This window comes from Chenopodium quinoa, unplaced genomic scaffold, assembly GCF_001683475.1.
Source record: "Chenopodium quinoa cultivar QQ74 unplaced genomic scaffold, ASM168347v1, whole genome shotgun sequence".
NCBI lineage: Eukaryota > Viridiplantae > Streptophyta > Magnoliopsida > Caryophyllales > Amaranthaceae > Chenopodium > Chenopodium quinoa.
In genome coordinates this window covers 322,759-378,712 of record NW_018742931.1, presented here as the reverse complement: position 1 = coordinate 378,712, position 55,954 = coordinate 322,759, and the positions used below count along the sequence as shown (strand labels likewise).

The 55,954-nt window shown below is 35.5% G+C and overlaps 1 protein-coding gene and 2 pseudogenes across 1 annotated transcript; 1 reads left to right on the top strand and 2 right to left on the bottom strand.

Moving 5' to 3' along the window:
• Positions 1 to 5,499: 5,499 nt before the first annotated feature.
• On the bottom strand, positions 5,500 to 14,327 carry LOC110728379 (annotated as a pseudogene).
• Positions 14,328 to 14,684: 357 nt separating this feature from the next.
• LOC110728355 lies at positions 14,685 to 21,641 on the bottom strand (annotated as a pseudogene).
• Positions 21,642 to 51,775: 30,134 nt separating this feature from the next.
• LOC110728378 (beta-fructofuranosidase, cell wall isozyme-like) lies at positions 51,776 to 54,676 on the top strand. The gene is made up of 7 exons (XM_021908026.1): positions 51,776 to 51,976; positions 52,146 to 52,154; positions 52,244 to 53,103; positions 53,417 to 53,575; positions 53,669 to 53,907; positions 54,003 to 54,093; positions 54,175 to 54,676. The coding sequence occupies exons 1-7, from the start codon at positions 51,820 to 51,822 to the stop codon at positions 54,388 to 54,390; spliced, it is 1,731 nt and encodes a 576-aa protein (XP_021763718.1). The 5' UTR covers positions 51,776 to 51,819; the 3' UTR covers positions 54,391 to 54,676.
• Positions 54,677 to 55,954: the final 1,278 nt, after the last annotated feature.

The window sequence follows — 55,954 nt, the reverse complement described above, 5'->3', positions numbered from 1 at the left end:
TTCTGAAATTGATTGCTAGTATGATCAATGTCAATAATCATGAGTTTTTTCCTCCCCCCCCCCCCCAAAAAAAAAAAAAAAAAAAAAAAAAAAAAAAAACTCGAGTTGATCATATACTATTATGATTTGGTTTTAGAAGGTGGGTAATGGTTGTATTGAAAAGAAAATATTTGATAACCCTTAATTAAAAGTCAAGTTTTAAGCTTGTTTTTTAAATTTTCACAACATTTAAAACTTTAACCACTAATATATTAAATTTATATATAAAAAAAATATATGCATGTATATATTTAGACAAATCTATTAATATTTCACATAATTATATTTTTCATTTACATATAAATATAAAAAAGAAAATTTTGAATAGTACAAAGTGTAACAACAATTTCTTATAAAGAGAAAAACCCCCAAAAAGAATACATCTATCATGCAATCTATGTTACTTTGAATAAAAGCACTTTTATAACTAACTTTTTTGTTTGTTACTCCTAACTAGTCTTCTTGGCCCTAATGCACTGGTTGTTTATAGAAAATTGCATTGTGATGAGATAAGTGAGGAAATACTAATAAATCATTATGAGTGTAATGTGTAACCGAAAACATGATTAAAAAAATTTAAATTTTTGGGACTTTATTTTAAAATGAGGCTTAAAAGAAAGAAGATGGAGGAACAAAAAATTAAAGAGAGAAAAGTAAAAAATGATTACGTACAAGATGAACTTAATTACGTAAATTTTTTTGGATCTTAACCTAAGCACTTGATACCATGTTAAATTTAGGTATCTCTGTATTTTTTGGCCACATTACAAAACCTTATATTCCTAAATATCCCTACTTCCTAAATAATATATCACAATATCACAAATTCCTATATAGGGGTTACTTTGTATGTATTATAGAGTTACTCGGTCAGTGTTATGACGGTTACTTCGTCAATGTTATAGGGGTTACTTCGTCAATATTATAGGGGTCATTACTCGATCAGTGTTACAGGAGTTACTTCGTCAGTGTTATAACTTATAAGGGTTATCTCAGTCAGTGTTATAGGGGTTATTTGGTCAGCATTATAGGGGTTACTTTGTTCCTATACAATCGGCCACATGGTGTGGCCAGCCGCACACTAGACACACTGTCACAACAATGCTATCATATTTCCCAAAATATTTCCCAACAAAAGGGAAAAGGTTGAATTGAAGAGAGGAGATGAAGATGAAGTGTTTAATGAAAGAGTTAAGAAAGATAGTGTAATAAATAATTAAAAATGTAAGAAGACATGTGGCTCATTGTGTTGGAAAAGAAGATAAGGAAGTGTAATATGATGTGGACATGTGTCTTTCCCGATTTGAGTTTTAAATACTAAAGTATATACATATAATAGATATCCTCTATTCAAATTAGAGTATTAGAAGGAGAATTTATACTTGTATCATTTATATGATTAATCACGTCATGTTTTATTTACTCACAAGTATTATTCAAACTCAAGATTCACATGTGTTTCCTCTCCTTCTATATTACGGAATTATGCAAGTTACGAAACGTTTACAGTATTTAACTGTTTAATGTTATATAAATAATCTATTTTTAGTTAGTGGGAATGTGAAAGAACTAAGATTGATTATATGTAATGAATTAGCTTTATTGATGATTTTAATATATATGATTTTAAAAAAAATTTGGAAAACAAAAAAATAAAATAAAATTGAATGGTAAATGTGATATGTGGCGCTATTGATTTGTGTGATGGTTTGTGTTATTATATACTAAGTATAGATATAGATGTACGGAGTAGATAGATAAATTGTCATATTTTCTAAATTTTTGGAATATACCAACTTTTTTCTTTTTTGAGGGAAGAATATACCTTTGTTTCCCTAGTTAATGAAGTTCACTAAACATAACAACATAAATCTAAAACAAAACAACATCGTTATTTTTTTTGAGGGTGAGACTTTACCATGATTTAGAATTAAACTAATAGATCGTGCAATTTGTTAATCAGAGGCGGCTAGCTAATGACCAATAATTTACCTACTGCAGGAATATTGAGAGCACTCAATGTAACAATAAACAATTTTTTTTTTTGGTGCAACAACAACAATAAACAATATAATCATATATAATTTCGTACTATGATTAAAATAGACCTAAACAAACCTTCGTTTACTTATTCGTACAATAAACAATAAAGGGAAGATTCCTTTGTTCTATAATTGGCTCCATTGTTTTTGTATCCAAGTAATAAACAAACCTTCGTTTACTTATTCGCTTTCCCTACTTATAGTTTATGATGGAAGTCGAAATTTGATTTGTAAACTTACAACACAACTAAACTAAAGCAGTTCCCTATTTAAGAAAAGAAAGATGTGATAGAAGGGGAGTATAGTGGCAAGTTACCCCACCTTCCATATACTTTTGAAAAAAAAAAAGAGATACAAAATGGTGGTTAAGTGATGACAATATGATCATCAAAAGACAAATTAAAGGACACTTGAGATCAAAAACAGAGGAAACCCACCATATTAGTAGAATCTTTTAGCAACCTAAAAGAATCTAAATTTGAATCTTTTGTACATAGATTTCCCCACATTACCAATTATTTTAAAAGTAGGGCAAAAAATTTATAATTGAGATTTAAACCTAACTTATCTACCCCACCAAGAGTTTTATCTTTTCTTTGCATCACTCAAAGTCCAAAAGTTTTGGTAAAGCTTCTTTAATTTTACTTTGTTAATTATTTTTATTTTTTTTTTGGATGTCATCCGATGCTTTAGCTTCTTAATTGGCGGTTTCTTCTTTGCATTTGCACTTTGCTTATAATAATTCTCTTCATCTCCTCCTCTCCTTTAATAACTCTCTTTAGTATAGTATCAAATGATGTATGTATGAGGTAAAAATGAGTTAATTTTGAATGATATGAGGTGACTTTTGAGAAAAATCATACGAAGTATAAAAAATGGATCGTTTTAAAAAAAAAAAAAGACAACTTTTAACAGTATTGGCATCTTGTCTTCTTATTTATAATAGTAGTCTTATATAAGAAGAAACCTCATTGGAGTTTATTGATGTCATATCAAATTTGATTATTGAGTAATCCTTTGTTTAGTTATTGCACTCCAGAAATGTATGAGCATAATAGTTCACAGTAGCTATAAAGACTACAATGTTCGTTATTATTAACATTGGAAATTTCAAACCAAGTTGGACATTAGAGTGAAGGTATTATCTTATGCACACCATGAAAAGGCATTTTCTATTGAAAATTTAACAAACAATGGCCCCTTGATATATAAAAGTGCGAACACTAAGCTCAACGACAAATTATTTGAATGATTGAATGAAAATACCATAAATATTGTCTTTGCTCCTAAAGAAAAAACCTCTAATTTTGTCAATCTCATTTTAAGCATGATGTATTCACTTTTATAGCTTTAATATTGAGACAATCCTAACTCCTTGCTTTCTTTAATTGACTTAATTTTTGATGAAATGAAATTATTTTTATCTATCAGAATAAAAGTGTTATAAAGGCTTAAGAAATCTCCAATTAATTTTTTATTCTTCTTATCAAAATCAAAACATCATCAACATTCCACAAATCTGTATGATATAAGTAATCTGAGGCAACGCATGCATAGACTTAACAACCAGTTTTAATAATAAAAACCAAATTTGAGCCATCCTAGACCTCACAATCATGGTACAATGAAATCAAATTTTCTTTTTGTGGTGGTTCATTTTTTTCCCCCCTCAAAATATCAGTAGCTTTTAGTTTATGGCTTAAGAAAGGAATGAAGTTGCTATCAAACTCATTATGATATCATCAGTATAAATTATTTAAGTTCCTTTTCTTGTCCCTTCACAAATCACAATCCTTAGTTCCTTAGTACCTGAGTAATTTTTTTGTTGCCGGCCGAACATAGAAATTCATTAACAATGGGCATTTGCCAATGGTTTTTCATATTAATGCCTTGGAAAACATAGTCATGTGCCCTTTTTTAATTTATTTTTTTGTTTTATTATCTTAAAATTAGTCTAAATAATTTAAAATATACTCCAAATGATGATGCAATTAGCCAATAAAAGGAATCATATTGCATCACATTGAATCCTGCATCCCACTCAAAAGTACAATTATAACCCAAGTATAAAAGAAATACCATTAAAACAGGAAATAAAAGCAAATAGTAGTATATAATCTCCAACACCCTTGCTAATATGGTCCACTTTTCCACTCTTTCCCATCAACTTGGCACGGATTTGCTTACTATACTCTACTTATTTGGAGGATGATGGAGCCAGTTCATTTGCCACACTTGTGTCACGATTATCGAATTCGATAATTAGTGGTCGTTTGGTTGAACACAAGAAATGAAATTAAAGTTCTGTTTATACTATTAGCTTCTCTTGGCGAAGAGTATGACAAATATACTATGGAGTATATGATTAGGTGAAACATTTATGTTTAAGGGGGACTGCATAAATCATCTTGAAGACTTACCGTGTTTTTTTCAATCAAATTAAGCCACTTTTCGTGTAGAGTGTCCCGTCAATCAAATTTACGATCTCAGTTTGGATACACTACTATTCTCCCTCTATTATCAACATACTCCGTAATTTCTATGAAACTTTTTAGTCTTCCACTTTGACCTTTTGTTTCAATGTTTAAAACAATAAGGAATGGAAGAAGAATTAATAAATAATTGTTTTTAGTTTTATTTTTAAATTCCATGTCCCGTCTCTTTATATACCTGAGTAGTTCTTTGAAGTGGCCACAAAAATAAATAACAAATTGATGCCTTAAAAAAAACAAGGTTATGCACCCTTTTTAGCTAATTTAGTAGTATACCACTGTCGTCAATACAGATTTAAGTACGTAGATGATAACGTAGTTTACTGGTAAAAGGAATCATATGACATCACACTCAAATCATAATCATAGTTTAATGAAATTAAGGAAAGTTTATAAATCATTAAAAACAAAACTATGTACTTAATACAAATTAACATTCTCTAATAGCATTCTTTAATCCACTTTTGCTCCCTTTTCCCATCAACTTGGCACAAAGTTGCTGACTTCACACTAATTTTAAATAGTTAGGAGAAGCAAGAGGGAGCCAGTTCATGTATACTGGCATAAACATAATCATTACTTGTTGACACTAATTAGATTTGGGGTTTTTTTAAGGTTAGTGATGAATAAGTTGGCTAATCATACTTAATTAAGTCTAATCCGTCTTAATAATATCTAGTTAAAGCATCACCAATAAGATTCACCTCAACTAAGTGTACCTGATAAACTAACCATTACAAATATCGATATTGTAATATAAAATAGACCCGATAAAAGTAACCATTATTCGATTATACTAGTTAAATACCTAGACACTGATGAACCTCAATAAAAGCTATAATGTATCATCAATAAAAGCTATATTATGTAATTGGTGCATATAATATGATGAACCTCTTTGGAAATTGAAGTGGTCAGCTAAAAAATTGAAGATGAAATGAAACCATCTATACATGTATCAATTTGTTTCCTCTGAAAATGGAGTTTACAGGCTTTACTCTCCAGAATCAGTAGCAAAACAACCAAGTTACAGGTGCGTATACAGAAAGATGGTAAAGTAGATAAAAAAAAACCGGAGTCAATTCTCGATCTTATTGGTCAGCTTAAAAATTCAGTGTAAGGCTGCCATAGCCAAGGAGACAATACCAGCAGACCTATGTTTTGATGTGTATTCATCAGAATCTGTTATCAGGACACTAATGTTAAAGTTGTATTGAATGTTGTATACCTGAAACTGTAAAAAAAATCAATTCCTGCTAGAAGTAGAACCGCCCCAGTGCATGAACTTCTTAACTTCGTCATATAAAACAAGAATGGCAGCAGCACCAGTACTCCTAAACATGTTTGAAACAGCACCTCGGTAAAATGAGGAGAGCCCTTCTGTCCTATATATTGTCTTCCAGCAATCAAAAGTTTTTCTGTACATTGGTTCCTTGAGGCCAGATTGCATCATCATACGCCTTCGAACAGTATCAAAAGGATAGGAAATGAATCCAGCAGAAGTGGTCACCACTTGAGCCGCCAACCACCGTTTCCATAATGCCAGCTCTACAGCATCCTTGGCAAGTACATCTTTCACAGTGTCAAATCCTCCAAAGTATAGACCACGATGAATAACCATTCCGTGAAAAGAAGCAGGGAGTCCCCTGTAAAGCCCACGGATCCCTTCTACCCTGTATATTGTAGACAGGAAGTGGTATATGCCTCGAAATTGACGAGCATCAGCCTTCCCAATGTCTGCAGCTAGTCGTGTGTGAGCAATATCAAGCGGATAAACAATCATCAATGTCGTGCAACCAGCTGCTGCCCCAGCAAAAAAGTTGGCAGCTGCACCAGTCATAATGGGTGGGCCCTCATTGTCATTTTTCAGTACATCTCGATAAAGATCCTGCAGCACGAAATTAAACAGATAAGAAACATATCCACGTAATTTCTTGTATGATGTATGAATGACATGATAGAGCTTCTCTAGTTTTCTTCTAGTCTCCATTGATCATGGGCAAGATAGCATACAGTGAACTTGTCCAAACCTTGCCTTCAGGGGGATTCCAAACTGATTGTTTTACAAGACACAGATAATAGAATACACAAGACACAGACAACTTGGTCACTCCTTACAACAGGTTCCTACTGCAGTAGTTTCCCTTATATCAATCCAAAAGTTTTAAAAAACTATCTTCCAACCAATGCACATACTAGAATCCAATATTTTATGGAAGCCTTCAATTACTAAACAGCAATGATTGTTCTAGCCTTAAAATTCCAGGTGAAGTACTTCAACAATTACTTTGTAACATTCTCATATAGAAAATTAGGCTCACCATAAGAGAATTAGTTGCAAGGGGCTGCTATCCAAGTGCATTCCAAAATGCAAATTAACTTGTGATTTGCTAGAGAAGCAGATCAGAAGCATAATTCACAGCTCACAAGTTTAGTTCACAGAGTAACTCCAATCAACAAATTTAGCATCAGCCGCTAAAAAATAATTGATCTGAAGTCTAAGTTGAACCATATGGTCCAGACTCCAGAGGAAAACTATTACAATGATCTCCCTCTATATATGCCGTCTTGCACCTTCCTGCACTACTTCGCCACTGTTCAATGCCTAGAAATTTGGGACAATAACCAAAAAAGAAAATAAAAAAAAAAAAAAAATAATCTGGGTAAAATAACAATTACGCAAATAACAACTAAATGATGTGATGCCAAATTTGGCAAATACAAGTTTACTTTTGTTGGTCTAGACATCTCCTTACAGAGTCCTAATTCGTACAGCTGCGTAATCATGCGTAAAGCTGAGAAGATAAATGAATTATGACAGCTCTTGACCATGCCTTAATTTTGCTAGGACTGAAAATTTCCACCTAGTCACTTAACCTCATATCCATCTCACCCAAAATTCTAACTCATTGATGGTAAAGCTATCACAACAGCAAGAGCAAAGTTCTCTTCCTACCCATCTCCCCTGCTGCAACTCATTCCACATCCATGTTGCTTGTCCTTGACCAGCATTAACTATGGCATGCAAGAAAAACGATACAGTGCATGTTGCTTGTCCAAAGATTGCATTAGCACACTTCAGTGCAACATTATCAATTATTTATATATATAAACCCTTCCTAACCAGAATAGTGGGTAAGAAACCTGCTGAAAGAAGGGATCAGGGAGCATAAAGTTCTAACAACCTAAACCCTAGCAAACCAAACTGAATTGGGACTTTAAAGTTCAAGTTCAGACCACAGGAAGCGCAACATCTGTTGTCTGAAGTCTGACAGCCTAATAATTACTCAAGACTATACATTTCATAAATATTAGATTTCCAAACTAACCTCCATAAAATCCCAGCAGGACTTACATTTTTTATACATATAATTTTTTTTTGTAAAAAAATATTAATCAACCCAGTGACTACAAGGAGCATCATGTTCATTAGTTAAAATTAGTTTGGACAGTCCTAATCACATATGCACTTTCCATCTCAAGGTGATATATTAAGTGGACTTTGTAGGGGTCAAGTACATAAAAATTTTGACCAAAGTTTGATTTATACAAAGATAATAAAGTAGCAAACCAAGACTCATAGTAGAATGGAAAGACTATCAATAAGGCTTAAATGCAATAAACGGGCTATAAAGCTGTTCACCTTTGACCAACATAATTTAGGCAAAATAAGTTTATGCTACTCAATTGAAAAGTCTTGTTTTAGAATTTGATATACATATCCAAGCCCATATGGACTTTTGGCTAAAGTTTTGGAAAAAAGGTCGGTCAAAACAGTTTGATTTACAGCTCCGAGCTAATAATATATATCTTCAGATACAACACAGCACTTTTTTTCCATTCATTAATCTGCAAAGGGGCCAGTCTGCTTGTCAGATGATCGTGTCAATTTCTTTGAACTCATGCTCCTTTTAACTAGCCATCAGACTCATAAGCTCATCCTATCAGCATCATTCTCTTGACAAACAGGTAGCCTAGGCTACTAAGCATGCGTGAGGAGAGCTAGTGCCAATAAGGAGAGCATAGACTAGGCTACTGAGCATGTGTGGGGAAAGCTAGTGTCAATAAGGAGAGCATAGACCTTCACAGACAAAATTGAGGAGCTGGCTCTAACAGTGAAACTATATGTCACACCCTTGTTATTGATGAAATCATTTATTTATGGGTACATAAGAGTCCAAAACAACAGAAGAACAGTTTAAGCATTTAAAAAAAAAAAAAAAAAACCAAAAAAAAGAACCAGACTTCTAACGTATCACAAATTAGTACAAGTGTAGCCTCTTTACATATATGTCATTAGCTGGAAAATGAGGATCAGGTGCCCCCCCAAAAAAAAAAAAAAAAAAAAAAAAGGTGAGATGGGCATTTATGAATGAGGACAGTGAGCAGGGTGGAGGTAGACAGCAAGAGGATTTTGTTGACTTTGATGGCATTGAGTAAAAGGAGAGAGGACGTAATAGATTATTATTTATAGTCAAGCATCTAAACACCCTTAAATCAAATAGGAAAAGATAAAAAAAAAAGACACAAAGAAAAACAACCAGATGACAGGATGCTCTCAAAAATGAAAAACAAAAACAGCACATAAAGTCAGATCCTACTAATCAAATTCAAACTCCATTAAACTAGTGGTAACATTCTATTTCTAAGCGTGGTTTAATCAAAAAATGTGGAGATTGCATACACTTACTGCAACTATCAGCATATACACAATACTCCACTTAAAGACTTAAAGTGTTAAAACCATACCAGTGCTTGCTAAATTGGTATAGTATTATAACATCATATACCTCCAACTCAATTATCTTCAATCCAATGAATCAACTCATAATCTTACCCTAACTGATCCAGAAATTCGCAACTCATTCAGGTTCAGATAATTTTGGGTTTTCGTTGGACAAATATATTCAAAAGCCATTTGTCTGTTTCTTATTGTTTTTGGGTCCATTTTAAATCAAGTCAATTGCCTGTCCAACTAAAACTACTCGAAAAAAGTGGCTCTTGTGTAGAAACAAACAAAAATAAAAAACCAATACAATAGTAAGATTTTCATGGAGTAAAAAAGATAAGTACTGAACAGAAAGGGAATATCTTGGTTTCACTCCAATTATCTAACCTGTACTATTGCTTTACTAAAATCCACTACAGGCTGGGGGGTATATCATGATAATTTCACCAGATGCAGAGGCTTTTAAAATATGTTTAATTTACAAAACATTTCTTTGTACCGTATCTCTTGTTCACCCACATAACCACACAGAAACACTTAGATTATAGAGCTTCAAGCCTTGGCTGATAAAAAGATAAAAACCCGTGACAGCGATATCCAGTAAAAATCAATGTTAAATCTGGAAGATAACGCCCCAGTAAGTCATAGGGTTTGCAAACTTCATAACACAACATTACAATCAAGCATTGTCGTGTGGTTCAATGGAACGACGTCAGGAAACTGAGAAGGTATAAAACTGAAACCATATGGAACAAAGAAGCATAGATATCCATTATGTACTTTGGTATCTTCTCCTTCTTTTCAGGGACAGGTATGATCAGCCAGGAAGCAGGTACTTAAGTCAAAATAAAACACCAATTAATCTCCATTTCTCAAATCACCGGTAAATCCAATTTCATTAGTCAACTACTGCCAAATGCCAATCCCAAGGCATTTTCAGTAAGTAAATACTTCGTCCGTTTATTTTGGTAGACACGTTTTGACTTTTAACATTATTCACAAACTTCACTTTGACTAGCTTTTAAGATTTATAGCAATGATAAAACATAGTCATGTGGGATCTTATTTGAATCGCCTCAATGTAAATTATATTAATACCAACTCTAAATAATTTTTACATGTTGATAATTACAGATAGTAATCGCCAAATGACACAATTTTTTAAAAAAATCAATCACATCATAATACATTTAAAGTCACTTATTGCCTTACTATGCACAATTAAATTTTTTTTTTTTTTGAAAAAAAACCCTAGAAGCAAGCTCGTCACTTTTTAAAAGCTAGGGAGTAGGAACTGATTTTAAACACACAAAGTCAAAGTATGTAAAACTTGCTCATTCTATTCATCAATCTCCCTTTTACGAGTGGACAACGCTAGGAAAGTTCACGTCTAAGTCAAATGTTGATAGAGAATTCAATATGAATTGATTTTTCTCTAATGGTTAGCTAAAATTCACTCAAATACACTCAAGACTGCTATTTCTGATACTCCATCAGCAAGCCAAAGTGTCAAACCCAAAGCAATCAGGTACAAACTTAATACTCTGTCCATACGACAAACCTTTTTTTTTTTTACTAAAATCAAATGTCTCAAAACGCCAAAATCTTATTGTTTCCCTATGAAGTAAAAGTCAGTAGTTTTGAAAACAATATTCCTATCTCGCTCTACTACAATGCTTTCCCATACCCTTTTTATCTCTATCCATTGACTTCCTACTATATCATCTACATTGTCCAATACTATTCTTAAAAACCAATCAATATCAGCCATAAAGCTTATTTTGTAATGGATGAATCAGTATTCTAGGGAAATAACAAGTTTGTACCTAAGTCTTGTGTTCCTTCTCATGACAGCACAGGACTACAGGAGGGAAATTATAAGCAAAATTAATTTAGAGTGGCTGGAAATTCTTCTCTAGAAAAAAAAAAAAAAAAAAAACCAATGCTGATTCACATACTAGATAAGAAAAACTTTTCTTACACAAGGATGGAAAAGATATATACATCAAAAGATGACAAGGAGTTCTCTAACTAACAGGAGATGAAATATAAATAAAATCACCCAAAGTCTCAAGGCATAAGAACAAAAATGATGCAAAGATAACAAATCCATCGCACAAGACAGTCAATGAGATGAATCCAAGCAATAGCACTTAATCAAACACATGAAGTGTATAATCTTATCATTATATCTCATACAACCTAGAAATCCTAGTGAAAACCTGGACTACACCCACAGCCCTCTTAAGTATAAGCCACAACAATTCAGCAAACTCTCAGAGTCTCAGCACACAAATTTGTGACTACCAATCTCTCTCAATCACAAAAGACAGCACTAATTTGAGTAAAGGGTTTTACTAAAGCCCTCAATCTGTGATTGTTATTAGTATTGAAAGTTTCTTCTCCAAATATGGCCTTCATCCTTTTCGGAATTTCTGCTAACTAGTTCGAAAGAGAGAACGGTTGTGTTTATCCAAGTGTCGGTTAAAATAGTTACATACAAGAAAAGCCACCACTGGTGTTCGAACCATTAAACTGTTAAATTAACGTAGTCTTTGAACTTGCAATTGTTGCAAATCTGTCACAAGACTCACAAAAGCTAACTTTCAGAATCTAATAACCATATTTTCTTCTGGAACAGTCCGAACAGATATCATTCAATTTTCTTTGTCAATTTGTCATAAAGCAGACTAAAACACTATATTTCCCCCAAAATAGTAGAAACTTCCCAGACAAGTAAACTGGATACAAATTTCATGACATATCACTATTTTTAACTACATAGTCTAATTAGCTGGTTCTAGCAATATACTCTCACACCTTCAGATAACTGATGTGAGTCCCATTAACTCCTATACTTTGTCCAACAATAACAACTTTCTTTGTCAAACAATATTCAATTAAAAGAAGGCATGACGTAAACATGGCTATGACCAAGCTGTTCAATCTCTTATGTCAAATATTTGATCACATATCCAAGGAGATCATTATGCTAGTTGCAACATATCCAAGGAAAACCCATATACCTAAGCACCGAGAGAAAACTAAAACGTACTTCTATCCTTAACAGGGGTAAATATGGCATCTTAACAATGGAATAGATGCTTCAAGAGAGGTTTAGTCAATTAAACAATGGAAATAATTGAGGAAATTTTCTAAAACAGAGCATCTCGTGTTTAATGAACCTCATAAGCAATAAACAATAACACAGTCCATAACTATGTAGCTTAAGCCTCCCTTTACTAAATTCCAGACAAGTTAAGACATTTCAATCAGCAAAACAGCAACTATATGTCCATATCATTCAATACACCAACATTATCAACTCCCAAAGAAAGAACATAACTATGATTTGACGACCAATCTCAAACTTAATCAAACCAAAAACAAGTCTTCAATATCTCCACTTGTATGCAGGTCAACAGAGGTCAAACAAAATCTCGACAAAATCTGGTGCTATAAACCGATATAAATCATGACCATCATTAAAATAAGAAGCTCAATCAGACTTCAGAAATAACAATAATTCAGTATCATCTACCTATATTGGCTATATATCCCAATAGTGTCCATTATACACCCGGGTGTACATCCATTCACCCAAGGCTAATTTATGCTCATTTGGGAAGGTTAAACCTCAAAAACAATGTTTCTCACCAAAATATGCAATTTAAATGAATCCATATCAAACCCACTATTCATTTTAGAACCAAAAACCAGTAAACACTCATCATCCATCAATCTTTACCTCATCCACAAAAATCCCAAAATTCTAAAAACCAAATAAAATACTTCAAAAGCCTAAACCTCAAACATAATGTTTATATACACTTATAATGAATTTAAATCAAATCCATTATTCAATTTGGAACTAAGATTCAGTAAACCCTCATCATTCATCAATCTCTATCTTTAACAAAAATCACCAAGAACCACAATCCAAACAATATCTCCCCTCCCCACCACCCCTCTTCCACAAAAATCATCAAGAACAACAGTCATGTTACTAGTTCAAATTACACTATCAACGCTGCTATCATATAATTCGAAACCAAGGCAATACTACTACTATATTATATAACATAAACAAAACTTTAATTCAAAAGTTAAAAAAGAAAAGAAAATTATATATACCTTAAGAGAGAAATTAAGAGCAACAGAAGGGTAATACCGAAGAACACTACTACCATTACCCCTCCAAAGAGAGACAAAACCTTCTTCCTTGACCATACTAACAATGCAATCAAACATACCCTTAAATTTCCTGTGTTTTCCAACACCAATTGCTATGTTACTCTCTTGTGTTTGCAACAAAAGCTTAGCTCGTTCAATGGGTGCAACAATGGTGTGAACCACACCCCCATAACTGCCCCCGCCATTAAATCTTTCTGAAAGCTCGTCGCATACTTCCAAGATTTGTAAGACGAAGACCCAGTTGATGGTTTTGACTTTGATGGGGTTTCTTCTCCTTCATCTTCTACCATCATTTCAGCATGATTTTTTTTCTCTACTAATTCTTGGTGAAATTTGCTGGGTTTTCTTCTGGTTTATGAAATGGGTGATTGTGATTGTTAATATGGTACATTGCCTTACTGATTAAGGTGCTGTGATTTGGGGTAATTGAAGAACTTTTGTTTGAATTTTTCTGGGTTTTGAGTTGATTAAATTGAGGGATTCTTTGAATGTTTGAGTTCGGATTTTTGCGGGAAGAGTCTATGATTTTCTATGAAAATGAGTTATTTTTGGGGTTTGTATTAAAAGGGGTTTGGTGAAATGATAGAATCGTCTACAAACAAAGAACAAGGGTAGGAACAATTTTTATTTGCAACACCAAAAATTCTTTCCTTTTCTTTGGGGTCAATCTCTTCTAACACACGTGGCAATGATGATTTTATCCAAATTCCAAAATCACTTAGAGGGTTTTGCAATTTCGTTTTCTTGTTTCGATGAGTAAATTGATTTGGTTTCTAATTAGGGGTGGAAATATTTGGCGTATGAGTATATGACTGATCGACTTATAAGTTTATGTTTAGTTCACCTTATTATATTTACTTATTTTAGATCAAATCAGAAAAAAAAAAAAAAAAGTTCAGATAAGATTATTCGGAAAAAATAAGTTCTAAACATACTTTAAACTTTAAAGAATAAGTAATAGATTAGTCAGCAACATTAATTACATAAAACTTTATGCAATACCCAATATGACGATGAAATTTAATTTGAAAGAGAATAAGAATCTTGTTTGATAGAGTTTTCATTTCTTTGGACGCTATTTAGAATTGAAAATATTCTTCCTTCTTTGATGAAGGATGCTAGATGTCTACATCATAATACAATTTAATCAAACACAATTGAGAATAGTTTTAATGGGAAAAACAAACACTAATAAAAACATCTTTTCTCGAAATTGGCTGAAGTTTTCTTCACGAATGTGGGCAATCAAAATGCTGCAGTATGCATCTGGAAAACAATTTAAAATGAGATTAGAAATAATATAACAATAATATAATAATAAAACAATAAATTAAATTTCATGTTAATTTTATTCACCTTATGTTCACTTATTACAGGAATATAAGATATATGCGCTTCAAAAAGAGTTATTAATGGTTTCAAAAAAAAAAAAAAAAGAGTTACTAATTTCGTATAAGATAAGATCAACACTGTAATAAATAAGTTTAAATAATTTCTTATTAGGGTAACTTAATTATATTTTATGGATAAAATAAACCTAATTAAGTATGTTTCAAATAAGTCAAAATCAAATAAATATAATGCACTCTAATTGAGTTCGTTGGTAATTATATTATCATAGTGTAATAGTTGTTCGATCATATAATTAGCCGCCTGCTGGTTAGTACAGTATAGATTTTTACAAAAGTTGCCCTTGGATATGTGTCGTACAAGCTTTTTCTAGTAAGTAGAGAGCATAATAAAACTGGGTTTTCATAATAGGAATATAGGATGCATATGAAATATATCCAAAATTAATATATTGAGTGACTAAATCATTTCAATACACCAATGTAGAAATTGTAAAATTAGAAAAAAAAAAAAAAAAAAAACATTTAAAAATTACTTTGTAAATAATTTACTACCTCGGTTAATTATTATGTGCAACAAACAGGTATTATTGTGAGACATAAAATATTCATTTTGTTACACTTAATAATTAACTGAAGTAATATTAAGAAAAATAATTAGCGATTTGGAATTTATTACCTCTGAGTTATAAAATTTCAACGGCTGGTTTGATATCCCAGAGTTTGAGTTTTCGTCTAACGGGTTGACCGGGTGCAAAAAGTCAACAGTTGGCCCTTCAGTGCAGCAAAGTATGTATCCTATGACGCCACTGAAATTGAGAAAATTTTAAAATGGGGATAACTTTTGTAATTAAGGATAGTAAAATTTCAAGGCTAATAATGTTATTTTCCTCTTGAAATATAAAGGTGCAATTATTTTCTTTATATTAATAATTTAACCATATTATACAGCTATAGGTGAGCTAATTATGCAAGTATCATCTAATTTCAATCCATTGTTGTCTTGTTGAGTATCCTACCTAATACACAATAATTATCGGCTCATTCTCATATATATGAAAAAGTTTTTTGTTAGTTGTCACAAAATTACCACAAGGTCCACGACCCTCCTATATATTAGACTTTTATTAAATATTACTTCTTTCAATTCATAACATTAATGAGGGACTTTCATTTAATACTTGTTTTAAATTAATGTAATTAAATTAAATGTGAATATAAGCAAATGGAATAAGTTGTAACTAATTTGGAAGTACGTACCTTTGGTAGAAAGGTACACTACTCCAAGCATAGTTAACAGATCCTTTGAAAATTTTGCGGCACATAGAGATGTTGCTTTCAAGGTCAAATTCTTGGTTCCAGAAGCTTTCTGCACCAGCACATAGCACACCTCCTGGGCGTAGTGTCTTTGCCACTGTTTCTAAGAGCCCTTCATCGACTAGCTCATTGGCATTATATCCTACGTACACCACGTGTTACATGCGGAGTACATAATATATGATCAAAATAATAAATTGAACGAATAGGTAGACGAGTAATAGTTCATGCATGCAATGGATCGGAGCCACCTTAGATGTTTTCATGTACGTACCCTTACACCTGAATTATGTAATGCCGACATTAATGATAAAACTATTACAACTTATTACAATACATTTATGTTAAATTAATCATGTACAGTTATAATCTATTTAATAATTTTGGTATCGGTTTTCTTACTTTTAATCACCACAACCTTTCAAACCTTTGGTTTTCAAAATCTAATCATTTTTTTTTAATTATAATTTTTCAGCACATTAATACGGATATATTCTAGTTTCTTTAAAATATACATAAGAGGATAGAACATTATAATAACTAATTTTGGGCAGAAGAAAAACGTAGTGATTTAAACTTTTTAGTTTATACACGTATGAAGAAAGGGAGAGGGAGGGGTGCAATTGACTTACCCAAGGAACCTATGACATGAAATGCATCCAATATCACAACATCATAACTTCCTTGTGGAACAGACTTCAGAAAGGCCACTCCTATAAGGAATAATTAATACCGAGTAAATAATTAAGTTAATAATTAAGATTTTAATTAACCAATTTTAGAGCAACTTTTGTTCGTCTTACCATCTCCCACATGTAACTTCACTCGGGGGTCCTTGTAGCCAATTGCTACGTCTGGGAAATAAGTTGCATAAACCTGAATTAGAGTTTAGAGTCTCTTAGTTTCAACTTATTATATTTTATATTGTCAATCTTATTTCAACCCAAGAGAGAGAGAGGAAAAAAAAAAAAAAAAAACTAATACAAATAAGTTTTAGATTAGTTCAAGCAAAATATATACTAGTATATTATTATAATATTATGACACGGGCTAGCTTACGAAGTATAAGGCCATGTTCGATCTCTTAACAACAGAGCTAGAGGAAGTATATAATTAAATCCTATTGCATGCACTCTCACTTCCTAATGTTCCAAATCAATCTAATGGTCTATTTGGTAGGGAGTGAAAATGGTGGTAATGTAACAAATTTGTAGAATCGTGCTTGTTCATAAGGTTATGTATGTCACCATCAATTACCATTGACCTAGATGCGATAATTTTTTTTTGGAGTGTTCGACGAAATCTCATAAAAGAATTAAAAACACATTTGAGGATGGAGCGAGCTTTCAATATAATGTCTTAGACATGAATTACAAACAACATTCCCTAAGTAAAAAATCACTTTTTATACGATTATTATCTTCATGGACTTCATCTTTAGCACTTTATGTATTATGGAGTACTTCCTACCAAACCAGCCGTCTATACTTAATTAACAAAGCTTTTATATTATACATACAGAAATTAGAAAGCAACTCACATCTACTGTCATCTGGTCAAGCTCGCATATGTCAATTTGCTCCAAGGAAGGATGGCGAGATGCTTCACGTAAAATTCCACCATCTCCTCCTCCAATCACCAATAACTACAATTAACAAATCAAATTAAAAGAAGATTATACGGTGATTAATTAAATTTTTAATTAATATTACTCTCTCCAAATAATTTTGTTCTTCAATTTGGGAAAAACAAAAGGATCAAAGAAAATAATACAAATATTTAATTTGTCGAGTATGTAATAATTAATTAAATTATTTAAAGGACAAGGAGCGAGGCAAACCTTATTAGGGTTAGGGATGGAGCAAAGAGGAAGGTGTGTCAACATTTCTTGGTACGCCCACTCGTCCCTCTTAGTTATCTGAAGTTCTTTATTTAGGACCAAAATCTTCCCGTATGATGCATTCTTTTAAAATAAAATAGAAATTTCAAATTAATAATGTACAGAATATATTGCTCACTAGTTTATATACCTTGTTCTATTTCCTTATTTTTCATGAAAATTGAAATTTAATTCACAATACTTGTGATTATTACTATGAGTATGTATATATATAAATTAAAAGGTGAACTTGTTTTTATTCATGACATCTTTCTTAATACTATTCCGTATTTTATAAGGTAGAAATGATTAAATATGGTGCATGGAAAATGTTTGTTTTAATAAGATTTTATTTTTATTTATTTATGAGTACAATCACATACCATTATACCAAGCAAGACTTGACACCATCAAAATTCAAAAGTAATAACAATTAAAATGAGTTGTTTTCAAGGTTTTATTTTCTTAAGTGAGATGTGGAGTGCTAATTAATTAATTAAGACTTGAGATCATCAGAAATAATAAGCATATCGCATATGATCTCTCTCTCTCTCTCTCTTGGGAAATACTATTTGAAAATTGTCAATTTGTCATACCTCAGATACAAGATTTAGATTTTCCTTCAAATAAAACCTTTTCAGTTTTGAAGAGTTCTGCTTCCCCAGTATATAGAAAAAATATTAATTAAATCGTGCGTTTTCTGTGTGGCTGACCACATCATATGGTCGGCTGATATACACCAAAATATTTTATGTGACCGGCTGACACACATTAAAACACTAAATGGGTAACCCCTGATCGACCGAGTAACCTCTGACCGACCGAATAACCCTGACTGACTAAGTAACTCCTGACGGACTGAGTAATCACTGATCAATCGAGTAACCTTTGACCAAGTAACCCCTGATCGAGTTACACCCCTGACCAAGTAATTCCGACCACACGGTGTGGCCAGCAACATGTAAAACTTTGTGTTAATAACAATTTTTTAAAATTAAAATTTAAGATATATCTATTGTAATATTTTCTTACCTTTTTTATTTTTTAAAAATCTTTTTTTCATGGAAGGAATCTTTAATTCCCTAAGGTATAATATTGTCTTATTATTATTAATAACTAGATTAGGTACCGTGCTATGCACGGTAATTAATTTCACCATTGTTGATAATTCAACACAAAATTTTTAAAAAACAAAAACAAAATATTTTGTATAACGCACGTGGACAATATATATATATATATATATATATATATATATATATATATATATATATATTATATATATATATATATATATATATATATATTATATATATATATATATATATATATATTGACGGCAGAGTAATTAGACAAATAAATTTAAAATTTAAATGATAAATTGATATCGTTTTTCTTTTTATTAACTAAATAATTAAGTATTTTAAAACTGTATATTAAACACTATGGGATTGTAACATAAATAATTACTATAGTGTATTTGATATGATTTAAGATAGTGGAAAACATATCTAATTTGTCGTGCTTTTGATATACATAAATAACTAAAAGTTAAAAATAAATCAAATAAGATTGATATTGTAAAAAAAAATAAAATTATGCTATTAGGAAGCTCTTTCCTAATAAAAAATTAAAACATTTTGAAATTTCTAAATAGATAATATATGAATAACAAAAGAAGGCTTATGGAATAATAGTAATAATCAAGTATGAATCAATTATTTCTAAAACGCATAATTTTTTTTTTTTGTTACAAAATTATAGAGCTGGCAAAAATTGGCACGACATGACAACACGACACGAACCGAACAAGAAAAAAAGGGGTTAGTGTCAAGGGTTTTTAACATGTTTAATTAAACGGGTCAACACGACACGACACGTTTAATTAAACAAGTTGAGTTAGTGTTGAGATTTCAACACGAAATTAACACGACCCAACCCGCCTAACATAAAAATCCAATAATTTATGGAATTATTGATAAATATATTGAATAAGACCAATATTTTTAAATTCAATACGACAACACGACACGAACCGAACACGAAAAAGCGGGTTAGTTTTCGACACGATTAGTTAATTGGGTCAACACTACACGACTCGTTTATTAAATGGGTTGGGTTAGTGTTGACCTTCCCTAACCCGTTTAATTTCCGGCACGAAAACGAACACGACACGACACGACACGACACGACACGATTGCCAAGTCTACAAGATTACTGCATATATAATACATTGAAGATTTGAAGGAATGAAATTTTGCATAAGGATTAGGAAATAATATATACTCCATATATATACAGAGTAATAGACGTTTGAATATTATTTTATGGAATATATGTGAATCACAAATATATATTTTGTTTAAGTAAGTGAATGATATGGCGAATATTTTTAGTACATTTTACAATAAGCAGTTGATGTCACCGTGGAAAAAAATTTAGAGGGAAAAACAGTACCAAATTATGACACGTGTTATTTCTAGAGTCGATTTCTTCCTAGTGTTTGTTTTAATATCACGTTATAGATTGAATAATAATAATAATAATAATAATAATAATAATAATAATAATGATAATGATAATAATAATAATAATGATAATAATAATGATAATAATAATAATAATAATAATAATAAAAAGATATGGAAAATATGAGAATCACAAATATATATATTTTTAATAGGAAAGTGAATCACAATCAAATGATTTAATAAATATAAATAAAGTATATTTACAATAAAAAATTAAAAAAAGAAAAGGAGAAAACAGTTTTGGAGGGAAAATACAGCATCAGGAAGTGACACGTGTCATTCCTGGTGTCTGTTTTAGTATTATGTTATTGATTGATTTAATATAATTATTTTTCATTCCTTTACCCACCAAATTCATCATCTTTGCTCAACACATTATTAGACACATAAGATTGTGACAATTTTTTATGTCATACATATTGTGACTTTTAGCCGGAATTCGGTTCAACTTATTTAAGTTGATATTTGCTTTCCTGTCAAGAAAATAAAAAAAGTTGATATTTGCTTATTTAAAAAACAATCAAATCAAATCAGACCAGGTCAGACCAGATTGAAAATTTTATATTTCGAAAGTTCATAGCTATACTAATCTAATGACATCTCATTTGATAATTTTTTTTATCTTATAAATTAATGTACAAGTAAGATCAAAATTTGGTCAAATTTGAAAAACAAATCAGAAATATCAAATAAAAAAATTTAGATCATACGAGTATCAAATATCAAATCAGCAAAATTTTAATCATATCAGATTAGAAAATTTTTAATTAGATCAAGTGAACTGAATAAAACAAAACCTTAACATTTTCGAATTTTTTTCCACAAACGCTTATAGAAAAACTAAAAATTGTTAGTAAAGCATATCATTTTCGATGAAAGAAAATAAAATAGGAAATTCGTCGCACTTATTAACATACCATCCATGAATCGAAGTATTAATCTTTTCGAGTGCATTCTCACACCCATCATTCTCGACTATGCTACTATTTTCCACTTGTTGATGACCCTTCCCAACGACATCGTCTTTGTTCTTGCTATCATCAATTGTAATCGCGTTTTCAACAGCCATTTTTGTGATTCTTTAACCTTAGTCTAATGTTTTTATAAAATGATGTTACTTACAATTGTGAAATTTGGCCACTATATATATACTTGAAGGTTAACAAAGAAGATTGTAATATAAAGATGCCAATAGGCTACAATGCACGAGACCAACGTTAGTTGCTGAATTATTTGCATGTCATAGGATAAGCATGCATCACTCTTACCATAATTTCGTGCATGTTTACCAATTGCCTATTTCATTTAATTAACTTTGAGCCCACTTTTTGTTACTCTAATTCATTTTAGAATGTATAATAATTGACGTAATTTGACCTTGCTTTTAGAGCATCTCCAATGGTAAGCTAATTCTCAAATAAGTTTGTCATGCCACAAAGGATTTTAAGCTAATTTTTTGTCTAGCTATTTTGTGCCCCAGTGGTTAGCATATGGCTTACTATTTAAATGAGGTTAACTTTCTCAATTATCTTTAAAAGTTTAATTATATTAGTATATTAATCTCTAAAGTTTTAGAAACTTTTTTCTCAAGCAAATTAGCTTGACCAAGCTAATTGTATTTTTTAGTTCCAATGGTCAAGCTAATAGCTAGAGACTTTTGGAAATTACAAGCAAGTCCCTAGCTACAACTATTGGAGTTGCTCTTATACTATTTATCTATGTGTTTTGACCATATATTAATACAAATAATGTTATAAATTATAATGTAAAATGTTGTTAAATTAATATAAATACGTACAAACTACTATATATTTTCATAATACCAACTTTTTATAATTTTTATTGATTTAGTTTTTCATATATGATATATCACATTAACAATCAAACTTATACACCGGTAATTTGGCATGTGTTGGTGTGTGCCTTGTCAAACGGTGCCAATTACATACTCTAAAATGGAGTGAGTACTGTTTTGGGGTTTTTTGTGTCCTACGGGAGAGTTATGTCACCAACACTGGATTTCCTGCCGGCTGTACCTGCAAAATAACAAGAGCTCCTGTTGGTAGGAGTTCCGCCTCTGATGATCAAGTTAGAACCAGTCGAAGTAAGGTAAAAAGTGCGAAAAGTAAAAGTAGATTTTCTCGCATCCCGAAATCAGGTGTTTTATCTGATGTGAGAGAATTAATTGTGTTGTAATAAATAAACGTCTCCCAAAATGGGGTAAATCTCCCTATTTATAGGGTCATTGGTTAATGCGCCCTTACCTAGGTCATTCTGACCTAGATTTGGTAGGCTACGCTGCTTTGCGGCTTTCTTGGGAATTGGGCCCTAAAAGTCGTCATTCCCTGATGAGTATATGTATACCACGTGTCTAATCTAGGTGAGTCCTTTTGGACTCCTTTTAGGGTGACATGTGTCACACTCTCATTGGACCACGTGGCGGGGTAAAAATCCCCAAATTCTTTACAACAAATTTTGAGTAAGATGCATTCTTTTAAATTGGCTGCGTTATATTCATGTAAGTTTTACTTATCAAAATTTACCTAAATTTATCTGAACGTATTAGAAATATTTATTGTCACAAGTTGAACCTAGTTAACTCGATCTTTATTCACCCGTATTGAAACTTACACTACTAGAAATAGGCTTATTTCCGACGGACCAGAATTTCCGTCGGAAATTTTGAATTTTCCGAGGGAATATAATTCGTCGGAAAATTTCGTCGGAATACCAACTTTCCGACGGAATTTCCCTCGTAAATCTTCCGACGGAATTAATTTTTGTCGGAAATTAATACTTCCGACGGAATATTCTCTCGGAAAATATCTTCCGATGGAATATTCTGTCGCAAGTACTAAGTTCCGACAGAAATTATTTCCGTCGGAACTAATAAAAAACAAAACAATGCATCTTTTTTGACTTCTGGCTTTTTTCGAAATAGAAACAGAAAAGGCAAATAGAAAGAGAAAGAGATAGAGGAAGAGGAAGAGAAAGTGAAAGAGAGGACCACCAGGTCCGCCGCCGCAACCACCGTCCTTACACCGCCGTTATTCCCTCGCTGCCGTTGGGTAAGTGTAGTACATTTTGTTTTTTTTTTTTTAATTTAATTATTTTCGGTCAGATCCCTAACCGAAACCACCATGTCTACAGCCACCCCGTTCCTCCTTCATCGGTGCGACCAGAACCACCTGCTGCTGCCCCTGACGCCGCCGTGAGGTTAGTGTTGTTGTTGTTGTTTTTATTTTCTTTTAATTTTTTAAAAGAACCGCTAAACCCTAACTGTACCTCTTCTCAGCCACCACCGACGCCACCTCCACCAAGCTACCTCCTCCCCTCCGTCGCCGCGAAACCACCACCCTTTCCCCCAACTGAAAGTTCCGGTAAGTCCTCCTACTCCCCCCCCCCTTTTAATTTTTAATGAATTAAAAGTCTTCATCCACCCCCTTATTTTGCAGCCACCATCGACGCCGCCTCCACCAAGCTTTTTGTGCAGCCACCGCCGAGTTTGTATCTACCCATTGTGAGTTCCTTTTCCCCTTTTTTCCAATTCAATTTTATTTTGGTATAATATTAAACCCTTATTTATTTTGAATTTTTAATTTTTTTTAGGATTTGTACAATTAGTTGGTTTAATTGTCAAAAAGAAGTGCAGATCTAAAGGTTAGTCACATTACAATCCCTAATACAATGCACGTTAGTGTAATTTAGTTTATTTTAATATAATGTAGTTTAATTTAGTTTAGTTTTATAGATGTATGCTAGTGTAGTTTAATATTATGATATGATAGTTTGGTTTATTTTAATATAATGTAGTTTAATTTAGTTTAGTTTTATATAATGTACGTTAGTTTAGTTTAATATTATGATTTGATAGTTTGGTTTGGCTTAGTTTGATATGATGTATGTTAGGTTACTTTATTTTAATATAATGTAGTTTAGTTTTGTTTAGTTTAATATAATGTAGCTTAGTTTAGTTTAGTTTTATATAATGTATGTTATTTTGGTTTAATATTATTTTTTTTGATTTATTTTAATACTATGATATTATGATATGTTAGTTTTGTTTAGATTAATTATGATATATTTGTTTAATATAATGTATGTTAGTTTAGTTTATATATTATTAAATGAATCATTTGCATAATCATATGCCTAGATACCCGTTCAAGGCATACACATTAGGAGTATGTCTTGAATAGTCCCCGGTTGGGACTGTCCTTGTATGCTTATTCTCACTTAGGTGGTGAATGCATGCCTTGTTATTGATTCTAGGGAATATCGTGCCTTCTCATTTCTCTACAATGTTCTCTGGGTACATATGTAGGTGTGTCTAATCGCCTACATCGTGTACTTGGAGAACTGTAGGGAAATGCTGGCGGATTTTCCATAGAATTGAAAACCTGGCTTACATTCACTAGTGGGATTAAATGTACAAGGATGGGTTAGGTTGGAGTGATAAGGACCCTTTGGAAGCATTTCAAATCTCATTTGCATTTCCATAACACTTTGATGGATAATGAATATTAAATACGCTTTGTGGCTAATGTGATTATACATATGCGTGAGTTGTGTAGAAGTTGTAATCATGAAACGAACAGAACGTAGCTGGATGTATGAAAGGAAGGTTGGGCAAAGTATTAATCCAGAGTTCGTGAAAGGGGTTGATGAATTCATTCAATACGTCAAAGATAATCCCGAGAGTAGTAACCCGATTGAAGTTAGGTGTCCATGTGCTAAATGTAAGAACAAACGACTTTGGGATCCAGAAACGGTTAAAATTCATCTGTTTCGCACAGGTTTTATACCTAATTACTATGAGTGGATGTATCACGGGGAAGGGTTTCCGATAGTTCCTGAACGGCGGTCCAATGAATATCGTGAAATGGTTTTCGATGCTTTTGGTCATAGTCAGGATCAAGGGCATTCAGAGCAAGCTAGTGTTTCATCAGAGGAGGAGCCTAATGCACAAGCTAAGCATTTTCTGGAGTTGTTGAAGGCTTCTGAAAGGCCATTATACGAAGGGAGTTCGTTGTCTATGTTAGAGATGGCCGCTAAAATCACTAGTCTAAAGTGCGAGTATAATCTGCCGACACATTCTATGAGGTGAAGAAGATTGTGAATGGCTTGGAACTGCCTCATGAAAGGATTCACGCTTTCCCGAAAGGATGTATGCTGTTTTGGAAGGATGATGCTCAACTGTCTACATGTATGGCGTGTGGCAGTGACCGATACAAGCAAACTTCTAAGGGTAGCCTAGTGCCTTTGAACGTTTTGTTTTATTTCCCGATCACACCCAGGTTGCAAAGGCTCTTTATAACCAAGAACATTTCGGAGGAAATGACATGACATTCGAAAAATCATCGAGTTCAAGGCACAATGGCACACCCTAGTGATAGTGAAGCTTGGAAACACCTCGATAGTTGCTTTCCAGAGTTTGCCTCCGAGCCTCGTAATGATCGGCTTGGCTTGTGTACAGATGGTTTTGCTCCTCATGGCAAGTTTAGGGGACAATATTCTTGTTGGCTTGTCATTTTGACCCCTTACAACCTGCCTCCCTCAATGTGTATGAAAAGACAATTTATGTTCCTTTCGTTGCTCTTTCCTGGTCCTAAAAACCCTAAGGGCAACTTGGATGTGTACATGCAACCGTTGATAGAGGAGTTGAAATAGTTATGGGAAGTTGGCACGCATACGTATGATATTTCCATGAAATAGAATTTCAATCTTCGAGCAGCCATCCTATGGATCGTGAGTGACTTCCCGGCTTATGGTATGTTGTCCGGTTGGGCCACATCTGGTAAGAAAGCTTGTCCATATTTCATGGAGAAAAGCAAAGCATTTTGGCTCGAACATGGTTGTAAGGTTTCTTGGTTTGATTGCCACCACCAATTCCTTTCGACAGATCACCCTTTCCGGAATAGTAGAACTGCATTGTGCAAAAACAAAGTCGAAAAGGGTGCACCTCCACTCATTATGTCAGGAGAGGAGCTGTGGGAATGTGAGAAAGACCTTCCGAAGGCTACAAATGGGCCCGAGTCACTTCAACGCCTCAAAAAAGAAAAGAAGGGGTAGTTCAAGCAAAGCATGCTGTGGGAGCTTCCATATTGGAAGCATCTGCTTATTCGTCACACTATAATGGATGTGAAAAAGCATATGTGTGACACGCCATCTGCTCGAAATGACATTGCCAAATATTGTAAACGTCCGCAGCTTCATCTTTAGGAGGATGATAGAGGAAAAGAGTTCATGTCGAGGGCTCCATTTGCTCTTGACAAGGCTCAGAGAAAAGTTTTGTGTGAGTGGGTTAAACAGCTGCAATTTCCCGATGGTTACGCCTCCAATTTGAGCAGATGCGTAGATATGCAAGCATGTAAGCTACACGGAATGAAAAGCCATGATTGTCACGTGTTCATGAAAAGGTTGTTGCCTACTACTCTGAGGGAATTGCTCCCTTGCCATATTTGGAATGCAATAACAGAGATCAACCAATTCTTTCGCAGTTTGTGTTGCTATACAACATCAGTTAGTGACATGGGCGATTGGAGAAAAACATAGCTGAGATCCTGTGTAAGCTTGAAAAGGTCTTCCCCCCCTGCATTCTTCAACTCCATGGAGCATTTACCTATTCATTTGCCATATAAGGGGAAGTTATGTGGTCCTGTTCAATATAGATGGATGTATCCGTTCGAAAGGTAAATCAAAGACCCATGCACATCCTATTTCTTCCATCAGATTCAATTTCATGTCGTGTTTGTACATTTACATAGCTATGATTGCAGGTTCCTCAATCATTTGAAATGAAAAATTGGAAACAAGGCTCGAGTTGAAGGATCCATTTGCAATGCTTATCTCACCGAAGAGATAGCAAATTTCTGCAGTAACTATTTTCAGGCGACGATTGACACTAAAACACAAGATCTCGGTCGAAATGTGAATGCCGACGTGGACTCCATAGTGGGCGACGCTGAAATTACAGAGTTGTTCACGGAGGATAGCGGTCATGTGTCAAATGAGGGCAAAACTCGATTTTTAGATGAAAAATAACTCGAGTGCGCTCATTTGTTCGTGTTATGAAACACCGACATTCTTGGTGAATACGAAAGGTATAATATGTTTAGGAATGAAGTGTGTTCAAAGCTATGAACAACTAAAATGATTACAATGTTGATTTACATTATTTTTGGCCTCGTAGGAAGTTCGAGGACTACATTCTTAGTACTCGACCTTATCTGCGTAGAGAAGAAGTAATGGAGAAATGCGAAGCTGAATTCTCTGATTGGTTTCATCGCAAGGGGATAGAAACTGTCTAAACGTGCCATAATTATGATTTAATATTCCTTGCTATTCAATTTACTCAATTAGGGAAGTGTGATGGTTATATTCAAAACGTTGATAGGTTGTTGAGGAGGAACCAAATTCGAATGTGTTGCGAGCGTTGTGCATGCGCCCTTTCAAGCGTGTTCGAACTTGGAAGCAGATTTTTGTTGGTGGCTTTAATTTCCATACACATGCCCATGGCAAGCACAAATCTACGATGAATTATGGCGTGTGTGTATCAAGTGAGGATGGTGGAGGGTACTTCGGCATTTTAGACGACATTATTGAACTGGTCTACACTGGTCCTGAAGAAGAGTACAAGACTATTTTGTTTAAGTGTAGTTGGATGGATTGTGGTAGGGGAATGAACATACATGAACAATACAAGCTTGTCGAAGTAAATCATACTAAGAAATACCCCAAGTATGATCCATTTGTCTTATCTTACCAAGTGACTCAAGTGTACTACACATCATACCCTAGCCTGAAACGGGATCGAGTTCAATGGTGGGCTATGTTTAAAACACAAGCAAGGTCTGTGGTTGATGCTCCGGTGGACTTAGAGTTTTTGCAGGCACCATCCCCACAAGTACATGCAACGCTTTGCCCACCGAATGACATTCCGGACTATGCCATAGATGATGATGAGGAAGATGATGGCGACGGCTTTGTTATCTCAAGCGATGAAGATGATGAATCTAGTATCGACTCTAGTACACGTGATAGTGATGAGGATGATGACATAGATGTATTATTAGATGATAGTAGTGATGATTCCAGTAGTGATAGTAGTGATGACATTACTGAATAGGAGAATATGTTACTCTCCTTCGTTGAATTTGCTTGTTATTGTAAAAAAGACAATTGACTTGGTCTTATAATAAATCATTACATTTACGCTGAAATTTTATTACATTGTACTACACTTGTAACTTATAATATGCTGTCATGTTATTAACAACTATTTCAGGTGATCATGGCGGGCGGTAAAGATAAAGTTGAACGGACAATGGAGATCGACTCCTCCGATGAGGACATGGCGGATGCGGATGCACATGATTTGGGGTCTACTTAGGAGCCCACTTCCAGCTCATCACGAGATAAGACATAGGAGCATTCACAGATGCCGGTGTTAGACCTTACTGTGCTCTGGTACGTACATACATTCAACGAATTGGTTTTATATTCTTAATTTTGAGAAATTAACCTATTTATTACTTCTAACAAGTTTTATAATAATTTTTGTTGATGATCATCTAACTTTGTGGTTTCGTCTTTAAATGTAGGTTTGACGACAACAAGTTGAGGAATGTGGTCTCCAGGACGCTAACCGGGTACTATCGAGAGCCTTGGAGGAATTACGGAGAGGTGGATGAAGCAACGAAGCAACACTGGTGGAATTTATTCAGCGTAAGCTATTTTAAACTTAATTAATACTTGTTTTATGAAAAGTATGAGATGAAGTTGAGTATATGACTTATGAAGTTTTTCATTTGCAGAAAGAATTCACATGGCACCTCAATTGACCGAGGATGTGAAGCACACTTTTGAAAAGAAGTTTGCTACTCGGCTATGTGACATGTTCTACACAGTCACGTACAAGATGAGAGGCGCCAAGCCAGGCTGGCTCAATGAGGACGTCCACAAGAAAATGATGGACATTGTTGCCAATGATCCAACTTACAAGAAGAGGTCGGCCCAAAACAAGAAGAACAGGAGGGGCGGTTCAATGGAAAATGCGGTTGAAGCTACCCACTATCAGGGTTCAATGTCAGCTGTACAACATGCTAAACGGATGGTAAGTTTGTGTAATAGGCAGGTAAAATAGAAGAGAATTGTGTATTACTATGTAAAGGTGCTCTAATATTTAAAGTTTATCATTTTCTGCATGTATAATCGAAGGTGGCGAAGAATAAAGGCCAACTCCCAACAGCTCATGAGCTTTTTCTGAAGACGCACTTCAAGGAAGTGCCTGGGAAAGGCACAGTACCAGCCAACACCAGAGCACAATATATTGCGGTTATAACTTCAATAACACTTAGGATTTGAACTTATTTGATTGATTTCATGAATTACTTTCCAATCGTTCCCAAAACTTGGGGAGTTGGTTGTTTTTGAGATTTCAAGGCATGTCCACCTAAAACTACCTATAATATGCTTTTTATGAGAAAGAAATGCTTCATTTGGTTAGAAATGTAGAAAATAGGCCAAGAATAGGTCATATAGGGGTCTATTGGTTGAATTTTGGTCCAAATCGTTTCCAAAACTTGGGGAGTTGGTTGTTTTTGTGATTTCAAGACATGTCTACCTAAAACTACCTATAATATGAATGTTATGAGAAAGAAATGGTTCATTTGGTAAGAAATGTAGAAAACAGGTAAAGAATAGATCATATAGGGGTCTATTGGTTGAATTTTGGTCCAAATCATTCCCATAACTTGAGGAGTTGGTTGTTTTTGTGATTTCAAGGCATTTCCACATAAAAATACCTATAATATGCATTTTATGATAAAGAAATGCTTCATTTGGTTAGAAATGTAGAAAATAGGCAAAGAATAGGTCATATAGGGGTCTATTGGTTGAATTTTGGTCCAAATCGTTCCCAAAACTTGGAGAGTTGGTTGTTTTTAAGATTTCAAGGAATTTCCACCTAAAACTACCTATAATATGCATGTTATGAGAAAGAAATGGTTCATTTGGTAAGAAATGTAGAAAATAGGCAAAGAATAGATCATATAGGGGTCTATTGGTTGAATTTTGGTCCAAATCGTTCCCATAACTTGGGGAGTTGGTTGTTTTTGTGATTTCAAGGCATGTCCACCTAAAACTACCTATAATATGCATTTTATGATAAAGAAATTCTTCATTCGGTTAGAAATGTAGAAAATAGGCAAAGAATAGGTCATATAGGGGTCTATTGGTTGAATTTTGGTCCAAATCGTTCCCAAAACTTGGGGAGTTGGTTGTTTTTTGTGATTTCAAGGCATTTCCACTTAAAAATACCTATAATATGCATGTTATGAGAAAGAAATGGTAAATTTGGTAAGAAATGTAGAAAATAGGCAAAGAATAGGTTATATAGGGGTCTATTGGTTGAATTTTGGTCCAAATCGTTCCCAAACATGGGGAGTTTGTTGTTTTTGTGATTTCAAGGAATTTCCACCTAAAAATACCTATAATATTCATTTTATCAGAAAGAAATTCTTCATTTGGTTAGAAATGTAGAAAATAGGCAAAGAATAGGTCATATAGGGGTCAGTTGGATCTATCTTGGTCCCTCGTTCCCAAAACTTGGGGAGTTGGTTGTTATTGTGATTTCAAGGCATTTTCACCTAAAAATCCATATAATATGCATGTTATGAGAAAGAAATGGTTCATTTGGTAAGAAATGTAGAAAATAGGCAAAGAATCGATCATAATGGCCTCAGTTGGTTCTATTTTGGTCCGAATTGTTCCCAAAACTTAGGGAGTTGATTGTTTTTATGATTTCAAGGCATGTCCACCTAGAATACCTATAATGTGCATGTTATGAGAAAGAAATGGTTCATTTGGTTAGAAATGTAGAAAATAGGCAAAGAATAGGTCATATAGGGGTCTATTGGTTGAATTTTGGTCCAAATCATTCCCAAAACTTGGGGAGTTGGTTGTTTTTGTGATTTCAAGGCATGTCCACCTAAAACTACCTATAATATGCATTTTTTAATAAAGAAATGCTTCATTTGGTTAGAAATGTAGAAAATAGGCAAAAAGAATAGGTCATATAGGGGTCTATTGGTTGAATTTTGGTCCAAATCGTTCCCAAAACGTGGGGAGTTGGTTGTTTTTGTGATTTAATGGCATTTCCACATAAAAATACCTATAATATGCATGTTATGAGAAATAAATGGTTCATTTGGTAAGAAATGTAGAAAATAGGCAAAGAATAGGTCATATAGGGGTCTATTGGCACTACTAGAAATAGGCCGATTTCCGACGGACATGTTTTTCCGTCGTAAATTCCGACGGATTTTTATTCCATCGGAAATTTACGATAGGTTTCCTACGGATTACAAATTTGTTGGAATTTGTGGGCTTTCCGACAGAAATAAAATCCGTCGGAAAATTAATTTTCCGTCGGAATGTAATTAAATAATATAAAAAAAAACAAACCTAAAAACCCCCAAAAAACCCGGTTATTCTTTTAACACAATTCCGCCTCTCTTTTCTTCTATTCCCTTTCTCTCTCCTCTCTTCTTCTTTCCTCTCAGACTTCTCACTCTACTCCTCTTTGTTCCTCTTCTCTTCTCCTCCCTTTCTCTCTCCTCTTCTCAGTCTAAATTCCTCTCCTTTCCTCTTCTCTTCTTTAATCTTTCACTTTCTTGTTCGATCTCTTCTCCCCTTTCACTCTCCTCTTCGATCTCCTAGCCACCATCAACGAAAACCATCAATGAAGACCCAAGATCATCGTCAACACCGAGACAACGCCAGCACCGAGATCAATGATAACTTGCTATTTGATATGATTTTAGGGTGTTTTTGAACCTAGTTTATTTGATAAAATTGGTGTTTTGGTTCACTTTTGCTCTATTATTATGCAATTTTTATGTATCCTATGCTTCACGGGTTGTTAGTGTTTTTGTTGAGGTTCTAGGTTCAAGGACGACCAAATGAAGCTCATGGATACAAAACCGAGGTTAGAAGCAAGAAGATGGTAGAAAGAAGCCAAGGAAAGGAGAAATATAGAAGAAAAGATGGAAAAAAGGGCTTAGAAGACCCTGCACGGCCGTGCCAGACCTTGCACGTCTGTGCTGGAGGTTCCAGAAAGTTTCAACATTCTGCCAAGGCCTGCACGACCGTGCTTAATTTGGCACGTCCGTGCAGAAGAGTCTGCACGGCCGTGCCAGACCTTGCACGTCTGTGCAGGAGTGCTCTAGAAACTTAGAACATTCTGCCAAGGCCTGCACGACCGTGCTTAATTTGGCACGTCCGTGCAGATGTAGCTGCACGTCCGTGCCAATATCTGCACGACCGTGCGGACCTGCTCGATTCTTGGCAGTAAGTTCTGCCTCATTTATGACCCTTCTGCACGTCCGTGCCAAATCTGGCACGACCGTGCTTATCCTTGCACGTCCGTGCCAAACCTGGCACGTCCGTGCAAACCCGAGTCAAGCCCGATTCTTGTTTTCTCCGTCCTTTTTATTTGGGGGTCCTATAAATACCCCCTTTTGGCTCATTTGTACGAACAAGCAAGATTTTTAGAGCTTTCTCTTAGTTTTGTAGTCTTAGAACATTAAATTCTCAAATCATTAGTTAGTTCTCAATTATTAGCTTTGAAATATTCAAATTCAACCATTGTAGAAGACAAGTTCCACCATTGTTGCTCACCTTGAAGCTTCATAGTAACCATTTCTTACTCATCTTTTCTACTTCTCTTTACTTTGTTGTTAATTATTTGCTAGTTCTTGCATGTTTAGATTGTTAATTAGCTTAATCCTTAGTTTGAACTTGTTCATGAATTGCTTGAAGTCTTTAATTGCTTTAATCTCCATGGATTGTGAGTAGTCCAATTTCTAGGGTTTGGAAAAACCCTCAATGTAGTCACTAATTACTTGTTGCATGTGCTAATTTGGTTGTTGTGGGATGTTAATTAGTTGAGCTTAAGTGGTTTAATTGCTTAGTTCTTGTATATGGCCATTGCTAGAACTATTTATCCAAGCTTCCTCAACGAAGGATCGAGAGATGAACTTGAGTTAGCTCCCTTATGCTTGATTGACCCGAAATGCCATGAGAATAGGAATTACCGGTCAAGGTAATGTTTATGTCATCGTGATTATGCTTTAACACTTGTTTTATGCTATGTAACCACGAGAGTAGGTTGTATTCATGATTCAAGTAATCCCTCTAGCTTGAGAGAGTAGTTGGGTGCCTTAGATGACTTCCCCTAATTTATCCCATTAATTTACCTTGATTGTTGCATGCTAATTGTGATTTGTGATGAAATTGAGTGGTATAACCCAAGCCCTAGATTCCTCTAAATATTGTTAATCTCCTCTTAGTTTTAGTTAAATTGAATTAGTAGAAGTTACTCAAAACCAACCCAATTTCGACTTCATTTAGCTTATTTAAACGATAGTACTCGGTGGTTGATTCAACGCCTCTCTTGGGTTCGACCTTTTCTTACCCTTGCTACTAGTTAGTGAGACCAAGATAGGAATTATTTCTTTGGTAGGCTCGACGACGGCCTATCAAATTTTGGCGCCGTTGCCGGGGAGGCAAAGTCACATTGAATGTATTATTGTTGAATGAGACTAGATGTGTGTATATGTATAGTAGTTTTCTTACCTTAATTTTTGTTTATGTGTGTTTAACTTGTGATAGTCATTGCTAACGTTTTTCTTAGCTTTGTTTGACTTTGCATGACACGAAAGAGTAAGCAATCACCGATTATTCCCGTTGATCCAGAGCTAAATAGGACTTTGAGAAACGTGAGGAGACTCTTTCACGGCACACCCGAGTTTTCCATTGTATATTCGGATTCCGATCCGGAAGAGGTTTTTGGATCTAATGAAGAAGATAACATGGGAGAGAATCCTCCTCAACCATTGTTAAGAGACTATGACCACCCCAACGCATTCCAACTTCGGAGTGGCATACGTCTTCCCACCACTAATGCAAACAACTTTGAGCTTTCACCACAACTCATCCGTATGATTCAAAGCGATCAATTCGGAGGTAGTCCTCATGAGTGTCCTTTTGCTCATTTGGACAACTTTCTTGAGTTGTGTACGACCATCAAGCAAAACAACATTTCGGAAGAGTTCATCCGTATGCACATGTTTCAATTCTCCCTCCGTGATAAAGCAAAGCATTGGTTGAGAACGGTTGAAGAGGGATCATTGAGTACATGGGACGAAGTCACTAGAGCCTTTCTTGGAAAGTATTGTCCTCCAAAAAAGACCGCCGAATTAAGAAGAAAGATCACCAATTTCAATCAAGACATTGATGAAACCTTGAGTGAAGCTTGGGAGCGTTTCAAATTACACAAGGAAATGCCCCCACCATGGTTTTACATCATGGATCATTGTACAAAGCTTCTATGACGGTTTTACTCCTATTTCAAGGGCCAACCTTGATTCCGGGGCCGGTGGTAGCCTCAAAAAGCTATCGGTGGATGATGCATATAAGATGATTGAAGAAGTGGCCAAGCATTATGCATATGGAGGTGATCGAAGGCAACCTCAAACAAAGAAGGGCGGAATTCATGATCTTAGTGCAATAGATCTTATTGCATCAAAGTTCGATATGCTAGCTCACAAGCTAGATCAAGCCACCCTCACACCCTCAAGCTCTTCTTCACAAGTCATGTCTTGTGAGACTTGTGGAGGAAATGATCACTTGTCCTCTTATTGCAACTCAACGAATCAAGAGCAAGCGGCGGCAATTGGGCAAAGGAATGAACAATACTCCCAATCCTACAATCAAAGTTGGAAGCCCCAACAAAACACGGATGGAAGCAATACAACCAAGGCCCCCCACAAATAAATACAACCAAAATCAAACCCAACCTCAAAACCACTACAACCAACCTCATTCTCAAAACCAACAAGCTCCATACCGCCATCCTAACCAAAGGGATCAAAACCAACAAAGACCACAATATAACCAACCCGCTCCTCCTCCACCTCCTCAAAAGACTAGCCTTGAATCCGTTCTTGAAACTTTCATGACACAACAAATAAGGAACAATGCGGATATGAATGCAAACATCCAACAACTCCAAGCACACAATAAGATAATGGAGAGCCAATTTGCTCAAATTGCACAACAAGTTGGAAGTTCATCCTCCAATCCTAGTGGTCACTTTCCAAGCTCAACGGTAGTGAACCCAAAGGAGCAAGCTAAGGCTATTACTTTGAGATCGGGAAGGGGTTATGAGGGCCCGGTTATGAGTGAAGAGGAGCCACAAAAGAGAGATGAGGGAGTTGTGGTGAGAAGTGAAGATGATTTTGAAAATGAAGTAGTTGAAGTTGAGAGAAAAGAGCAAAAGAGTGATAAGGGAGCCACAAAGAAAGATGAGGGAGATGAATAAAGAATAGAAAAGCCCCCTATGAGAGTATATAAGCCCCCCATTCCATTTCCTCATAGAATTGTAGAGAAGAAGTTGAATGAGAAGTTTTCAAAATTTCTTGAAGTCATGAGAGGACTTCAAGTGAACATCCCCTTTCTTCATGCTATGTCACAAATGCCTACCTATGCAAAATTTTTGAAGGATCTTCTATCCAACAAGAGTAGGCTTGAAGAGAGTGCAACCATCTCCCTTCCTAAGGAGGTGAGTGCAATCATTCAAAACAAGCTTCCCCAAAAGCTTGGTGACCCCGGTAGCTATGCAATACTGGTGAAGATTGGAGATTTGGAAGCTATGGATGCTTTATGTGATCTTGGGGCAAGTGTGAGCTTGATGCCCTATTCTATTGCAAAGAGCTTGAAAGTTGGAGACTTGAAACCAACAAGAATGTCCTTACAACTAGCCGACCGCACGGTTAGGCTAACTTTGGGAATTCTTGAAGATGTGCCGGTTCAAGTTGGAAGAGTATTTGTGCCATGTGATTTTGTATTAATGGAGATGGAAGAAGATTCAAGAGTACCCCTCATTTTGGGGAGACCATTTTTGAACACCGCGGGAGTGGTGATTGATATGAAAGAAGGAAGATTGACCTTGAATGTGGGAGATGAGAAAATTTCATTTTCATTCTCACAAACTTTGAAAAATCCATTGATTGATGAGGTTCATAGAATTGACACATTGGAGAGGGACTTAGAAGAGTTCCGAGAAAGATTGTATGAAAGAGATCCTTTACAAGCTACCCTAACGGGAAGCTTAGTTGAGGAGGGTGAAGAAGCAAAGGGGTATGATCTCTTACTCAACCAACCTTTGGTCCACGATGTGATGAAATTTGAAGTGCTTAACGTGGAGGCAAAAGAGGAGAGGACTACGCCTCCTCCTAAGGTTGAACTTAAACCCCTTCCCCCTCTACTTAAATACGCTTTTCTTGATGATAGTGAGAGTTATCCCGTTATTGTCAATGCTAAGCTCGATGACACCTCTCTTGAGAAACTCCTACTTGTTTTAAGAGAGTATAGAGATGTCATTGGGTACAAAATTGATGACATTAAGGGGATAAGTCCCACCATATGCATGCATAAAATTCTACTTGATGATGACCATGCTTCCTCGATTGAGCACCAAAGAAGGCTCAATCCCAACATGAAGGAAGTGGTGAAAAAATAAGTTTTAAAACTTCTTGAAGCGGGCATAATCTACCCTATCTCTGATAATAAGTGGGTTAGCCCGGTTCAAGTTGTGCCTAAAAAGGGAGGCAAGACCATCATAAAAAATGATAAGAGTGAGACCATTTCTACGAGGTCGGTCACCGGGTGGAGGATGTGCATTGATTATCGAAAATTGAATAAATCCACCCGGAAAGACCACTTCCCACTCCCCTTCATTGATCAAATATTGGAAAGACTAGCATCACATAGTCATTATTGCTTCTTGGATGGATATTCGGGATTATTTCAAATCCCAATCCAACCCGAGGACCAAGAAATGACTACATTCACATGTCCTTTTAGCACCTTTGCATATCGAAGAATGCCATTTGGACTTTGTAATGCACCTTCCACATTTCAAAGGTGTATGATGTCTATTTTTTCCGACATGCTTGAATCATCAATTGAAGTATTCATGGATGACTTTTCTGTTTTTGGTTCATCTTTTGACACTTGTCTTTCAAATTTGATTAAAGTGTTAAAAAGATGTCAAGAGGTGAACTTAGTTTTGAATTAGGAGAAATGTCATTTCATGGTAGAGGAGGGCATTGTTCTTGGTCATGTGATTTCTAGTAGGGGCATTGAGGTAGATCGTGCCAAGATTGAAGTAATTGAGAGCCTCCCACCCCCTACAAATGTGAAGGGGATAAGGAGCTTTCTTGGACATGCGGGTTTTTATCGCCGGTTCATAAAGGATTTTTCAAAAATCGCAAAGCCGCTCACTTAATTGTTGGTAAAAGATGCCCCTTTTGTGTTTACTAATGATTGTTTTCTAGCATTTGATAGGTTGAAGGAGGCCTTGATTTCGGCTCCTATCATTCAACCCCCTAATTGGGAGCTTCCTTTTGAGCTTATGTGTGATGCTTCAGATTTTTCCGTTGGGTCCGTTCTTGGACAAAGAAAGGACAAGAAGCTCCATGCTATCTATTATACTAGCAAAACATTGGATGAGGCACAAAGAAATTACACAACCACGGAAAAGGAGTTTCTAGCCATTGTTCATGCAATTGAGAAGTTTAGGTCCTACTTGTTGGGCTCTAAGGTCATAGTCTTCACCGACCATGCGGCCTTGAAGTACCTCTTGTCCAAGAAAGAACCTAAGCCAAGATTGATTCGGTGGGTCCTGCTCTTGCAAGATTATGATATTGAGATTAGAGACAAGAAGGGTGCCGAAAATGTTGTGGCCGATCATCTTTCACGGTTGCCTATCCTTGTAGGTGATCTTGATAACTTGCCAATTGATGATTCATTTCCGGATGATCGACTATTTGCTATCCTTCAAGCACCGGCACCATGGTTTGCGGACATTGTAAACTATTTGTCTTGCTATATTCTTCCTCCCGACCTCACCTATCAACAAAAAAGGAAGTTTCTTCATGATGTTCGTCAATAATTTTGGGACGACCCCTTGATCTTTAAACAAGGTGTTGATGGCCTTTTTAGAAGGTGTGTCCCAGATGATGAGATTGAAAGTGTTATCACAATGTGTCACTCTTCACCTTGTGGAGGACATATGAGTGCTAACAAAACCTTGGCGAAAATCTTGCAATGTGGTTTCTACTGGCCTTCAATGTTCAAATATGTGTGGGGTGTAGTGAAAGCTTGTGACCGGTGTCAAAGAACCGGCAATATTTCAAGAAGAAGTGAAATTCCATTGAACAACATTCTTGAGTTGGAGATTTTTGATGTATGGGGCATAGATTTTATGGGGCCTTTCTCGACCTCTTTTGGGAATAAATTCATTCTTGTGGCCGTCGATTACGTGTCAAAGTGGGTAGAAGCGGTTGCATATCCTACTAATGATGCTAAGGTGGTGGTCAAACTCTTCAAGAAGGTCATTTTTCCAAGGTTCGGGGTGCCACGTGCCGTCATTAGTGATGGAGGTTTGAATTTTGCAAAGCGGTCCTTCCAAGCTCTCCTTGAGAAGTACGGTGTGAGGCACAAGGTGTCATTAGCTTACCACCCTCAAACAAGTGGTCAAGCCGAGATTTCAAACCGGGAGATAAAGGTGATCTTAGAGAAGACGGTGGATAGGTCTAGAAAGGATGGTCTATGAAGCTAGATGATGCTCTATGGGCTTACCGCACCGCGTTCAAGACTCCCATTGGCACCACCCCTTATAAGCTTGTATATGGGAAATCATGCTAATTACCGGTAGAACTTGAGCATCGTGCTCATTGGGCTATTAAAACGTTGAACTTTGACCTTCAAAGTGCCGGTGAAAAGAGGTTGCTTGACCTCCATGCCTTGGAAGAGCTAAGATTGGATGCATATGAGAATGCACGGATCTATAAAGAAAAGACCAAGGCTTGGCATGACAAGCATATCAACAAAAGGGAGTTCAAGGAAGGTGACAAAGTCTTACTATTCAATTCCCGGTTGAAGTTGTTTCTGGGTAAGCTGAAATCAAGATGGAGTGGACCTTTTACCGTCAAGAAGGTGTTTCCATACGGTGCAATCGAAATATCCAAGGAAAATGGTGAACCGTTCAAAGTAAATGGCCAAAGGCTAAAGGCGTACTTTGACGGTTTTGTGAACGAAGAAGTCAAAATTATTCACTTTGATGAGTTCGATATTCCTCACTAACATTTGATTCCGCAATATCGTCAAGCTAGTGACGTTAAAGAAGCGCTTCTGGGAGGCAACCCGAGTTCCTCACTCTCTCTCATAAACTACTATTTCATTTGTTTTATTTTTATTATTACTAACTCCTTTTTTTTAAAAAATATCTTTTGTAGGTATTTGTTAAAAAGAGGAGTAATACAAAAAAATTAAAAAAAAAATTAATAAAAAAAAAGAAAGAGAAATCGTGTACCATCAGGTATGCACGGACGTGCAGAACATCGCACGTCCGTGCAAATGAGAGCAGAAGCAGACAGAAGAAGAAAGAGTGAAATCTGAGACTTGGCAGGTCCGTGCCGAAATCTGCACGACCGTGCCATTTTGCACGACCGTGCGTAACACTGCACGTCCGTGCACTCGAGGACAGAACATACTGCTATTCTGCCAGGAATCTGCATGCCCGTGCCAACCTCTGCACGTCCGTGCAGATTCAATTTGAACAACAATATGCCGATTTTTCTAAAAAAAATAAAAAATAAAATATAATAACAGCAAAGACCCCCCACCCCACGATTCTCACTCCTCTTTCACACTCAAACTCTCCTTCCTCCTCCATACTCCATACTCCATACTACTACTATTCCTCCATACCTTATTCTCACCCTTCAAACTCCATTTTTCACTCAAATCCCTATTCAAAACTGCAATTTTCACTCAAATCCCTATTCAAAACTACAATTTTCACTCCTCTTTCAATATTCTTCACAAATTACTACCCCTTTTCACCATCAAAACCCCAAATTACCAAAATTTCCTCAAACCCTAACTTTCAAAATTGATTTGGGGGTTTCTTGAATTTTGATTCTTTAAGCAAATTGGGTGAACAAGGGCCTTCAATCAACAACAAGGAGTACTAGAAAGGTTCATTTGCGGGTTCTACACCCACGACATTCTTGGTATAATCTTTCTAATCTCAAGCTCTTCCTATATAGTTTAAATGCTTGTTGGTTGATATTATGAGTAGTAATAGTTGAAATTGTTGACATTTTGTTACGTAATTGTGATTATTGTTAGTTTAGTAGTATAAAAGAAAAAAAATTTTGGGTGAATTGTGAGCATTGAAATTTTGGTTGGTGATAGGTTTTTGTGAGTATGGATGCTTTTGGTGTTGGATTGTTGAATTGTTGTTGGTAAGTTGTGAGCATTGACAATTTTGATGTTGGATGTTTGAATTGATAAGATTGTTGTTGGTAAATTTTCGGGATTACTCTTGTTGTGTGTTGGTTAAGTGGAAGACTTAGAGCCTTGTGTGTTTCAAGTCCTTGTTCATTAGGTGTTGTGCTTACTTGAATTGTCCTTGAAAAAAAAGAATATATTTGATCATGTCAAGAAGAAACCAACCAAGAAACACCTCCTCCGCTAGGCTTAGAAATCCTCCACCTCCATCAACCATCGAACCACCGCAAGTAGACACCTTAGGTATTGTCTTTAATAATTCGGATTTCATGAACAACTACCTAAGAATTAGTAGGAGAAGAATTCGGCCAACGAAATTTTACAACCATGAGGTAGCCGAAGCCTTAGGTGTAGAGAATGATGTTAGACAACTTTTTTTTCAAACCGGTGTCCCAAATTGGTTAGAAATGCATGCTAACACCTATAAACGGCTTACCTTAGAATTCCTCTCCTCACTATATGTCCACCGAGATAACCGCAACAACCCCCGTTACCTGACCTTCTAATTGATGAACACCCATCACAAGATGACCATAGAACATGTAAACCAAGCATTTTGGTGGCCAACGGATGGCAAATTCGGACCTAAGGATAAGCCTTCCCGAAGGCATAACCCGGGATCTTTTTGGAGAAAAATCACCGGCCTATTTACTAGAGATCCTAAGACTGACAAGGCCACGGCCATAGTACACCCCGCCTTTAGACTATCCCAGCGCCTAATAGCTAATACTATTTTTGCTAGGGGAGATAGTTCGGGTGTAGTTTCTAACCATGAGTTGCTTTTTCTTTGGCACTTGTGTGAGGGTGACGAAAGGTTGAATTTAGGGGCTTGGCTTGTAGACCACCTAGATGGCGTATCCTCGGGGAGTGGAGTGATAACAATTGGGGGGATGATAACTATTATTGCTGCTTTTCTTGATCTTAATTTTGCAGATTTGGAGATCATTCCCGGACCAATGACGCTTGACATCCGCTCCCTCAAGGCTATGCATTGGTTGGAGGAAGATGAAGGGGGTAGGACCTACACATGGATGGTAAGTAGGAGCCCCTATGCAACTTTGCCAAATCCGGAAGCCACGGTTATTTACGACCCCGAGAATTGGGTCTTTGAGCCGGATTTTGAGTGGATTCCGGGTGGAGAAGATGACCAAGCCCAAGGCGGTGAGGAATAATTTCAACAACAACAACAACAACAACAACATCATCAACAATTTCAACGACATCAACATCATCAACAATTTCAGCAACAACAATTTCATCAACAACACGAGTTCCAACAAAGGGACTAAGAGGGTTACCAAGATCAAGGTGTGGGTGAAAACAACCCATACCTCTCTTTTGAGCAGCAAGTAGCCAACATGAATGCGAATTTTGCCCGCATGACCACCGAATTTGAGACCTTAAGGAAATCAAACGAAGACATGAGGACTTCTTTTGACAATATGAGAACAAGTTTCGAAAGTCTCATATCGGAGTTGGGCGATTTCCGCAATGTGTACCGGCATCTCTACCCCGGGGGCTCAAGCTCCCAAGGGGGCCCGAACCAATGAGTTAGTCCCTTCCTCCCCTTCTCTCTTTGTGCTTGCATTGCTTTAACATTGGGGACAATGTTCATGATAGCTTGGGGGAGTGTTCTCTTATGTGTCATTGGTTCATGTTGTGTTCTCGTGTTAGCCTAATGTTGATTTTGCATGATTGTTGTTCCCTTTTCCCTAAAATCCAAATCCTTAAAATCCAAATTTGCTCCCTTTGAAATCCAATATCCTAAATCCAAATTTCTTATCTTGTGAATACCTCCCCTTTCTTCTTATTTAGATGTATAGTATTTTTATTTTTATGCTTAGTTTAGCCTAATGCTGTAATTTTTCATTACTTGCTCAAAAAAAAAAAAAAAAAAAAATTGAAAAACAAAAAAGTATTGAAAAATGAAAAATTGCCCAAGGATGAAACTCAAATGATGACGCTAATATGGTTTGCTTGCTTGACTCTTGAGTGATGAGTAAAAGTTCTTTTAGAAGGGTGTATGCAAGAGTTGGGGTCATTTAGAGGTCTATTAATCCTGGTTGCATTAGTGTATATGAAATGAAAGCCGATGAATGCTCAATTGCACGTCTAGCATAGGATATTGTCAAATTTGCCCAAAGTAGGATATGTTTGAATCAAATTGCGGTCCCTTGTGCCTTTAATGTGCTTCCTCTCCTCCCCGAAACGAAACTCTATTAGGGAATTAGCTCTACTTGTAATATGTGTAATAAGTGGCATAATAAGTCACACATTTCGAATAAAGAAAGAGTCGCTCACAGTTAAAAGAGGCGAGGGAAATAATGTTAATATATATATATATATATACATACATATATATATATACATATATACATATATACATGTATATATATATATACATATATACATATATACATATATACATACATATATATATATACATACATATATATATATATACATATATATATACATATATATATATATATATATATATATATACATGTATATATATATACATATATATATATATACATATATATATATATATATACATATATATATATATATATATATATATATATATATAGAAAAGAAGGGAGAACAAAAACTCCCCCAAAATTCTCAAAATTTTGATTTTCTTTTCTTTAGAGGTCAACTTGTGGATGCCTCCCACACATTGTCGAATATGTTGTTTATTGTTTCTTGTGAAATTCCCGAGTTAGAGTGTAATTAAGGGGCCTTGGGTGTGCATTTTGGGAGGTGGACTAGCATTTTGAGATTTTATAACCGAAAGAGGGCTTGTTACAACTTTGGAATATCTAGATGTGCTCTAATGAACTAGTAAAAGGTCTAAAGAAGTATCCTAGTGCAACCTTGCTTAGCCCTCCTCTCTACCCCCAACTCATGTGTACATTGGTATGATTGGTAATTCTTGAAAGTTGTTCACTTGTCTTGCTTGTGTCTCATATCCAGATGAGTTGACTTGGGCGAAAATTAAAACTGTGTGATTTTTGTCGATGTGTTGTGGATTGTGTGAGTTGTGGGTAAGCTCATTGGAAACCCTCACGAGATAAAAACTCGTCCTCTAAGGCGACTTAGAGGTTTAAATTGCTTCTCACTTGTGCTAAAAGTGATGATGGTTGTCACCATGCGGATTTGTGTATTCATGCTTCCTCCTTGTTGCCTCTCTTTGGATTGATGTTAGCAAGTTGCTTCCCTCCTTTGGTTCGACATGTTTGTTTTGCTCGAGGACGAGCAAAAGCTTAGCTTGGGGGGATTTGATAACTTGCTATTTGATATGATTTTAGGGTGTTTTTGAACCTAGTTTATTTGATAAAATTGGTGTTTTGGTTCACTTTTGCTCTATTATTATGCAATTTTTATGTATCCTATGCTTCACGGGTTGTTAGTGTTTTTGTTGAGGTTCTAGGTTCAAGGACGACCAAATGAAGCCCATGGATACAAAACCGAGATTAGAAGCAAGAAGATGGTAGAAAGAAGCCAAGGAAAGGAGCAATACAGAAGAAAAGATGGAAAAAAGGGCTTAGAACCTGCACGGCCGTGCCAGACCTTGCACGTCCGTGCAGGAGGTTCCAGAAAGTTTCAACATTCTGCCAAGGCCTGCACGGCCGTGCTTAATTTGGCACGTCCGTGCAGAAGAGACTGCACGGCCGTGCCAGACCTTGCACGTCCGTGCAGGAGTGCTCCAGAAACTTAGAACATTCTGCCAAGGCCTGCACGACCGTGCTTAATTTGGCACGTCCGTGCATATGTAGCTGCACGTCTGTGCCAATATCTGCACGACCGTGCGGACCTGCTCGATTCTTGGCAGTAAGTTCTGCCTCATTTCTGACCCTTTTGCACGTCCGTGTCAAACCTGGCACGTCCGTGCAGACCTGCAGTCAAGCCCGATTCTTGTTTTCTCCGTCCTTTTTATTTGGGGGTCCTATAAATACCCCCTTTCGGCTCATTTGTACGAACAAGCAAGGTTTTTAGAGCTTTCTCTTAGTTTTGTAGTCTTAGAACATAAAATTCTCAAATCATTAGTTAGTTCTCAATTATTAGCTTTGAAATATTCAAATTCAACCATTGTAGAAGACAAGTTCCACCATTGTTGCTCACCTTGAAGCTTCATAGTAACCATTTCTTACTCATCTTTTCTACTTCTCTTTACTTTGTTGTTAATTATTTGCTAGTTCTTGCATGTTTAGATTGTTAATTAGCTTAATCCTTAGTTTGAACTTGTTCATGAATTGCTTGAAGTCTTTAATTGCTTTAATCTCCATGGATTGTGAGTAGTCCAATTTCTAGGGTTTGGGCAAAACCCTCAATGTAGTCACTAATTACTTGTTGCATGTGCTAATTTGGTTGTTGTGGGATGTTAATTAGTTGAGCTTAAGTGGTTTAATTGCTTAGTTCTTGTATATGGCCATTGCTAGAACTATTTATCCAAGCTTCCTCAACGAAGGATCGAGAGATGATTTTGAGTTAGCTCCCTTATGCTTGATTGACCCGAAATGCCATGAGAATAGGAATTACCGGTCAAGGTAATGTTTATGTCATCGTGATTATGCTTTAACACTTGTTTTATGCCATGTAACCACGAGAGTAGGTTGTATATATGATTCAAGTAATCCCTCTAGCTTGAGAGAGTAGTTGGGTGCCTTAGATGACTTCCCCTAATTTATCCCATTAATTTACCTTGATTGTTGCATGCTAATTGTGATTTGTGATGAAATTGAGTGGTATAACCCAAGCCCTAGATTCCTCTAAATATTGTTAATCTCCTCTTAGTTTTAGTTAAATTGAATTAGTAGAAGTTACTCAAAACCAACCCAATTTCGACTTCATTTAGCTTATTTAAACGATAGTACTCGGTGGTTGATTCAACGCCTCTCTTGGATTCGACCTTTTCTTACCCTTGCTACTAGTTAGTGAGACCAAGATAGGAATTATTATCTTTGGTAGGCTCGACGACGGCCTATCAATCAACAACAACCACCAACACCGCACAACAACGGCGCAACAAAAGCCTCCGTCGCAACAACACGGTTTTATTTTCTTAGATTATAGATCTAGCCTTTTTTTTTTTCCTTTTAAATTCTTATTTTAGTTAATTATTGATGTCATTGTAATGTTAATGTATAAATTTTGTTTAATAATTGTATAATTATATATTTCTTTTAATTAATTTGGGTAATTTTCGTTGTTTTTTTATGTAATTTTCGTTTTTTTTTGGAATTTTTTTTCTTTTTTGTTAAATTCTGGTGGTGTTTCGATTTTTGTGTGGTATTTTTTCGGTTTTATTGTGTTAATTTCCGTATTTTTGGGCTCATTTGTGTTTTTTGGGGTTAATTTTTGACTTTTTGTGGTTAAATTTTGGTGAGGTGGTGTCGGTGGTGGTGTGTGAAGGTGGGATAGGGGTTGATGTGGGTGGTTTCAATGGTGGTTGTTGGTGAATCAAGGTTAGGGGCTGGTGTGGGTGGTTTCGGTGGTTGTGCGTGGGTGGTTCCGGTGGTGATGCGTGGTTGGTGAATCTGGGTTAGGCTTTGGTGGTGGTGGGTGGTGGCTAAGGGTTAAGGAGGAGGGTAGTGGTGGATGAGTAAGGGTAAGGGGTAGATGTGGCGGTGGGTGGATGAGGGTGGTTGGGGCTGGTGGGGGTGGTGCCTGTTTTTTTTTTTTTGCAGGAGTTTCCGACGGAATTTTCGTCGGAATTTTCCGGCAGATTTGAATTCCGTCGGAAATTTCCATCGGACTTTCCGGTACCGGAAAACCTCGTCCGACGAAAAAATTCCGACAAACGGTCTTCCGACAACACGTTCCGACGGAAATTCCGTCGAAACAGTGTTTTCCAACGAAATTCAAGGTATTTCCGACGGAATTTTTCCGTCGGAAATGACCTGTTTTCTAGTAGTGTGGTTGAATTTTGGTCCAAATCGTTCCCAAAACTTGGGGAGTTGTTTGTTTTTGTGATTTCAAGGCATGTCCACCAAAAAAATACCTATAATATGCATGTTATGAGAAAGAAATGGTTCATTTGGTAAGAAATGTAGAATTAATAGGCAAAGAATAGGTCATATACAGGTCTATTGGTTGAATTTTGGTCCAAATCGTTCCCAAAACTTGGAGAGTTGGTTGTTTTTGTGATTTCAAGGCATGTCCACCTAAAACTACCTATAATATGCATGTTATGAGAAATAAATGCTTCATTTGGTTAGAAATGTAGAAAATAGGCAAAGAATAGGTCATATAGGGGTCTATTGGTTGAATTTTGGTCCAAACCGTTCCCAAAACTTGGGGAGTTGGTTGTTTTTGTGATTTCAAGGCATTTACACCTAAAACTACCTATAATATGCATGTTATGAGAAAGAAATGCTTCATTTGGTTAGAAATGTAGAAAATAGGCAAAGAATAGGTCATATAGGGTTCTATTGGTTGAATTTTGGTCCAAATCGTTCCCAAAACTTGGGAAGTTGGTTTTTTTTTTGTGATTTCAAGGCATGTAAGTCTAAAACTACCTATAATAGACATGTTATGACAAAGAAATGGTTCATTTGGTAAGAAATGTAGAAAATAGGCAAAGAATAGGTCATACAGGGGTCTATTGGTTGAATTTTGGTCCAAATCATTCCTAAAAATTGGGGAGTTGGTTTTTTTTTTGTGATTTCGAGGCATGTACGTCTAAAACTACCTATAATAGACATGTTATGACAAAGAAATGGTTCATTTGGTAAGAAATGTAGTAAATAGGCAAAGAATAGGTCATATAGGCCTCAATTTGTTCTATTTTGGTCCAAATCGTTCCCAAAACTTAGGGAGTTGGTTTTTTTTTTTTTTTTTTTTTTTTTTTTGTGATTTCAAGGCTTGTACACCTAAAATTACCTATAATAGACATGTTATGAGAAAGAAATGGTTCATTTGGTAAGAAATGTAGATAATGGGCAAAGAATAGGTCATATAGGCCTTACTTTGTTCTATTTTGTTTAGAAAGCTGATTTTAACTTACATCTGTGTGCACCTTTTCATATGTGTATCTTGTAGGAGGCCTACCAGAAGAAAGTTGAAGAAGCAAGCACCCAAGGGATTCGGAAGAGCCCAAATGAGTTGTACTGGGAAACTGTAGGTGGTCGGAACAAGAAGGGTCGTGTGAAGGGATTTGGCCAAGGTGCAGAGCTGTATTATGGCAACAGGAAGGGTTCAGGTTCGAAGTCTTCCCAGCACTACAAGCCTTCCTTTCTTTCCCAGATGCAGGATCAGGTGGAACAGAGGGTGGAGCAGAGGGTGGAGGAGAGGGTGCAAGCTATGCGGAGTGAAATGGAAGTCGAGATGGAGGCTCGATTGGCCGAAATAGAAAGGAGAAACCAAGAGAGGTATGAAGAGATGATGCGTCGATTCTCCAGCAACGACCCATGTTCCAACATTCCACATCAGCGTCGAGACCCCACGAACGACCCGGGTAGCGGTGGTGCAGGGCAAGGTACTCCGGCTATAGCTTAGAATTTGTGTATATAGTATGTACATGTATTTAGATTTAGATTGTGTTGTATAGTTGCACACAATGTATATATTATTATAAATAAATATATAAAAATATTTTCGTAATTAAATCATAAATTCAAATTTATCTTAAATTAGGTGCAGGATATATAGGCGACGAAATCCAAATTAAATCGTTTAATTTGCAAAATAAACAGGGCTAATTCCGACGGAAAAATCCGTCGAAAGCTCTTACTTTCCGATGGAATTTTTCGTCGGAATCTTCTCCTCTTCCGACGGATTTTTTCGTCGAAATCTCCCCCCTTCCGACAGAATTTTTCGTCGGAATCTCCCCACTTCCGACGGAATTTACCGTCGGAACATGTCTTTTCCGACGGAAAATTCCGTCGGAAGGGGCGAGATTCCGACGAAAAATTCCGTCAGAAACGTTTTCGTCAGAAAATGGCGACGAAATCCCGTTTAAAGTCAAAATCCAGCTCTGACAGAATGGATTCCGTCGGAAAAGTGGCTTCCGACGGATTTTCCCTCGGAAAACGTCCAATTTCCTACGAAGGGTATTGCGACAGACCGATTCTGACGGAATTCCGTCGGAAGGCCGTTTTCCGACGGATTTTTCGATGTTTCCGACGGAAAAATTCCGTCGGAGTCCAGCTGTTTTCTTGTAGTGTTAGAACTTATTTTGATCTAATCTTATTTTTTTTGAAATAATTGAAAACAAAATAAACTAAACAGTGTCTATATCATTTTAATAAGAAATATTAAATTGAAATTAAGGGTGTATTCTACTCAACAATAGTTTGAGTCTTGTAGCATATACAGAACCGTCTCTTCTCTTTTAGAGGTGATCAATGGGCGGGCCGGGCCATGGTCAAAAAAGATTTGCCCATTCAATGGGCCGAACCAAGCCAAACTTCGGGCCGGAGAATGTGTGCCCAAACCCGCCCAAATTAGGCGGGTCGTGCGGGCTTTTCGGGCCGTGCCAAAAAACAACTAAAATTGCATAAAATCGCTTTCCAAGCCCGCCTAATTTTTTTTTAAAATCAGGCCGGAAAAAACTAGCTAAAGCCCGCCCAAAATTGGGCCGGGTCAGGCCAGGCTAGCGTGCCAGGCTCAACTTGATCAAGTCTACTCTCTTTTGCTTCTATTTGGGCCTAGCCCAATTAATATAGCCCAAATAACGAAAATACTCCTCTATAATCCAGCTCATCATCCTTAATCATCCCCATTAATCACTCTAAAGTAAAGATTTATCCCTAATCTGTCCAAGAAAGTACAACTTTGTTACATAAAAGTACATCTAAAAATAGCAAGCTAATGATGAATGACGGGTAACTTTTCAAATCTCTCTTTCTAGCTCTCTACTTTCTCTCTCTAGAAAGTACATTACTGGCTTATTGAGAGGCGTTCCTGGGTCAACTCTCGGAGAAACTCATCACTCTTTTTCTCTTGTAGGCTCAGCTCTCAGACATCATCGTGACAAGGCAGACCTTCAAGTACCTTTGGAAAATTTATTTTTGAGTACAAGTTACCTCGAAAAACCCTTTGCTCCTTGTGGAGGACTTTCAAAACCAACCTCCTTATGGAGTTATAGATGAGTTCTCCCTTTCAAAATATATGAAGTAGATTTCTCCATTAAATAGCATTGGAAGATCAAAGATGAAATGTAAAATAGCCTTATAGCCATGCCATCTCTCTAACTTTGTTGCTTCTCCAACTTGTATACGCTATATGATGAGCCGAAAGGTTAGTCATCGAAACATTGCTAGTATTAATCTTAATTAAGTCTTAATTGCATGTGATGATATGAAACATTGCTTCTTGAATTAGAAAGATTAAATACCACAGTTCTCAATAACTTTCTATATTTATATACTTTTTAGAATAATTAAATTAATCAGTATGTACTGACATTGCTCTTCTCCATATCTTTTTGGATGTATACATTTCTTTTAATGGAAAATGTCAATAAGGACAAATCTTGACTATAGTTTTCAATTGATCTTAGTTTGTTATGCACACTTCCAAATTGCTAATTAAAAACAAATTGTTTATTGCATTATCTTACAAAAGCTTTTGGTAGATCCGATTTACATTAATTTTATTATATATCGGCGTTGGTAATTGTTAACCGATTGGGAGTAACTTTTAACCATATTTAGGGTAACCATAATATGCTGCTCCGTATAATAATTTTATTATAAATGGAAATAAGATAATTTCTTAAGGATCAATTTTTATAATGAGGGTTAACTTTTTTTTTTTTTTTTTTTTTTGACGGGCCTAATGAGGGTTACTTTTATGTTATGAGTAATTCTTACGGTGCAAATTTCTTTGGAAGAGAGTAATTTATCATCTAAAAAATAGGTACTCCTAATTTTATTTTGTATAAAAGCAATTGTCGATTATATTAAGATATATTTTACAAGTATTTTATAATATTTCTACTAGTGGAAATTAAACTGAAGATTTAAGGGTTCGTTTGGTATCGTTGTGGTTTTCTTTTTTTAGTTTTTTATTTTTCGAAACTATATGATTTATATATGTCATTTAATAAATAAAAAATGAGTCAAACTTATTAAAACATGATAATTTTGAAAACCGACAATAAAATCGTGGAAACACCTTTTTATTGTTTCATGTTTTTGATTTTTTGTTCTAAAAAAATAAGAAAACTGAAAGGAAAAAAAAAAAAAAAAAACGATGCCAAACAAGCTCTAAGTTCTTTAATATTTTTGGTCTTTTCAACTAATCAAGGAATATTTTTATCATCCTACATCAGTATTTTGCAGATCTAGGTTCTTATAAGATTTGATATACTCCGTATATAACATAATTAACATTACAACAATGAAATATTCAGTGCATTTTAAATATTCAATGTATTACATGTTTTACAACATTTACAAGTTAAAACATCCTGCAGAAATGAATCACAATATAAAAATAATGATAATAAATCTTAGGAAAAGATAAAAGGCCCTATATTTAAGGCTTGAACAGCTCAATGCCATAAGATAGGTATAATGTTAAGCAAGTATCTTAATTTAGAATGTAAATAATCTGAAGATAATTATAATTGAACTAGTCGTCGTGACTCGTGAGACTGAGGCAGATGTGCTCATTTCCAGAAAATTGGTTAATTATATAATTCTATATTTTCTGTATCTATCAAGTACTACTCTAAGAATATTTTATCTCTAAATGTATATTAAACGCAACAAGTTTGACTTAATTAATCTGAACTACTCTAAGAATTGACAAATAATACAGTTGGTAACCATTTATGCTCGTAACTGTGTTGTTTGAATGTACATAATAACATGGCAATGCCTGTTATTTTGGCTGTATTTTTGTGCTTTGCTGCAGTTTCTGGTGGAGTTCAGACTACCGGCGTCAGTCTGAATGAGGCGTCTGCAGGTACGAAGCAGCCTTACAGGACAGCCTACCACTTTCAACCTCAAAAGAATTGGATGAATGGTGAGCCTTGATCAATCTGAACTTCATTTTAAGTTACTGTTAAAATGTTGTTTTGAATGATTATGCTATTTGTCTGCAGTCAAATTGATGCTTATTACTGTTTTTCCTATGACTTTTTATGTATGTAATTGATGGCGGGATTATTGAATCGCGGCTAATGAACTCACAGATCCTAATGGTATGTCATGTCCTCTTTTGGCTGTTAATTCTTCACAAAGTGGTATTTAAAAGAACGTGTGTAATTCGTGTAAAATTTGCCTATGACAGGACCATTATACTATAAGGGTGTTTATCATCTGTTCTATCAGTATAATCCTTACTCTGCAATATGGGGAAACATGACATGGGGTCATTCAATATCACATGATCTAGTCAACTGGATTCATCTTGAACATGCCCTTAATCCAACCGAGCCTTATGAATTAGGCGGCTGCTACTCTGGATCAGTCACCATGCTCCCAGGAGGAAGACCTGTCATTTTCTATACTGGTGCAGACACTCAGAATTTCCAGTCACAGAATTTGGCATTCCCCAAGGACCCCTCTGATCCCCATCTCAGCGAATGGGTCAAGTCGCCTCATAATCCTGTGATTGCTGCAACAGATGGTGACATTGACCCTAGCAATTTCAGAGATCCTACAACAGCTTGGCAGGCTGCTGATGGTACATGGCAAGTACTTATAGGCGGAAAGATAGATGGCCGAGGAATGGCATTTTTGTACCAGAGTAAAGATTTTGTAAATTGGACTAAAAGTGAGAAGCCTCTTCACTCATCAGCAAAAACCGGAATGTGGGAGTGTCCGGATTTCTATCCTGTGACCATCAATAGTAAAGATGGAGCAGAAAACTATCTTATGAAGGAAAACACTAAATTTATTCTTAAGGCAAGTTTTCTTGATCATGATCACTATGTACTAGGATTTTATAAGGCCGAAACAAATGAATTCGAGGTAGACACAACTGACTTCATGGAAGGTAATACTGATTGGAGATATGATTATGGAAGCAAATATTATGCTTCCAAGACATTTTTCGATGGTGAGAAAAGACGACGAATATTGTGGGCGTGGATATTGGAGGCTGATGGCAGAGCAAATGACAAGAAAAAAGGATGGTCAGGACTTCAGGTAATACTCATTACATAGACAATCATGAAGTTATTGTTTAACATTGCATGGTTCACTGATAAAATGCTGCCTCCTCTGCTTCATATTACAATTATGAGTTCATGATAATCTTTTCTTGACGAATTAGGTTCTTTGTTTCACTTTAAGTTTTTGCTTTGATGTTCTTCGTCGTAAATGAACATGAAAAACAAAGTTTTTATGAAAATGTGAAAAAGAGTAACTGATTAAGCGAAATCACTAAACAAGAACACAAATCATTTGCTGTCATTCTACTTTCAGTACATGTAAAAATGAGGCTATTCTTAATGTGCAGTCTTTACCCCGAGTAGTATGGCTTAGTACTAGTGGAAAGCAATTAATGCAGTGGCCTATCCAAGAGATTGAAAGTCTTCGTAAGGATAAAGTAGAAATACAAGGCAAAGAACTCGAGAGTGGATCATTGGTTGAGGTCGATGGCATCACAGCAGCACAGGTAGTCATATTGCAAACTGCCACAACAAAATTTATAATTTCTTAATGAAATTCTTTTCAACAACTTTGTAACCTTTTTCCTTTGCAATGGAAGGCTGATGTAGAAGTCTTATTCGAGCTGCCAAAGTTAGAAGATATCGAGCAGATGGAACCTAGTTGGATTGATCCACAGCTGCTCTGTGCTCAGAAAAATGCAGCAGAAGAAGGCACATTAGGACCATTTGGCTTGCGAGTTTTGGCATCCAAAAACTTGACAGAAGAAACTGTAATTTTCTTCAGGGTGTTCAAGAGTCATAGTAGGCATATAGTCCTGATGTGTAACGATTTAAGCAGGTCGATTTCAACAATCAGACAACTCTAATTCCTTGCATAATCTTTTGAAATACTCTGTTTTTTTATCATACAGTATATAATTGCACCTGTTACAGATCCTCCTTGAGTAAAGAGGTTGATAAAACTAGCTTTGGAACTTTCGTTGACATCGATTCCCTTCAGGAGAACATTTCACTTAGAACTTTGGTAAGTAGTGTACTAAAATTTCTGCACATTTCGAATCTCCAAATAAGTAACTCATATTTCCTATGTTATTCTGTTTTATAGATCGACCATTCAATTGTGGAGAGTTTTGGAGGGGAAGGAACGGCGTGCATCACAGCAAGGGTCTACCCGACTATAGCCGTTGACAAGGAAGCAAGATTGTTTGTGTTCAACAAAGGAAGCCTTAGCATAAAAATCTCAAAGCTGAATGCTTGGAGCATGAAAGAGGCCAAGAGAGTTCCCTTCATGAAAAGACGAAAACCCGGCCGCCTTGTCTAACATTAACATTCTACCATGTAGCTTAGGAAAACACAAGTATCCAAGCCTGCAAATGATCATACAACTTGGTTTTGTGGAATTCTTATTTGTTGTGAAACTCTTTCTTAATTAACCACTTGTATTTCTTTCCCATTCTCATATTGATACCGAAATTCGGATGCACAAAACTCTATATTGTAGGCTTCAACTTTCATGTTTAAGACTTTAAGGTCTAATTATATTCGATCACAAGTTGTATAAAAATATTGTTGATCAAATTTTGAAATAATATATCAGCTAATTGTCGTATGCAAAAAAGGTACACTAAGATAAATGATCATATGTTACAGTAGGATCCGCAACCCTGATGATTTGAGTTTAAACCAAACTCGACCCAAACCCGAAAATAACCCAAACTTGATTCAACCAGATGAAAGCCGCCAAAAGTGGTTTAAAGGGTAATTACATAAAAACCTTTTTTTTTATTAAACTTGGCAAAACTTCTTTACTTTATTTTATTTTCTTTCCATTTTTTTTTTACTTTTTTACCCTTCCTCCTGTTTTTTTTTTTTTTTTTTGTCACGTTTTTCTATTCTTCTCCCCCTTCTTGTTTTTGGTGCATCACCAATTCACCATCTCTTGCCGCCATAGGTTAGTTGCTTCTCCTTTTTCTCTCTTTTGTTTTAGTTTATGTAGTTATTATTATTGATAATTACAAGTTAGATTTGAAAACCTTAAAATTCAACATTTTATACATTTGGAAATTATTTCATGAATCTAAAAGTATATTTTCAAATTTAATAACATAACAAGAGTATCAATTTTAAAATTTCAGATTTGTTTATATACTCTTTACTCTATGTTGATTTTAGCATAATGTGGTTTTTAGGGGTTTAAAGTATAAAAACTATCAGGGTTTATGTACATAATACTTGACGAAATTAAAGATTGTATTTTTAAGGGTTTTAGGGGAGTTTTAAACAGAATTTTATTTAGAAGCTAATATTCCGTATTAATTGGTTTTATTATAATTGTAGGAAAAGAATACTCCTTAAATTAGGTGATTTCTTGTTAAGAAAATTGGAAGAAAGAAGGGTTTACACAAGGTACGTACTAAACTACTAGTTATCGAACTTACCAAAAAAAAAAAAAACTACTAGTTATCGAAAGCTTGAACGTAGTATCATGTGTAGGACCAACATTTGAATGTAGATGTAGAATCTAGGAACTATTAAATTTGCTAAGCATGTTCAGATCAATTCAATTGTTGAGAATTTACGTGTTTTCATTGCTGTTAATGTGACACATGTTGAGATGAATATTATGTTTGTATGGATTATTGATGTGCGCAAGCATGTTAAGCAGTCTTTTATTTATTAGTCATGGTAATTATGATCAATATACTACGTATTAGTTTTAATCGTTCTTCCGTTCACTCGTTTACCAGCAAGACGAAAATGCAGAGTTGCGGTGGCAGCTCAGTGGCTGCAGGCGAAGAGTAATTAATTAATTGCCTTTCTTTTCATATTTTTAGGAGCTTGAACAAGAGGCTAATCAACCTCCTGATCTTCCAAACCTTCAAAGG

Bases quoted from the DNA above. Each gene is read 5' to 3' on its own strand.
- LOC110728378 (XM_021908026.1), top strand. From the start codon at position 51,820: ATGGCAATGCCTGTTATTTTGGCTGTATTTTTGTGCTTTGCTGCAGTT. The intron at 53,576-53,668 runs GTAGTCATATTG...TTGCAATGGAAG, and splicing joins ATGGCATCACAGCAGCACAG to GCTGATGTAGAAGTCTTATT. The intron at 54,094-54,174 runs GTAAGTAGTGTA...TCTGTTTTATAG, and splicing joins ACATTTCACTTAGAACTTTG to ATCGACCATTCAATTGTGGA.